This window comes from Gekko japonicus, unplaced genomic scaffold (assembly GCF_001447785.1).
Source record: "Gekko japonicus isolate JY-2015 unplaced genomic scaffold, Gekko_japonicus_V1.1 scaffold33, whole genome shotgun sequence".
NCBI classification, from domain to species: domain Eukaryota; kingdom Metazoa; phylum Chordata; class Lepidosauria; order Squamata; family Gekkonidae; genus Gekko; species Gekko japonicus.
The window spans coordinates 1490338-1561835 of record NW_015174272.1 but is presented as its reverse complement, the minus strand read 5'-3'; the positions used below and the strand labels follow the sequence as shown (position 1 = coordinate 1561835).

At 45.8% G+C, this 71498-nt stretch overlaps 2 protein-coding genes across 2 annotated transcripts; one reads left to right on the top strand and one right to left on the bottom strand.

The window, feature by feature from the left end:
- Positions 1 to 21064: 21064 nt before the first annotated feature.
- On the top strand, positions 21065 to 27303 carry FKBP11 (FK506 binding protein 11). The gene is made up of 6 exons (XM_015423680.1): positions 21065 to 21281; positions 21814 to 21879; positions 23205 to 23292; positions 24215 to 24248; positions 25780 to 25850; positions 27073 to 27303. The coding sequence occupies exons 1-6, from the start codon at positions 21138 to 21140 to the stop codon at positions 27288 to 27290; spliced, it is 621 nt and encodes a 206-aa protein (XP_015279166.1). The 5' UTR covers positions 21065 to 21137; the 3' UTR covers positions 27291 to 27303.
- A 1704-nt stretch (positions 27304 to 29007) lies between these two features.
- Positions 29008 to 50314, bottom strand: CCDC65 (coiled-coil domain containing 65). Its single transcript, XM_015423681.1, has 8 exons — positions 50186 to 50314; positions 35910 to 36077; positions 34287 to 34456; positions 34048 to 34186; positions 32811 to 33008; positions 31751 to 31969; positions 30298 to 30450; positions 29008 to 29322 (listed from the first exon to the last, which is right to left on the bottom strand). The coding sequence occupies exons 1-8, from the start codon at positions 50312 to 50314 to the stop codon at positions 29008 to 29010; spliced, it is 1491 nt and encodes a 496-aa protein (XP_015279167.1).
- Between the last annotated feature and the right edge of the window lie 21184 nt (positions 50315 to 71498).

Sequence of the window (71498 nt, the reverse complement as noted above, 5' to 3'; positions counted from 1 at the left end):
ATCAGCATTTCCTCAAACCCTTGTTAATCCCAGTTTTAGTAATCATGAGGGCTAGAGCCTTGCTTTTTTGCATCAGTCTTAAGATTCTGTTGTTCTGGCAGCAAAACTTTCAATTGAACTCTAATCTAACTCCTATTCATGCAGGAGAGTGTGTACAAAAGAAAACACCTGGAATAACAATGAGCATTCTAGCCAGCGTAGTTCCTGTAGAAACATGATTGAAGAGCTGGTCTGATCGTTCCCGTTTTGCAGTGCTTGAGCATCTCACCTCAAGAAGCTCCTCGATGGAATCTAAAAGGCATGCATCTGTTAAGGCCACAATCTTTTCACTGCTTTGTTGATTTCCTTGCCCTTCACGTGTGCAGCTAGAAAAGGCCCTTGAATGTACTAGTCTCTCTTATATAGAAAGTAACGTCAAATTATTCACCTGCTAGAAGGCCCTTTTCCAAGTCCCCATAGTTATGTGAGGAGGAACCTTTCTTTGTTGGGATGCCTGAGAAGTAGGGCAGAGCTATACATGATGAGCAACTTGGATCTGCTGCTAGAAACAGCAGCCTTGAATTTTTCTTTCCATCCCCTCTAGAAAATCAAAATGAAGGCTGCATTGCTGTTCCCCCACCTCACTTTGTTGGCAGCTGCTTGCAGTGATGGGAAGCCAAGCTCAGGGACCTATCGTACTGTCCTGGAGTGGCATTCTTAGTAATGGATCCCCATTTGGCAGGGGAAAATGAGAAATATCTATTAATGTTTTGATCCCACCCTTTCTCCAAGGAGGTTAGGGCAGCATACGTGATTCTCCCTTCTTCCATGTTGTCATCCAAACAGCCCTGTATGAGAGACTCTCTCAATCCAGCTGGTCTTATCACACACACGCACACACACATTGCAGCCCCTTTATCGGTACCTTTACAGCAGTACAGACTGTGGTCTGTTAACCTTACTTTCCTGCAAAACCCCAAATCTTAAAGAATTAAAAGGATGTCCCTTATTTGACAGTGTACATAAGATTCCCAGGAGTCTTTCATCTGGGCACTGACCAGACCCAGGTGCGCTTAGCTTCAGAAAGGCCTTCAAGCCCCACAATTTGGGACCTGCTATTCAATGAGCAAAGTTATTCAGTGAGACTTTGGCTGGAACGTGGTCTGAAGTACATAAATAAAACCAAACAGTGCATGTGAAATACAGGGCTATGATCTTTGAGGAGTAGATCAGTCGATTCTTATTTGGTCCTGCCCTGCTTTGTTTCTGTCTAAATTGGACTGTGTGACAAATTAGGTAAGTCTTTTGTTCTAATAATGGTTTGGATCCACTGGAGTACCTCTGTGGACGGAAGGGATTTCCATCTGCAGAATATGACTTCCTAGTCTCCATTCTCTGACTGCAGCCCAAATTGCTGCTGTTTGAAGGGAGAGAAATTCACTTCCCATGGGCAGAAATATTCCTATTTGCAGAACTGTTCTGATGGATTCAAGTCTCTTGAGTGTTTTTTTTTACTAAACTGAACTTCTCCCATACTTAAGTATTTCAAATGGCACTTTTAAAGTAGATTTTTGTAGTATGCAACTGTATTTAAATGTAATTAAAAGGCAGATCAACTAAAATTCCTTAACTCTGTTGACCTGTCTACAAGAAACACATTGGGGTGATTTTTGGCTGGGGGTGGGTGGCATGAGGCATTCTGAGGCCCAGAGGATTAGAATGGTATTTCAGACCTTGGCACATTAGAGATGTGAAATAAAGGGTGGCTACACTTGTGAGTAGGAGCTGCGGTGGCTCAAGTGGTTAAGACGCTGAACTGCAGGCTGTGGAAGGTCAGTAGTTCAGCGGTCCGAGACCTGAGTGTGCCGCATGATGGAGTCTCTAGTTCCAGCTCCTGCCAACCTAGCAGTTCGAAAGCAAGAAATTGCAACTAGATAAATAGGTACCACTTCGGTAGGAAGGTAACAGCGTTCCGTGCGCCTTGGTGTTTAGTCATGCCGGCCACATGACCACGGAAACGTCTTCGGACAGCGCTGGCTCTTCAGCTTTGAAATGGAGATGAGCACCGCAACCCTAGAGTCAGAGTTGAGGGTTTCGAGCAAGGGAACCTTTACCTTTACCTTACACTTGTGAGTATATATTTTTTTTCTGTTTGACTGCAAGTCTCCTCCCTTAAAGGGGGGAGGGATGAATGTGGGAGAAGTCACACACAGCAAGCATCCACAGACAGGGATGTCTCAGCAGAGTACTTTTCCTCAATACATCTCTGTGGTCAAGGGATATTGGGTGTACCATGAAAGTCTGAATGGGAGCTTAGAAATGAAGCTCATCTAAGTGGTCTGTGGGAAAGCAAGGATGGAAGCGCAACCTGTTTTGCTGTAAATCAATGCTGGTGCTCAAATCAGACTGCTCCCTTCCTGCTGGGCCCAAATTAATCTTTCTGTACTAGAAGTGGAAACTTCACATCATGTTGAAGTCTTGACAGAAAAGGTACACTTTTTTTAAAAATGGGAATAAAAGGACCATAAGAAAGACATACAAATCTCATGGAAGAATAAAAAACAGAATTTAGACTTCCTTTCCAGTTTGATCTCTTATACAAAGCAAAGATCTGGTCCTTGTCCTGGTGGTATTCCACTTTGTTCAGAGACAGTTTAAAAAATTGTTTTGGTGTGGAGGGGGGAAAGGCAAGGGAGTTAGGATGGGGCACTGAGATGCAAGGCCTCAGTTAAGTGTATTTGTTTTTATTTATACTGCAGTCTTCTCACTGAAGACCCAAAGTGGCTTACAACATTCTCCTCTCTTCCATTTCATCCCCCCAAAACCCTGTGAGGTAGGTTAAGTTGAGAATATGTGTGACTGGCCCAAGGTCGCCCAGCAAGTTTCCAGTGCAGATTTAAGAGATAAAAATAAGGCTGTGCGGATTTAAACCTGGGTCTTCCAGATCCTAGTCTGACTCCCTAACTGTTATGTCATGCTGGTGCTCTAAAAGTTTTCTGTCACTGGGAATCAAATCAGCACATGACAGTGATGGGGATGGTGGTGCTCTGATTCCTCCTCTCTAAACTGAGTCACTAGTTGTCCAGCATGATAAACAGGATGTAGAACTAGATGTGTTAGGGCTAGTCTAGCCAGAACCTTCTTGTGACAACTGTAGTAGTAAAAATATTTCTGGATTCACCTGAAGAGAATCTACCTTCCTAGTCACGTTCTAAGCTCTCAGTGCTGACATGGCAGTTCTCTCTCTGATCACTTTTAATCCGTGATCTGGCAGGTTGTGGACCAGATAAAGAAGCGATTTTCTGTGACCCTTGATTAGACTCTACCTAATTTTAATCAAGTTGTGAAAAAGAATTGCTTGTAATGTCATTTGTACAGCAAGGAATGTTGGGAAACTGTGAAAGATTTCATAGCTGAATGCTGCATTGCGATGTCTTGGTTGAGAGGGTTGAGCTAGTTTGAGGGGCAGATCTGGGAGCAAATCTCTGCCTGGCCTGGAACTCACTGGCTGACCATGGACCAGTCACATTCTCTCAGTCTCACCTAAACTTTATCCTATTGTAGGCAGTGTTCCCTCTAAGCTGAGTTAGTGTGAGCTAGCTTACAGTTTTTTAGTCTCCGGCTCACATGTTTTTGTCTTAGCTCAGGAAAGATGGCTCCAGAGCAAACTAATGTATGCAGTAGCCAAATCGCTTGCTCACAACTTCAATACCAGTAGCTCACAAAGTAGAATTTTTGCTCACAAGACTCCACAGCTTAGAGGGAACATTGATTGTAGGGCTCAAAATGGAGGTGGGAAGAGCCATTTAATGCTATCCTGACCATCTCGAAGGAAGGGTGGGATTAAAATGTACTAAATGAATTACATTTCTCTTTGGGATATGTTGTGTGTTGCTCCCTGCTGACAGCTGTTCAGGTTTCACTATTGTTTGACTCCTGGAGAAAATGGCCTTTGGACTATATAAGAAGAGCCTTGCTGGATCAGACCAGTGGTCCATCTAGTCCAGCATTCTGTCTCACACAGTGGCCAATCAGTTCTCGCAGAGGTCCAAAGCTGGACATAAAGGGCAAGGCCTTCTGATGTTGCTACCTGGCACTGATGTTAACTGCCTCTGAATGCAGAGGCTCCTTTTAGTCACCATGGCTAGTAGCCACTGATAAATCCATCCTCCATGAATCTGTCTAATCCCATTTTAATCACTTGCTGTCTAAGGGAGTATTTCCTTTTGTACTGAATCTAGTGCCTATCAGCTTCATTGGATGCCCTTGACTTTTGGGAGAGGTAGAAAAAGTTCTATTGTCAACTTTCTCTACCCCATGAATAATTTTATAAACCTCTGTCACGTCCCCCTTAGTCATCTCTTTTCTAAACTGAAAAGACCCAAACTCCTCAGCCTTTCCTCATAGGGAAGGTGCTCCAAACCTCCCCCCCCATCACTTGGGTTGACCTCTTTTCCCCACTCTGTGATGTCCTTTCTCCGATGAGTGTTATAATATCAGCCGTTTTATTATCAGTCCCTTTCCTAAAAATCCCCAACAGATAATTTGCCGTTAAAGCGCACTGGGTTGACACTTTCATTGAGCTTTCTGCTTTGACCTGAAGATCTTTTTTCCCTTCTTAGTCTCAGCAAGTTCAGACCCCATTAGCCTATACTTGAAGCTGGGATGTTTTTGGCCCAGTGTGCATCACCTTACACTTACTGATGTTTGAACTTCAGTTGCCATACTGTCACCTGCTCATCCAATTTGTGGAGATGCCCCTGGAGCTCTTCACAGTCATCCCTGGTTTTCACCATCATTTATTAATAAATTGAGTCATACCGGCCCAAATACTGATCCTTGTGGGACCCCACTGCTTACTTCTTTCCATTGTGAGAACTGTCCATTTATTTCTACTATATTTAACCACTTTTTAATCCATAAGAGAATCTGTACTCTTATCCCATGACTGATAAGTTTATATAACATCTACTGGGTCACTGTTCTCTATATGCTTGTTCACTTTCTCAGAGAGCTCCAAAAGATTGGTGAGGCAGGACTTCACTTTCCAGGCCATGCTGATTTCCTCTCAGCAGGCTTTGTTCCTCTTGTGTGCCTAATAACTCTGTCTTTGATTACAGTATCTACTAATTTCCCTAGGAGAGACATTAGGCTGATTGGCCTGTAACATTTGCTACTCTCCAGACTTCTGTTACAGCAGCTGAATTTAGTGATAAGTTACATGCACTGGTTAGTAGATCTGGACCCCCTTTTTAAAGATGGAGACTTTTTAAGTTTCCCCAACATGTCTAGAACTTCATCTCTTGCCATCTCCATTTAACTTAGTTCTTCAGACTCCCTTCCTGAAAATAGTCACTGTGGCATGAATACAGACCCCTCACCTTCCGCAGTGAACACAGAGGCAAAATATCAATTGAGCTTCTCTGCTATCTCCCCATCTTCCTTTACCAATCTCTTTATTCCTTGGTTGTCCAAAGGCCCAATTACTTCTCTGGCTGGTTTCCAGCTCCAGATATAATTGAAGAAGAATAAGAATTGGATTTATACCCCACCCTTCACTCAGAGTCTCAGAGCAGCTTACAATCACCTCCCACTCCCCACAACAGACACTCTATGAGACATGTGGGGCTGAGAGAGCTCTGAGAGAACTGTGACTGACCTGAGGTCACCCAGGTGGCTGCATGTGGAGGAGTGCGAAATCAAACCTGGTTCTCCAGATTAGAGTCTGCTGCTCTTAACCACTACACCAAACATCAGGAAATGTTTACTGTTTGTCTTGATGGTTTTGATTTCCCCAGCCCTCCATGCCGCAGCCCCCACCCAGCTTGCAAAACGACCCTTTAAAGGGTTTTTTATGAGCAGAGCCTGCCCCGCAACGTCCCCCTCCCTCTCCTGCTCGATTTAAAGGGCCGTCCAGCTGGTTGGTGGGCCATGTGGTCCCCACTGACCGACTGAAGCCCTTTAAATTGGACAAGAGGAGAGGAAGGGGGTAGCTGGGTGAGTGGTCGTTCTTGGGGGCGGGGCTTCCCCTGCCCGCCAGCTTAGTGGGGGCGGATTGAAGCCCTCAGACGTGGGCAAAACCCCACCCAGGGGTTGGCAACCCTATTCCCCTTTGAACCCCATTTTAAAAATTGGTGAAACATTTGCTACTCTCCAGTCCTCTGATACAGCAACTGAAGTTAGTGATAGGTTACATATACGGGTTAGTAGATCAGCTATCTCACATCTGAGTTCCTTAACTCTCGGGCGTGTGCCATTTCAAAATCAAATATTACCGTTCTGGACTTTAGGGGTAACTTTCCACTGACATGAATGCTGAACTTAGTAGCATTATGGTCACTGTTCCCAACTGCTGCAGCAACCCATACATCTCTCGGCAGATCTGGAGCCCCACGTTCGACTACAGCTGCCTATTCCTGATTTATACAGCACCTAGGCGTGCTGTTAGCACTATGAGGAACACTTATGAACTTGAGTAGAGGGGCCAGAAAGCCAGGGCTTCTGAGGCTGAGCGCACATCAAACACATGAAACTGCCTCATACCTAGTTAGAATGTCAGGATTGTCTGTTCTGACTTGGCAGTGCCCCAGGCAAGAGGCCTTTCAGGTCACCTTCTACCCGCTCTTTTGAACTGGAGATTGTCAGGACTGAACCTGTGGCCTTTCGTACGCAAAGCAAATGTTCTACCCCTGAGCCGTGCCCCCTGGTTGCTGGGATCGGTTTACCAACCAACCACGTTTTTATCTGACCCTTCCTCCAACAAGCTTATGGTGGTATCCATGATTCTCATGGGCTCCGTTTTTGTTTTCAGCCCAGGATCACCCAACAAACGTTCCCTGTACAGCAATGCTGCTGTGGGCATTTCCATATGGCACTACCTGCTTCCCTGTGCTGTATTTCCCAGAGCGTCGTTCCTCTTCAGCTCAATAGAGGCGAAGAAGAAGAGACTGACGGCATCAGTTGGGGAGACAGAGCCCTTTCCACACAACCCCCCCCAACTGGGCTAGAGACTGCCTCTTGTTTCTCACCAGTGCTGGGCTCATCCATCTTGCATTGTCTCTGGCCGGGGGAGGGGGAAGAGCCCATAATCCCATTAAAAGCCGCCAGTCTGTCTTCGCCTCATCACAGCAACCAGGGCTGGTATGTCAGGGTGGAGGGGGACAGCCAAAGCCCTGGAATGGCAGTGGGGGCAGCATCCCAGCGGGGGAAATAGCTGGCATGCCTATCCTGTCACCAGGGGCACCCAGCTTGCCCTTGCAGGGGCCACTTCACAGCTCTTTTACCTTTTCCTCCAAGCATTGTTGCAGCTGGAGCTTGCCTAGTTTAACATTGTACGGGGGAGAGAAAGGTGGTAATGCAGTGCTGGTGGAATGCAGCAAAACCAGTCTTCAGGGTACACAGTTGGGCGATGGGGACTCAGGTCCAGCAGGTATAGGTGTGTTGGGATTTGATCTGCCAACTTCCGGATTTTCCACTGTAACCACTCTTTTGACAGACGCTTGATGTGTAGATCCTAGTTAGGTAATCACGTTTTTCCTGGGCCCTCAAAAGCCCCCTGCTGGTTTCTGCGTATAAAGCAGTTCAAAGCACAATGGCAGTCTGATTATGTCAGGCTAGGATTTGGGAGACCCAAGTTTAAATGTCCCTTCTGCCATGGAAGTTTGCTGGGTGACCTTGGACCAGTCACAAACTCTCAGCCTAACCTACCTCAGGAAGTTGTTGTGAAGATAAAATGGAAGAAAGGAGAATGATGTAAAGTGCGTGGGGGTGGGGGTGGGATATGCATAATGTAAACAAACAGTGCCCAGGGCATGAACTTTAAAGTCTAGGATACAACCACCTTGCTGAAGCTAAGCAAATCTGGATCTTATTTTTGCCAGTACCCGGGAACCCTGGTTACCCTGCCCTGAGTTCGGCAGAAGGCAGGACAGAAATGTAAATCTTAAAAAATGTATTTAGATATTTATCTTTAATATTTTACCCCAATGGGGACTCGGAGCAGTTTACAACATTGTTCTCCCCTTCTGCATTCCCTCCACATCACAATCTCCCTGTGAAGGAGGCTAGGCTGAGGGAAAGTGACCAGCCTGAGGTTAGTCCACGAGTTTCTGTGACAGAATTGAGATTGGAAGCTGGGCCCCACACACACACCTTCAGTGGGCAGCCCTAGAGGTGACTGGAAGCAGGTTAGAGAAGGGATTGGCAACTTTTTGGAGGGACTAGTAGACTGAACACATGAAGCTGCCTTATACTGAATCAAACCGTTGGTCCACCGAAGTCAGTCCTGTCTACTCAGACATGCCGCAGTTCTCCAGGGTCTCCAGCAGAGGTCTTTCACATCACCTATTGCCTGATTATTAAATGGAGACTGAACCTGGGATCGTGTGCAAGCCAAGCAGATACTCTGCCACCGAACCCTTTGGCAAAAATATCTAGACTCTTAACTATCCCAGGGGCCCCATCTTTAGAATGGGGAATGGATCCCATGGCTTTCAGCTGGAGCTTGGCAACCAAGAGGCCTAGAAGGCAGTGATTCTATCTGTGTTGCAGTACGGGTTAATTCTTCTAACATATCCCTTTCCTATTTGTGGGCCTGGGTGGCTAATGTTTGTACAACATCTAGCAGAATGCAAGTTGGGTTAGTGATCCTTCCACAAGGACATTAGCAAGGTGAGAACAGCTAAGGCACTGAAGAACCTGTTAGTGCTGGGGATGGGGGCTCATAAATTAGCTCTTTGCAGCTTATGCTGGATACAATCTGGTTGGAAGACAGAGATGAGTTGTCACAGAGTGTGATGGTCTAGAGAAAGGGTGGACATGTAACTGTCAGGCTACCTTTCCAAGAAACCTGGGCATATCTCCCAGAAAGCGAGGGGGAAATAAATTGTTGATGTTCTGCTGCCACACAGCGGTGACAGCATCATATTGCACTTTTTAAAAAACCAATGACTCGCATCTTAGATCAATTTCTACTCTACTGGTGTCTGACCAAGGAAGCTTTGACTCTAAGAAAGCTTATACCCTGAAAATATTGCTGAGCTGTAAGGTGCTATCAGACTTGAATCTAACAAGTCTAGCAACAGAACAAAGTTTGAGTTCAGTGGCACCTTTAAGACCATAAAACTTTGTTGGTCTTAAAGGTGCCGCTGCTTCTTCATACCAACACAGCCACCCACTTAAGTGTAGGAACGTTGGTCTCCTCCAGTAGTCAGGTGCCCCCGAGAAAAGCAGTCAGATGCCCCCCCTTTTACCTCCAACATCTTGAAATGAGCAATGCTGCCATTGAACAATGGATGACGATGGCCTTTGTAGAGCAATCTTTTATGAATGTGTTTAACCCTTTAAAAATGCAATGCAAACCTGTGGCCACCCCCACCACCTCATCTGGTGGTAAGATAATTGTGTGGTACATGGAAGAGGCCATGGGGAGGCGTTCCTGGACATGGTCCTAGTAACAGATATAAACGTGATAACACCGGTTAGGAACAGTGATGGAAATGCTACTATGTTTTGCATTTATGTAAATAGGGAGTTGCCTCAAAAGACCAACATGACCACATTTAACTTTAGAAGTAGCAACTTCTCTTAAATGAGGAGGCTTGTGAAGAAAAAACTGGAAGGAAAGGTAAGGTGGGTCAAATCCCTTCAGGAAGCTTGGAGACTATTTAAAACTATAATACTGGAAGCTCAGATAAAATGTATACTGCAGTACAAGGTAAGAAGGATTCCTTTAAGCAATGGAAGGCTAGTCCGAGTGAGGTAAATAAAAGGGAACGCAGGCTGTGGCAAATATAATGCAAGTCAGTGATCAGACAGACAAAAAGGGACCATGAGGAACATATTGCAAAAAACATAAAAACCAACAAACATTTATTCAAATGCATTAGAAGCAGAAAACCAGCCAGGGACGCAGTGGGGCCCTTGGATGACCACGGGGTGAAAGGATCACTAAAGGATGAGGAGGAAATGGCAAAGAAGCTGAATGCAATTTTTTTCCTCTGTCTTCACTGTAGAAGACAGGAAGCGCCTGCCCACTCCAGAACCACCCATTTCAGGAGGGGTGTCAAAAGACCTGAGTTGGAAAGAGGTGATGAGAGAGGAGGTCCTACGACTGATGGACAAATTAAAAACTGACTATCACCATGTCCAGATGGCGTACATCAAAGAGTTCTGAAAGTACTCAAATATGAATTTGTGGATCTCCTGACAAAAATATGCAATCTTTCACAAAAATCTGCCTCCATTCCCAAGGACTGGAAGATAGCTAATGAAACCCCCATCTTTAAAATAAGGTTCCAGAGGAGATCCAGGAAATTTCAAGCCAGTCAGTATAATGTCAATACTGGGTAACTTGTTGGAATCCATTATTAAAGAAAGAATTAGTAGGCACATTGATGAACAAAAGCTATTGATGAAGAATCAGCATGGATTCTGTAAGGGGAAATCTTGTCTCACTAACCTTTTAGATTTTTTGGGGGGGTGAACAAACATGTGGACATGAGTGACCCAGTAGATGTTGTTTACCTAGACTTCCAGGAAGCTTTTGATAAAGTTCCTCATCAAAGGCTCCTAATTAAACTCAGCAGTCATGAGATAAGAGGACAAGTCCTCTTGTGGATTAAAAACTGGTTAATTAACAGGAGACACAGAGTGAGTATAAACAGGCAGTTTTCACAGTGGAAGGTGGGGTACCACAGGGCTCAGTACTAGGTCTGGTGCTTTTTGTTCATTAATTATTTGGAATTAGGAGTAATCAGTGAAGTGGCTAACTTTGCAGATGACACTAAGTTGTTCGGGGAGGTGAGAACCTGGGAGGAGCTACAGAGGGATTTGTCGAGTCTGGGTGAGTGGGCATAACATGGCAAATGAGGTTCAATATGGGCAACTGCAAAGAAATGGAGATTGGAGCCAAAAATCCTAACTATATAAAAGAAACTGGCGATAACTGGCCAGGAGAAAGCTCTTGGAGTCACAGTAGATAACTGACAGAACATGTCAATTCAGTGTGTGACTGCAATAAAAAAGGCAAATGCTATGCTGGGGATTATTAGAAAGGGGATTGAAAACAAATCAGCCAGAATCATAATGCCTCTGTAAAAATCTATGGTGCAGCCTCATTTGGAATACTGTGTACAGTTCTGGTCACTGTACCTCAAAAAGAGATATAGCATTGGAAAAGTTGCAGAAAGGGGCAACTAAAATGATTAAGGGGATGGACCACCATCCCTATGAAGAAAGGTTAAAGAGGTTGGGGCTCTTAGGCTTGGACAAATGACAACTGAGGGGTGACATGATAGAGGTTTACAAAATTATGCAGCATGGGATAGAGAAGGTAGGGAAAGAGGTACTTTCCTCCCTTTCTCACAATATGGGAACTTGTGGGCACTCAATAAAATTAATGAGTAGTAACCTTAGAATGGATAAAAGGAAGTACTTCACCCAAAGAGTAATTACCACGTGGAATTAATTGGTGCAAGAAGAGGTGGCAGCTACAAGCACAGACAACTTCAGGAGGGGATTAGATAAACATATGGAGCAGAAGCCCATTAGTAGCTATTAGCCACAAGGGATAGATGGAACACTCTGTCTGGGGCAGTCATGCTCTGTATTCTTGGTGCTTGGGGGGGGTCAATAGTGGGAGGGCTTCTGGAGTTCTGGCCCCACAGGTGGACCTCCTGATGGCACCTGGGTTTTAGCCACTGTGTGGTACAGAGTGTTGGACTGGATGGGTCACTGGCCTAATCCAACATGGCTTCTCTTATGTTCTTATCCTGTTTTTTGACCCTATAACCAATCGATTCATTAGATGACCTCAAGCATGTACAGAATAACCTCTCATTCTTTCTATATCATTAAAAAAAACCCTGCTTTTATTGATTTTTGTTAAAATGTCTTTCCACCAAGGAGTTCAGGACAGCTTACTTGGTTCTTCCACCCCCCACAAAGGGAGAAGGATGACAGAAGCCAAATCTGCATTTTGTCATACCATGAGGCAGGGTGAAGTAAACCATGAAAGGAGGGCAAATTGTCAATTATTTAATTTACTACTATATTTCTATCATGGGACAGAGGAGACACTAGCTTGCATTTTGGTATTACTCTTTATTGATGTCTTCTGGTTACATCTAGATTTGACTACTACTGCAATGCACTCTACATGGGGCTGCTCTTGAAAAGTGTTCAGAATCTTCCACTGGTGCAGAATGCTACTGCCAGGATGTTTACTGGAGTTGGTTATAGGGACCCTATCACTCCAGTCTTGGCCTTAGCTCTCAATTTGTTACCAAGCTAAGGTTGTCAGGTCCGGCCTGTGATCTGGCGGGAGGCTCCTGGGTCCAGACTGGGATCTTGGCTTCAAAAACATAGAGTTTGGCCCAAAACTAGAGTGTCACTCCCTGACATTGGCAATGCAATGTTGTCACTTTCAAGTGACGTTATTGCATCAGGGACGTTGAAAAGTACTGAGACTTAGTGAATTCCGCTCTCATACTTTATTTGGAGAAGAACAAGACAAAGTGGCCGGCTCACAGGCCAGCTTATATGCCCCAAGGAAAACACACCCCACACCCGTTAATGGTCTATTTACACTGATTAGATTATTCCTGGGGAGCCTAGGTTCCCAATTGGCTGGGAACTAGGATCCAAACGTCTATTGTGTTTGGGAGCGAAGCTCAGGTACCTCACCTGACCGCATGTGGAACTGGCCAAAACTGGATTGAGCACATGGCTAGGTCAGGACACAACAAAAGTCATGGTAGGCTTGCCAAGTCCCCCCGGGGGGCAGGGAAAACCCCGCCCCAGGGGCCCGTTCCCTGCCGCTGGTGGATCGGGCCCCGGGGGAAACCCCAACCCCAAAGCACGCGACGTGCACGTCACCCAGATGTGACGTGGGCAAGCTGGGGGCGGGGCCACAGTCATCTGAGGGAAAACTATGGTTTTCCCTCAGATGGTCGTGGCCCCGCTCCCAGCGTGCCCGGCGTGGTTGCGTCACTTCCGGGTGACGGGGTTGTGGTGCGCGTGCGCTTTGCGTGCGCGCACTCCCAAAGCAGCCCTGGAGTCCCCTGCTCCAGCGCCGCTTCTGACTTGGCAACCCTATGTCATGGGCTTTCCCCATCAACCAGCTGGCTGGCAGCAGATCTAAGCCCCAAAAATCATTGGAACCCCCACCCAGACTGGAGATCAACTCAAGGTGCTGGCATTGACCTTTAAAGGTGGGACCAACACACCTAAAGGACCGCCTACTTCCTTATAAACAAACTGATGTCTACAGTCATCTTCAGAGGCCCAGCGTTGAATGCCCCCACCTTTTGAGATTAGGCGGGTGGCAACTCAGGAGAGGGCCTTCCCAGTCATGGCACCAAAACTCTGAAACTCACTTCCCAGGGAGACTCATCGGTCCCCTTCTGTTGCCATCTTCAGCCAACGGGTGGTGACCTCTTTGTTTCATCTAGTGCTCCATCAGTGATCCTGCCTTCCTACCCAATGTTTTAATTATTTTTATGGTTTTGTATACATACCTTGGGATGTGGAATGGTATGGTATAGCCCAGGGGTGGCCAACTTCGGCTTGGGAGCCATATGCAGTTCTTTCACACATAGTGTGTGGCTCCCAGCAGGGTGGCTGGGGAAGTGAAAGGGAGGCATGCCTCCCTGATGGGTCTTCTCTTCCCCAGCCAGTCTTCCCCTCCCTAAGTAGACTTGAGGTGGGGGGGGGAGCAGAGAAAGAAAGCACTACTATAAATCAACTACCAAACCCCCCCCCCCCCCCCCGCAGGCTGGCTTAGAGAAGGCATTTGCCTCTTTAAATAAGCCAAGCCAGCTGGTGTGGGGAGCTTGGAGAATGCATTTAAAGTTAAAGTTGCTTTCTTTCCCCCTCCTCCCTCCCCCATCTATTTGCTTACTTTGTTTCTCCCTCTCTTTTTCTCTCTCTCTTTCCACCTCTTTCATTCTTTCCACCTCTCTCTCTCTTTGACAAATAAATATCATTACCAAGCAAATAAATACCATTGGACAAATAAATATCATTATCAGTATCTGTTTTTACCCCTTTTGTTTTTATTTTGGGCAGTCTCATTTAATGTTAATAAAAAGGCAAATCTGCATATTTTTCAATAAAAATGTGTGTGTGATATTTGTTCATGTCTTGCGGCTCTCAAACTTCTGACGTTTATTCTATGTGGCTCTTATGTTAAGCAAGTTTGGCCATCCCTGGCATAGCCCAATCTCATCAGAGCTCAAAAGTTAAGCAGGGTTGCTTATTGGATGGGGGACCACCAAGGAATGCTCTGCAGATGAAGGCAATCGCAAATCACCATAGCTTCTCACTTGCCTTCGAAGCCCCTTCCTGGGGTCACCAACGTCAGTTGGTTCCAACTTGACAGCACATATGTACATATGTGTATTTTAGTTCTGATTGTAATTGTTTTATTGATGTGTTTTTGCTGGTTTTAAATACATGGTTTTAATTGTGTATGTTTTGTTAGCTGCCTTGGTGGTCCTTATGAGGGCATAAAAACGGGGTATAAAGTTTGTAAAATTAAATAAATATATCCTGCCTGTCAGCCCAAGAGGTTGTCGAGGCAGCTAGTGTGAGAGGGTCAGACTAGGAACTGGGACCACAGAGGCTTGCTGAGTAACCTTGAGCCAGTCATGCACTCTCAGCCTAACCTATGTCACTGGAAGATGAAATGGAGGAGAGGATAATGATGGAAGCCATTTTGGGTCCCCCTTGGGTAAAAAGGCAGTATAAATGAAGTAAATAAATCTTCAGTAAAACAAATGAAACATTAATTAAAGCATAAGAATAGTGATAATATTAGCTAGCCAGCCATAGGTCTTTTGGGTGGGAAGATTTTAACCCATTTCCTGACCAAACTCAGCAAGTGGACAGATTGCCACTGAAAAGGAAACCAGCACAAAAGAGGTGCTCATCACCTTCCTTCTGATAGACTGGTGGTTGGCTCTGCAAAGCTTCCACATCAGGTGAGGCAGATTCATTTTGCAGAAAAAACAAGCGCATCCAGGAAAAATTTCTGGCACTTGTTGAATTAAAGGAGCCCTGCCAGGTTTAAGAACAACGGAATCCTTTCAGCCTTCCCCATGTGTGAAAAAGACTGTTTTTTATTTATACCCCACTTTTGTCTCCAAAGGAGACCCAAAATGGCTTACAACATTCTCCCCTTCTCCATTTTATTCTCACAACAACCCTGTGAGGTAGGTTAGGCTACAAGTGTGTGACTGGCTCAAGGTCACCCAGCAAGTTTCCATGGCAGAGTGAGCATTCGAACCTGAGTCTCCCAGATCCTAGGCCCACGCTCTAACCATTGCTAACAAATTAATGGCAATTTACAGTAGCTAGCAAAAACTAGTCTCAAATGGGTCCTTTAATACAAAAGTCCTCATATTAGCCATACCAAGTTAACATCTACAAGAAAACTGACTGCTGTTTTCTCCTCTAATCTGTGAGGGCAGGGCAACTAAACATAACTTCAGAGCCAGAAGAATTGTAGAAGCTTGGTTACCCAGATGCCTAGCACCTTAATCCTTTTCAGGCATTACATTTAACCACAAGGGTGAGAAGAAAGTCTAATGAAGGGCCAATATTAAAAACCTAGTTAAAACTTATAACCACGCCTATAGAGACAGCATGCTGCATGCAGTCTTCCTGATACACATGGTTGCCACTTGTGATTTTGTCTGAAAGCTTCAGAATCCTGATTTCCCAGCACTGTGGTATTTGTGTACCAAGGTTGAAATGACAAATGGCAATCACTCATATTGGAAGGATCATGTGTTGTGCATTCTCCCTGTAAAGGTAAAGATTCCCTTGCTCAAAAGCCAGTCGAGTCCGACTCTAGGGTTGCGGTGCGCATCTCCGTTTCAAAGCCGAAGAGCCAGTGCTGTCCGAAGACGTTTCCGTGGTCATGTGGCCGGCATGACTAAACACCGAGACGCACGGAACGCTGTTACCTTCCCACCGAAGTGGTACCTATTTATCTACTTGCAATTTCTTGCTTTCAAACTGCTAGGTTGGCAGCCAAATGTAGCACCTGATACTAACCAACACGCAATATGTACAGAGCTGGTGACAAAGAATTCAAATATTTTCCCAGTTGTGAATGACATACTGCAGTAGTTGTTTTCTTTACTTGAGTCAATTCAGAACCCAGACATGCCCAAGTTCTTGGGTTTTAGAAATCGTCCCCCCACAGATCTTCTGTTTTGTTTCTACCCTTCAAAGCCCTCCAGGATCAAATCCTTTGGCTCTTGCTCTAGAAATGACCTTTTCCTTTTTGGTGACTTTCTTGGGACATAGACAAGGTGACAGTCACCAACATGTTTACTTTCTATATCAGTTTTCATAATACAAATACAATCTGTGTCTGCAAGCAAGTCCCTGGGTAGAACTGCCCAGTCTTTCTAATTCTGTATGGTTGGTTACCAGGGCTGGATTAAGGCCAACTGATGCCCTAAGCACAGCCCAACAACGGTGCCCCTGGGCCCTGACATTGCTTAACCAACAAGACATTAAGACTCAGTAAGTGCTGAAGGTGAAATAAGAGATTAAAAATTCAGTTTTCACAACTACATCAAATATAAACTTTTTTTAAAAAAATTATTTATTTAACAAGAAATAACAGTAAGCAATCTAAGCAAATTATTTACTTACAATTAGACAACAGGAAAAATGCAAAATTTCAACACGTTTTAACTGCATTTCTAAATAAAATTGTTACAAGCAAAAAAGTACAAATACAAAAAATATATTGAAAACTATTTGAATCAACCTCCCAAAGATTATAAGGCAAAATATGATCTGATATTATCTCTACAGAAATCATATGATCTCAGGAGCATGCTTTTCAATTTTTAAAATCCTTTCTACAGAAATCAATGTTGGTGGACAATTTAAAAAAATTCTAATGGAGAAATATCAATGTTTGTATGAAACATCTTTTATTCCATTGCTTTCTAGCCTTGATTACCTTGAATATATATAGCATTTCCATATACATGGATAAAAAGATGCAAAATAATGCTTATTGTTGCCTACTTATAACTTTATTTATACTTTTAAAAGTTCTCTCCTGCTTTTTAAAATTGTAAAGTCTTTGATCAAGTCCTCAAAACTAATCTGGTGTAACAAATCTGCTTCTGTACTTAGCAGAGACAAGGCATCCACTCTTTCTTGTCGCGTAGTTGCCCCCTCCTGCCCCCTCCTGGGTGCTAGTGGTCCCACCACCTGTAATTTCTCATGAAGAGCCATAACAGAAGGAATGACTGAGAAAATTTAATATCCAAGGTGCCCCCCTTCCCTTGGTGCCCTAAGCACCTGCCTGTTTTGCTTAACGGTCAATCCAGGACTGTTGGTTGTCTTTACTTTTTAGCTGAATGCACGTTGCCATTTACAGGCTTTCTGCAGACAACTGTGGATATGAAATGAACTGTAACACAACTGAGATATCTGTACGCTCAGAGCGATGTGTGTATTGTTTTTCACATTAGTTGCAGTGGCAGCAGTTGGTGAGTCTGTAGTTTTGTAGCTGTGGCACAGGTATGCTGGATCTCCATTTCTGCTTATTGCCTGATGCCCAGGAAGCAGGTTGGCTATATCTGGTCTATTGATGGTTATTTGACCTTTCCTTCAGGGAGCTCAAGGTGGGATAAATGGTTCCCCCCCCCCCCTGTTATCTTTACAACAGCCCTGTGAGATACACTAGGTAGAGAGGTGGTAGCTGGCCCAAAGTCACCCAGTCGTAGCATGGTGGGCCTTTGTTTATTCATATAGATATATATGCACCACTTTCCTCCATAACAGGGATCCAAAGCAGCTTATGGTACCATTCTCCTCTCTTCCACTTTATTCTCCTAACAACCCTGTGACTGTGAGAATGTGACTGATGACCACCCAGTGAACTTCCATGAAGAGTGAGGATTTTAACCTGGGTGTCTCAGATCACAGTGTGACACTCTAACCAGCACACCAGGCAGGCTTTTGAAAAGGATTTCCCCCTCCCAGTTTGCCATTCTTTAGTAATATTAATATTAATGGTACTTTAGTAACATTAGTAGTTATGTAAACAGAAACTGGCTGGTGTAAGCTTGTCTTGCCGGGAAAGCTACACCTGCTGTCATCTTTGTCACTCTTAACTAGTACGTTTTTTTAAATTCACAATTTATTAATTCCTGTAGTGAACAATACAGAATATTGTTCTTATTTTCCACAATCTACTATATTATTCCCCCCCCAAATTATTTAGAAATAGAAAGTGTTCTCAAACTAATCCACTAACTCCTATTATACCCAGGGGTCATTTCGTAGAAAAAGAGCTAGGGGAACTCATTAGCATATGCCACACCCCCTGACATCAGGGGCCCGGCGGTGGACCTGCAAGGCCAGCAGGAGTGCGAGGAAGCCCCGCCAAGGCCCTCCCTGGCCCCAGGCAGGCAGGGGTGGGGAGAGGCGGGGAGGAAGCAACTTACCCTCCCTCTTCTCCTGCCTCCTCCTGGCTGAATGAGGGCTAGAAGCGGGGCGGCCAGAAGCAGGGGGCGGGGCTTCGTCATGTGCCCCGCCCCCCTGCACCTCACCCGGGGGAACTGCGTTCCCCCGCGTTCCCCCCCGAAATGACCTCTGATTATACCTAATTGCTAACCAAGAATTACCTCCTATTCTGAATCCTATTATCTTATACCACCATTCAGGCCTCGATTCCTGCCGGAGCGCACCGGAGCACCGCTCCGCCAGTCAGGAGCCCAGGGGGAGGGCACATAAGCCCCACCCCCTGCTCCCACCAGCCATCAGTTGGGACACGGTGGGTGGGGCAAAACATTTCCCCGCCTCCCTGAACCCTGGGGTGGTAGCCTTGGACTCATAGGGGCAAAGTCCACCTCTCATGCGAGAGGTCATTCTGGCTTCCCCAGCTCTCCTTCGGGGCTCCTTGAAAAGTTATGGCCACCGCCGCTGTTCTCAGCAGCAGCTGCGACGCGGGGGGGAGGGGCGAAACGTTTCCTTGCCTCCCTGAGCCCCGGGGTGGTGGCCTTGGACTCGTAGGGGCAAATTCCACCTCTCGCGTGTGATGTCAGAGCAGTGTTGCCGCTCGGACATCACACACGAGAAGTCATTCTGGCTCCCCCAGCTCTCGGGAGGGACTCTTTAAAAAGTTATGGCAACTGCCGCTGTTCTCAGCGGCAGTTGCAACGCGGGGGGAGGGGAGGGGCGAAACGTTTCCTTGCCTCCCTGAGCCCCGGGGTGGTGGCCTTGGACTCGTAGGGGCAAATTCCACCTCGCCACTTGGACATCACACGCGAGAGGTCATTCTGCCCGCGTGGGGGGGGGGGCGGGTGAAACATTCTCTTGCCTCCCAAAGCCCCAGGGTGGTGGCCTTGGACTCGTAGGGGCTAATTCCACCTCACGTGTGATGTGCAGCGTTGCCACTCGGACATCACACGCGAGAGGTCATTCTGGCTCCCCCAGCTCTCGGGAGGGGCTCTTTAAAAAGTTATGGCCACCATCGCTGTGCTCTGCGGCAGCTGCTACGCCCGCGTGGGGGGGGGGCGGGTGAAACATTCTCTTGCCTCCCAAAGCCCCAGGGTGGTGGCCTTGGACTCGTAGGGGCAAATTCCACCTCTAGCGTGTGGAATTTCCACCATCACATGCAAGAGGTCATTCCACCATCACATGTGAGAGGTCATTCTGGCTCCCCCAGCTCTCAGGAGGGGCTCTTAAAAAAGTTATAGTCGCCGCTGCTGTTCTCGACGGCAGCTGCGATGCCCGCAGTGGGGGCGGGTGATGTCAGGGTGTGTGGCATATGCTAATAAGTTATGCTAATGAGCTCCTGCAGCTCTTTTTCTACAAAATGACCCCTGCCTCCATTAAATGTAATTCCATCCAGTTTCCTGAGCTCTTTTCCCATGTTCACATTAGTTACAATACATATATCTACATAATAACTTACATTGGACATTCTTCAGTTTACTATTACATGTTTCTGTGCATATTTGTGTGGCCAACATTTCAACCAGCCCTTTTAAGTGTGTTCCCTGACTAACACCTTCTTAGTAGGGCATGAGTTTGTGTGCCCACTTCGTCAGATGCCTGGAGCAGATCCTCCATTGGGGTGCTGCCCAGTGCTCTCTTCAGCCAGGTCTCCTCAGTCTGCTGTTACCTCCACTCCTCCCATTCTTCTCCAAGCTACTGTTCCTCAGACTCCACATCTTTTGTTCCTTTAAGCTTATTTTTTTACATGGAACTCACAAGGTACTAGGTTACCTCCAGAGGTGAAGCCAGTGATTACCAGAGACAGGGCTTTTCAGTCAAAGATCTGGAAGGCTAGCAGTAGTCTCTCTCTCTCTCAGCCTAACCTACCTCAAGGAGTTGTTGTGAGGGTAAAATGAGGGCAGCACCTGTTGGCACCCCATTGCTGAGGAAAGTGAGGTATACAAATCTAAATGGCAGTCAGACTGTGGTCTCGCCTTCCCACAGCCACAGCCACAGCCACAGCCACTTGCCTGGCACCTATCCCTGTCAAAAGAAAGCCATACCTAAAATCAATGCTTGGAGTGCCCCCCCCCCGCCCGCAGAGTAATTAACAACACAGCGAGAATACACAACCTGATAAAGAGTGGATAAAGGTTTATTTAGGCACTAATATATGAGAGAGGAAAGAGGAGAGAGAGGGATAGGTTCCTAACCACATCTCTAGCTGAGAGACTAAAGTAGACTGGTGGGGGATGTGGCACTTCGGAGAGGGAAATTGCCCTAAGAGTAGCAATCTGGAGAGGAACAAGGACTGATACTTAACAGAAGAGAAGGTGCTGTCCTCGCTGTCCTATCTAGTTGTCTTCTTGCTGCCCCCTGCAGGGTCTTCTTCTCTTCTCCAGGCATCGCCTTCTCCAACCCCCCCCCCCCCCATGTGTGACTGCTGCAAAGATCAGAGTTGATAATAAGCACGTGGATCCCAGCTCCGGAGTTTTGCAAAGGAAAAGCCCAGCTCTCCGACGTCCCTTCTCCGAGGGGCCCCTGCTCGCTCCGTCCTCTAGGGCGGGGAAGAGGGCAGAAGGAGGCGGCGTCAGGAAAGCACCCCGGCCTTAGGTACAAGCCCAGCAGCTGTTGCTCTCTCTGTGCCACCGGCCTGCTGCTTCTTCTCAGCTCCTCTCGCCATGCTTCCCCGCCACCGCAGCAGCCTCCTTTTTTGCCTCCTCCTCCTGCAGGGCTGGGGGGCTACGAGCCCGGACCAGGAGGAGGAGGAAGCAGAAGAAAGCAAAAGCGAAACTCCGCTCCGAACGCTGCAGCTGGAGACCTTGGTGAGTCGTGTGTGCGTGGCGTGGGCCGGCTGGATGAACCCCCTCTCGCTTGATGCCACTGCTGGGGGCGGGGTGTGTGTGTGACACGGGGGGCGCCCCTTCTGCAGCGACCGGAAGGCAGAGGGGGGAACCGTGCGCTCAGGTTGTGGTCCTCCCTTCCCACAGCCAGTTGCCTGCCGCCTTAGCCCTGTCAAAGGAAAGCCTTACCGCTAAAATCCACGGCCGGAGTCCCTGTCCCCACCCCCGGGCAACGTGTGACAGTTGCAAAGATCAGAGTTGATAAGCACGTGGATCCCAGCTCCAGAGTTCTGCAAGGGAAAAGCCCTTCCCTGGAAAAGCCCAGCTCTCCGACGTCCAGCTTGTTCCCCGAGGGGGCCTACACTTGTTTTGGGGGGGGGTGTGGTGTCAGGGATGCCCTCGATTCCCGTTCTGATCCGAGCTGTGGCAGAGTAGAGAGCCTCTTGGCATCCTGGTATTGCAGGAACAAACTGATGCAATCTCTTTCGCGCCCTCTTCGCTCTTGCTGCTGCAGGTGCCGCCCCCCGAGGGTTGCGCGGAGTACTCGGCGATGGGCGATACAATTCAAATCCATTACACGGTAGGTGAAGGGCGCGGGGCGGGGCGAGGGGCGGCACAGGCTTGCCTGTGAGGAAGGGAAAGCCGCAAGAACACGTCAGCAGTTGTGCCTGCTGCGGGGTTTCCCCCACGCTGGGCGGTGTGTGAGGGGACGGATGTCAGAGGAGGAAAGGAAAGAGGCTATGTACTAATTGGCTGTTTCCACATTGTCATTTTTGTCACTCGTTTGTCCCGATTGCATCAGGGTTTCCCCCCCCCCCCCATGTGTTTTGCTCTCTCTAGTCATCCCAGAGGGAGCAAAAACATATGTGGAAAAGTGGGGGTGGAGGGGGAGGACGAGGACGAGGAGACGGGACCCAAAGCAAAAGGGACAAAGGAGTGGCAGAAATGACAAAGAAAAATGTGCATCTACATAAAACAAGCTGGGGGAGGATTACTTTTTGCTTAGGGCAGCAAAATATGTTCCACAGCTTTTAGTAGTGACTGGCTTGTGTTAGGCACTGACAGTGCAATCCTGAGAATGCTTTCCTGGGAGTGAATCCCACTGAACAGAGCTTAGTAGGACAGTGAATAAACCCGTTTCAAATGTTTCTATTAGATGTTTCTGAAGCGGCTTCTCAGTTCTGGAGCTTTCCCCAGAGGTTTGTTAAAGCCTGTCTGAGCATCTTCTACAGTGAATTAGATGTTTTATTTCAAGCAAGCTTTATTGGCCTGGAGAAAGAAGGGGCTTAGATTGACATAAGAATCTGTTAGTGCTGTCACTTATTTGAGGAATTGCATGGATGTTAGTAGATTAATCTGTTCATTAAAATGGGTACAACCGCACAGGGAAACTGTTTTGTAGGATAAATATCTTCTTTGTTTTTAGATCATATATGTGGCTACTATAGGATTGCAAAGAAGTCTGCAGAAAAATGTCCTGTTCCTCTAAATCGAGGCTTAATGTGTGGAAACGGGGTGGGTGGGTGAAGCTTTTCATGTCATGGAGGGAAATAACATCCCCCGGTAAAATAAATCCCATTAAACCTTTATTAGAGGGACAGGACAGTTGGCAACTCTGAGTTACTGTCTTGAAAGAAGAGGTCTTCTATTTGAGACAGAAGAGGGAACACCTCTTCTAAGGTGAGGTCTGTCACCTACTACTTTTAGAGGTATTCCATTTTTAAAAGGATGAACAATTATATATACAGTTGAAGGCTTTGATACACCATTTAAAACCACAAGCTTTCATGTTCCCTCTTGAATTGTTTTTTTTAATTGAGATATAAAAGTGGTGGCTGCTGAGAGCTGTGATGGCACTTGCTCAAGTCGAATAGGACAGGTGTATAGAGTGTTGTTCTTTTGCAGGGTTCTCTTGAAGATGGCCACATCATCGACAGCTCGCTTGCCCGTGATCCGCTGCAAGTAGAGCTGGGCAAAAGACAAGTCATCCCTGGTATGTTATGCCTTTGGCATTTGTATTTTGATACTAGGTACATCAGGCAAAGTCTTTCTGAGTTGGTTTGGGCTGCACCATATTGCAGGCAGAGTCTCACAGGACTGAATGTTCCTACATATATATATTTCTTCCACATAGAAAACCTGACGTCAAGGGAGAAAGGTTTGAACTTAGCCTCTCTTTGACACGGCCTGCGGTCACACGTGCCAGTTGAAGTGGAGGGGGCTATTTCCTCCATCAGAATTTGACATGCAGTTGTGAGATCACACCTCCCTTTGTAGCTGAGGGTTCAGCCCCTCACTGTGCAATCAGACACAACTGTGGGTGAGTTGGGTTTTTTTGGCCGTTTGTTTCCCATGCACATAAACGAGGAATCACACCTCCACACTGAGGGCCTCCTATGGAGTATGTGATGATGTGCATACTGAGAAGGGGGGGAATAGCCCCAAGCCAGGATGGCATGATCAGACCATCCCAATGGCATGAGAGCGTGCTTGCACAATCAGACAGGGGAAAGCCTGTCTGTGGCCGATCAGAACCCGTTAAAGCTGGACTTTCCTTGGTGTCTTTTAACTCCGCTTCTGTGGCGGAGCAGCATGGGTTGCTGACGACCATGGGACGCTTCCCAGATGTTGCTGTCTGATTGCCCCTTTAGATCCGTCAGGCACTCACACCTATGTCAGATCTAAAGGCACGTGTGATCACAGCCATGGTGTTTTTCTATGTGCATTATCTTTTTGTGTGTGGAGGAACATTGTCCTCTGAGCCCCTACCTGCAGTGTGTGTACTACCCAAATACAGGTTTATCACCTCAATGAAAACTAGGCCACCGTGGCCCTGTGCAAAGGAGCTGAGAGGGCACAAAGCCACAGAAAAACATCTCCATAACTTGCCTCCTGTGTGTTTCTTTCTTGTTTAGGCTTGGAACAGAGTCTGCTGGACATGTGTGTTGGGTAAGTAGCCTCTGGTATGCTTGGCTTGGAACTCGGTTCATCATGCCTGAATCCAGCATTCTACCATGGCAACACTTTGGCTTGAGCCCATTATAAAGATGGCTGTGTAACTCTCTGAGTGTATAAACATTAAAATTTTAAAACTGGTTTAATAGTAATTTCCTTTATTCAGGGGCCTGTAGTTTTTTAAGGCTGAGTTCTCTCACAAGAGACTCTTGGACACCTTCATCAAACTACGGTTCCTAGGATTCTTAGGGGTGAGCAATGACTGATAAGTTTCAAACTGAAGGGACTTTTGCTGCTTGCTTTGGATGGTGCAAGTCTTTCTCTTGGTGACTCTTGAGGTCTGGGGTTGCTTCTTGATCCAGTGCTGTTGCCAGAGAAGTGGAAAAAAGCCCCCCCCCCCCCCCCCCCAGTCACATCAGCCATGGAAATTGCCTCCCCTTCCAGAGCCTGCTTATCCAGCTAGGCTTAATTACTGCAATGCATACTACGTGGGGCTGCCCTTAAACACAGCTCAGAAACTGTAATTGGTCCAAAGTGCAGCACCTCATCATTTGACTGTAGTTAGCTGGCTTGAACATATCACTCTTCTTCATAAGTGGTTGTTCCCATCAAGGTACTGATTCTTACCTTCAAAGCCCTTCATGGCCTAGCACCCATGTATGCAAATGACCATCTCTTTATATGTGAATTCATGTGACAACTTTGTTCCTCTGAGCAATTCTTGCAAACTGTACCATCCCTCTGGGCTGTGAGATATTCCTCAGGCCATTTGCAGACTTTTCCTATAGTAGCCCCCCCATGCCCTAGAACAGCATTCCCAGAGAGGTCAGGATCAGCAAATATTTCTCACTGGTTTCCTTCAGGAAGCCATATTGGGTAGTACTATTTAGGACAGTCTTTGGATAGTGGCATTAGGAGAACAGGTTGGAAAGTTGAGTCTCTTTTTATTGTATAATGTTTTTATGTATTTACATGTGTTTTGGTTTGTTTGAAGGTATGAGATTATCTTGTTCATACGCTGGCTTGGATGTGTGTTTATGCAAGCTGCCATGAGACTCCCAATGAGGAGAAAAGGCAGGATATAAATACTTAAGTAGAATTGCCTATGGTCAGGGCCAGTGGAGGAATTATCTGCATATATTTTACTCTCTTTTGGAGGATTCTTTAGCATATCCAGAATCCTTTCTCCAAGACTTCATGCAGATCCCTAGTACAAGGTATGATTTCTCCTATTTCTATTGTAAAAGACTTCAACTTCTTAGCTTGGGAATGTTCACTGTCATCAAGTTTAGTAGCCTTCCATCTAGTCACACAAGCCCCTGCATAAAAATAGAGAACTCTAATACCAGAAGCAGGCCTGATGTGTCTAGCTTTTCTATCACTGCCCCCATTCTACCAAAAAAAATTCCACCGAAAGACTCTGTGCACAGCTACTCGTGTCTGAGGGGATTCCTACTGAAGTTGACAGGCTGGGTGCAAATGTCTAGTCTGCACGTGCTGATGACCCCTTTCCTCTTTGTGGCAGGGAGAAACGGAAAGTTATTATCCCCCCTCACTTGGCATATGGCAAACGAGGCTCCCCACCTGCTATCCCAGGTAGTATCCTATCAATAGTATCTACTCAGTGGCCATTCAGCACAATTCACTGGTATTTCATTGGCAAGATGTCTTGGTATAGGATCTCAGGGTATGTCTTTATAAATAGGCTTATCTGCTTTTATTATCTGAGATGTTCAGATGGGGGGGGGGACTGGAGGGGGGGAAGGGGAGGCAGATGAAATAGGATGGGGATTTTGAAGCAGCAAGTCCACTGTGATGCTGTAAGATAGCCAGATGTAAACGATTGCTGCCCGGCTGCATGACTCTCCTGTGTAGACAAGTGGCGGGGAAAGTAATGTAGTGCTGCTGGCCCAGTGCATTCTACTACCACTTTTTGCTAAAAGACAATTCCATTTCATTGCTCTCTTCCCATTACTAAATGAGTCAAGCAGCAGAAATGGGGGCAACAGCTAAACAGCTAAAAAGAGATAAGCTGGTTCTACAGTCTGCGGCTCAACTTGCTTTCCAGTGAGATTTAACAAAGGCGAAGATGCAGAAATTCAGGAACTGTGGGGCTAGATGGGATAAATGTAGGAAACCCGGTCAGCTGTGATGGGAACTAGGCTTGGGGGAGAAGCAGTAGTTAAGGTGTTAGTGTTGCTGAGCACACAGGATTGCTGACAAACAGCTCCAAATGACACTTCTTGCCAGCTGGGGTAGGAATGGACATGCCCTGGCTAGTGTCTGGAGTGGGGAAGAGTGAGATATCATCCAGTCTCCTAAGTGAAAGCGACCCTGCATTCATCACACCACAATTACCATTGCTTCCTGTACCCACCAGCAGTCCCCTTGGGCTGTGTGTACAAATGCATATGTGGTCGCAATCTAGTTCTTAGCTTAGTGGGTGAGGGGAGCATATGCGCTTGCCTTCTGGGAATCAGCTGGGAGGGTTGGGCATCACTGCAATTGGACAATCGCCTGTGTCTCTCTGTGTGTCAACCGTGGTAGCCCTCAGCCACAATGACCATTGCTCCGTTGCTTGGTAGCCCATACAGCCAATCAAGTCCTGCACCAGTGCTGAGTAAGGGAGCATTTTCCTCCCACAGCGGCAGTAGGTGTTCTGTGTCCCTTGCCAGGTAGGCACTCTGCTGTAGCTGTTGCAGGGCTTCTCCAGACTAATTAGACTGGTGTGCCAGGGGGCCTGTACCTACAGTCTGGCCTGGCCTAGAGTGGTGCTACATTGCCAGCCCTGCTTCATGGTGCCTCTTCCTCTCCCCAGCTGATGCAGTCCTGCAGTTTGAGGTGGAACTGGTAGGGCTCTCCAGAGCGAGTTACGGGCAGAAGTTGCTGAATGATGTGCTGCCCCTGCTATGCATTGGGCTTGTCCCAGCACTTCTGGGGCTTATCGGCTACTACCTCTATCAGAAGGCCCGGATGCCCCCCATCTCCAAGAAGAAACTGAAGGAGGAGAAGAGGAACAAGGCCAAGATGAAATAAAGCTTCCCTTCCCTTTTCCAGCATTGCTTTATGGCTGCTTCTGTTGCTGGTGAGAGTTGCTCACACTTTCACACGACAGTGGTTAGAGTTGGGAGGGTTGGACATCTTCTAGCAAGGCACCAGGGAGATGCAAATGGATATGACTTCATCTGCTGGGATCCAGTAGTTAGAACAGCCTTTAAGTGGGGAAGGGTGTCTAGGAGACAGTATTATGTTAAATCCATAAGAAGATGAGTCCTGCTGGATCAGACTAATCCATTCAAGCCAGCACCCAGTTGCACTGGAAAGCTCTCAAACAGGGCATGAAGTCAGTTTCCAGAGGGAAACAGCCTCTGAACCTTATTAGATGTCATGGCTAATAGATACTGGTAGTGCTCGTCTCCATGAACATTTATGTTCTTTTCTGAATCTGTTGTCAATCAGCTCCATTGGATGCTCCTGAGATCTAGTATTATGGGACAGGGACAAAAAGTTCTATCTGTTTTCTCCATATAATGCATAATTTTATGAACCTTGCCCTGTCTCTTCAACATCTTTGTTCTGAACTCAAAAGCCCCTTGATCATTTTGACCCCTTGATAGTTTTGGTTATTATTTTCTGTACTTTTTCCAGCTCTGTGAAATCCTTTTTGAGATGGAGTGACCAGATCTGTACTTCATATGTGGCTGTGCCATCAATGTTCACAAGGTCATTAAGATACTGGTCATTTTTTTAAAAAAAAGCCTGCTTCTGCACACTGAGTCGGCATTTCCATGGGACTGTCCACCACAAATTGAACTTCCTTTTTCCGCTCAATCATCACCAGTTCAGATCCTAGCAGTGTATATATGCACATCACTTAACAGTTACTTATAGTGCACCTCATGTGCTCTCTGTTCATAGTGGCGGATGGGATGGCAGGGGTCCCCCAGAAAGATCAAATGATTATTAAAACGTTTCAAGTCTGGAGTGCAAGTTATGCCCTGACTGAAAGTGTTCCCATGTCCCTGTGTTAGCATAATCCCCATACTACAGTTTTGTGATTACTGTTTTAACAATTATTCGATCTTCCCAGGTAACCCTTGGAACTGTAATTCTGTCCAGGGATCATGAAAAAACTTCTCAGTGCCCTTACAGACTACAGCTTTCAGTATGTGTACAGGGAGCTATGGTGGTTAAACTGGCATTAAAATTGATAAAAGCTTAATTGACAGTCAAGTGTCACTGCTATGCATAGTAGCTCATAGGGTCATGGTGGCTAACTGGACTGCCAGCAACATTGTTTTGTGCCCAGTACGACAGGGTCATGCTGCCATCTTGGTACTGACTCATATATATTCTCTTCTGAGCTCTTAGAGGAAAAGTGAAATAAAAATGGAGGGAATAGGAATAGGTCAGAGCCTGAGTACATTTCCAGACCCCATTATGCTGCTGCAGCCACTTCACAAAAGAGTACAAACAAATATTAACGCATATAGAGGCTGTTGCAGGATGGATTTAGGCCCACCGTAAACTGTAAAATTCTCCCATGAATTTCCTCATATGCCCTTTGCTCAGTGGGCTTGCCAGCCCAGGAAGAGAAAACTCTAGGATGTATCACCCAGCTGTGTTTGACTCTTTAATAGCCACTTCTTGTGGGAATAGCCCTCTGAGAGAGATCCCAAAACATGGGCTGCTTGGCTTTCCCATTGCCTAAGGGCCTGTTATTGGGGCAGGGGAATGAAAATCCCAGAGTCGCTCAGAGGATACGCTTCACTTCATGTGCTGCCTCCACTATGTTATAGATGGGTCGCTTGACCCGGGCTTCACTGACAGGCACGGTGTGAGGCAGAGCAGGGACAACGGTATGCTGGTTGATGATCATTAGTGGGTTGATCTGGCTCAGAACCTCATCATTCACGGAGATGCCGTCCAGGTATTGCTTGAGCAAGTGTCGCAGCTTTTGGTTGTCTTGAGCCAGTGCAGCTTTTGTCCGCTCCAGCGAGAGCTGCTCCAGCCTCACCTTATTGTACCTTTGCCAGAAGCGTTCCAGTCCCACGTAATCATCCATCATCTGTAAAGGACATGGAGAAAATAGAAGTCTGGGCTGGTTGGAAGCATTTATATCATGTATTTATTTTGGGGGGACAAATGGGCAGGAATTTGCCAGGGTAGGAATAATGCCTGCTTGGAGCTGGTGACTGCTGTGTGTGACACAGACTGCTCCTGGACACATTCTAAATCAGAAGGTGATTGTTTTGAATGGCTAAAAAGCCAGCAAGCTAGTTATAAAGGTTATTTCCTGTGGCTCAGTGACAGACAGAAGTCACAAAGAGGAGCATCACTTTATGCAGGAGGCGTCAGGCGAGGAACTATGGCTCAGTAGTACAGCATCCCTCAGTTCAGTCCCCAGCATCTCCAGTTAAAAGTATCAAGCAGTATGTAATGTGAAAGATCTCTGCCTGAGACCCTGAACAATCACTGCCAGCCACAGCAGACAATACTGACCTCAGAATATCAATGGTCTAAGTCTAAAGCAATGTGGGTATGTGTGTGGGGTATGTGTGTGGGGTTTGTGTGTCTGTCTAGACAGGGGAACAAGCAAAATGCATTCTGTGAAAAAAAACTAGGCAAAATTGGGGCAAGTTTCAGCCTTTTTTTGTATGTGCCTGTGTATGTGCGTGCACCTGGAAGTCATGGTGACCTCTGGTGACTGACCCCTACTGGGGGCATGAAGGATGCCCCCGCCTCCCAACTGCTGTTGTTCCAAGGAGGTCTCCCATCCAAGTACTTGCCAGAGTCAACCCTGCTTAGCTTCTGAGATCTGAGAAGACTGGGCTTGCCTGGGCTATCCAGGTCAGAGCAAGTTTCAGCATTCTTAATCCCATCATCCCTACTATTTCCTTTGCAAGAAAACAACAAGAAGCTCTGTTCGTCTTCTAACAAAACCCTGGAAGCTCAATTCAAGAAGGACTGATCCAGACAATAAACCAAACCAGCAGTGTCCTCTTTGTCTGTGGTGCCCACAGATATACACCCGAACCCTCACCTGAGCTAGTGGCTCGACTGGTTTCTCCAGGGCCACCATGTCTACAGTCTTCTGTTCCTCCCAGCCCAAGGAGCAGGCATAAAATGGCAGCACCTTCTCCTCTTCCGACTCCAGTTTGCGGCACATCTCAGCCAGGCGTAGGATTAGCTCAGCCTGTGAAGCCAGAAAACAGCAATCAGATACATCTTCCCCCTATAGTCCTGGCAAAGGATTGTGCTTTCCAGGGCTGCACTGGTGCAAAGTCTTAAAGAGTGGTTTAACAATAATTTCATCTGTTTGTGGAATTCTGGGAATATTTCAGGGAGACTTCGGGAGCTCTTGGAGAATTCTCAGGCCCCTTACAAAAGTTTGGTTCCCAGGATTTTTCAGAAGAACCTATGACAATCAAGTTAGTATATACTTTCAAAAATGTTGTAATGTAGATAAGCCCTTAGAGCAGAAATGTCAAACTCATTTGTTACGAGGGCCAGATCAGACATAAATGTCACTTTGTTGGGCTGGGCCATGTGTGCCATAAAACATAATGCCAGGTACTGGAGATATAAACTGTATAAAGGACAGCAGCTGGTAAGCTCCACACTGGTGTATCCTCACTGCAAGGACTCATGGGCTGGGAGGGGGATGCAAAGGAAAACCCATGTGGGTGGACTGGAGAGCCAGGGGTGCACCACTGGACAGATGCTCCCATGCTTCTTGACTGCTGCAGATGAGGTGGTTCTGCCATGCCATGCTGAAGCCACAAGCCGGTTTTGGCACCTATGCCTTAGAATCTCCAACAGCCATGTAAGAGCCAGGCTCTGAACTACACACAGACAGTTTGGATTAAAAAAGCAACATCCAGTGGGATCTATATAGTTGTTCAGGGTTTTGAGTTTCCAGCATTTGGGTCGAGGAGTCTTTATATCTCCAGAAAGAGAGTGTTCACCTTTCAAGGTCATATCAGGCATAATTTTCCTACCCTGAGATAATACCATGTAGAAAGGAAGGTCTACATTGTTATGTATGTCGTGGTGCAAACTGTCTCTTTTGCCACAATCGTGCAGCTGTTCTGCACCATGACTTCCACGTGCATAATATCAGGCATGCGGAAGTATAATAACAATAATAAAAACACTTTGCACAATTTTCACATACGATAGTATACATGGTACACATGTATCATACTTGTACACGCTTCAGGAAGCAAGAATTGGCTGCAGTTCCTTGACGCAACCACAAACCTTGGTTTCTGGTGCTTCCCTGCCTTAGAAATCAGGAACCTGAATCCAGTTTGATTTCTAAACATGGACTTCTCCACTAGTATCCAAATTCCCTTCTGGGGAATACCTAGGACACTCAGAGATCCAGTGACATCTGGAGGCTAGACTTACACATGGTCTCTTTATCCACCATCAGTTTTCCTACTTTAGTTTCCTTTCTGAATCTGCAAGAAGAAGAGTCCACCAAACTTCACCTTCTCCACCACACGCTGCAGTGATTTGAGAGTAGCACAACTCTCCATGGTGAGCTTTGCCAGATTGCTGCGGGCCTTGGCTCTTGCCCGGTTCATCTCACTCTTGAGCTTCTGCAGATGCTTCAGCACCACCTCCTTCTCATCACGGATCCGCCGATTTTGCTCCTCGCATTCCCGTGCATGAGCTGCAATCTTGTTCTTCAGTGAGAGAATGAGGTCCTGGTAATAACAGAGAGGGCACATTCGGGCTATAGGAAAATGCAATGTCATTGCAACAGAAAACGAGCACTTTGAGAGAAGATATCTGGATCCTATGCTAGAAACAGGTAGAGATTTAATGGTTAAAGAAATGATCTGTACAAAATAGGCCCATAATGATTTACTACTTCATGAATTCCCGCATACCAATCCCAGCTCTCCAGACTCAGCTGTTGGTAGGATAGAGTTCTGATAGTCTTTTGGATCCTTCAGATTTTCTCATTCTGTATTAGACTTCACCATCCTAAATCATATATTTGACCCCCCCATCAGTTTAATGGCTATTGGTGGAATTATAGCCTGGCTGGGATTTACACACTACCCATAAGGACGGAGTAGCTCATATCAATATGAAGAGTTTATCTGAAACCACTCCAATTTGCATATTGGCAGCAACCAATATGTGAATGACATCTAGTTCTATTTCTCCTTCACATCTGAATCGGGTGAAATATTGGACATTCTCAACAGGTTTTGGAGCCAATAGTGGACTAGATGAGAGCTAATAAAATGAAGCTCAATCCAGACAACATGGGACACTCCAGGCCACCCAAGACAGTGAAACCTTTATTCTAGGTGGGGTCATTGTCTATGGGAGACCTGTATGAACCAAATCACTGACTAGGAATCTAGATGATGGACTGGGGGAAAATGTGGCTGAACTGAATCACAGAAGACTGATTATGGTTTTGGAAGAACATAGCTATGCTGAAGGGACTTTCAGTAGTGCCATAATCTGTGATGGATTGCCCATAAATCTAATATCAACCCTGACTCAATAAGCCTCAGAAGAAACTCTCACCTGTATCTTCTGTAATTTCTTCATCTGCATCTCTATCTCCTTTGTGCTCTTCTCATCCTTTAATTTGAGGGCTTCAAAAGCGATCTTACGGTCCTCTGTTGCCTCAGTGTAGTTACGCAAGGCCTGTTGGAAGCGTTTCCACAACTCTTCCACTTTACCCTCTAACTGCATGCGCAGATAATGCTTTTCTTCCAAGTTCTGGGGGGGGGGGGGGAAACAAACAAAGAGTCAGTACTTCATCAGTCTTCCTTCCCTGCTCTGGAGTTGTCCAATCAACTGGCTCCTTTGGGCCTCAATGAGCTTGGCTATGGTCTCCTTCCCAAGCAGACTTCAGTTTCCTTAGAGGGAGAACAGTTTCAGAGGGTAGCCGTGTTGGCCTGCAGTAGAACGCTTAGATTTGAGTCCAGAAGCACCTTGGAGACCCAACAAGATTTTCAGGGCATGACCTTTCAAGAGTCAAAGCTCTGACGAAGGGAGGTTTGATTCTCAAAAGCTCATACCCTGAAAATCTTGTTTGGTCTCTAAGGTTGCTGCTGGACTCGAACCTTACAGGGAGAATTGATTATCTGAACTGGAGGTGTTAGCGTGATTGGGAGTCTTCCGTTACAAGACGCCTTGTAGCTGGAGAAACACAAGGATGACTTACCCATAGTCTCAGTTCTCCAGAAGCTGGCACTACTCATAGTGGAGTTCTTGGGGACTTACAGTTGAACTAGACATTACACAAAAAACAGCGGAGCTGCCTTTTTGTCCATTTCCTGGTCACATCATGTAGCATAATATAAAGCATGTCAGTGGCCTCCCCGGCCAGCCCGCCATGCAGACCCAGTGATGAGCCAGTACACGGTACTGGGGAATCGTGGTCCATGTTGTTAGAGGACACAGAATGGAAGCAGCTCCATGTTCCTTGTACAGTCTAGTTCTGCCTTAAAGGGAGCTGTGCAACAACCCATCTTCTGATTATAGCCACAAACAGAAAAGAAATCTGTATATATTGAGCACACTAATAGGGATGCAGCCCACCCCTCTCTATGGTTACAAATCTCTGAAGGAAAACTACCCAAGCAAAGACTATGGAGTTAGTGCTAGCAGGCAAGAGGCGGCATACACCTGGAGTTATAGTGGGGATAGTTGGTGATGCCTGAGAATCAAGTATATGAAACAGAGGATTTAAAATCCTGGCCTTTCCAGACAAATCCCTGAATTCACTACTGCTTGTTCAAACATATCCCCTTACCTTGTTCTTGACATCATCCCTTGTGCTCTGAAAGTCCAGCTTGGCTTCATATTCACTCTCCCCAAAGTTTTGTTCCATAGCCAGCAGCACATCCTGGAGGTAACGGATCTCCTGTTCATGATATTCTATAATCTTCCTCCTGGCAGAAATGGGGAAGTATGGAATCATGTATCATGCTTTTGCATCCACCTGCCCATGAGTCCTTCCCACCCCGGCACACTGCCCTCCTTCTCTCCTACCTCTCTGTGTCAAACTCCTTCTGCAGTGCCTCTAGCTCAGTGTGGTAATCTTCCTCTAGATAGCCCAGGCGGCAGTGCTGGAGCTGCAACAATTGATCTATGCTGTGCAAGTGGCTGCGCAAGGCATGTGCATATTGCGCTTCTGCTTCGGCAAGGTCCTTGGCAAGGGACTGGAGGGATGGAGAGAGAAAAGCCATGGCAGGAAAAGTCATGTCAGTCTGTCACAAAGAACAATCCGATTCAGCAATAAAAATAGCCCCCAATTTTAAAATTCTGTTATTTTAAATAAATGTTACAACATAGCTGCTTAATTTACACATTTTCTTATTGTGTTGTTTTCACAGAAGGTAAATTGAGCAATGAGTCTTGAATGAAAGATGAGAAGAAATGGGATTAACTAGGCAAAAAAAGTGATCGCAGATGTGGGAAATCAGGAAAATGCCCTCTCTGACAGTCTTCTGACTTTCTCCATCTTTTGTGTAGTTCAAGCTGTTTTTGCATTTCCCAGTTCTACTTTCTTACTAACTGCACCACCAAGACAGCTGGTTGGAAAAAGGAACTGCAGAAATTTCTGGACATAAAAAAACCAACAACCCAGACTTAGACTGACCTACAACCTGAGCTTCTGATACTAAGCTGAAACTTACTGGTCATGATTATGGGTGCAGATAGGAATGTGTGGCTCTTCCTTGCAGAGAGGGAAAATATTATTTGTCCAAGTACTAGTGTGGTTCCATCTCATCTCCAGCAACCCATTTATTTCTGTTGACCTGGCCCAGCTGCTTCAGAGTCAGCTCACCCTTTACCAGTGTGACAGGTAGATTTTTGCCTTTCCAATAAAGGTCTGTCGTATTTTTCTAGGCATCTCTTACTCACCTACACTCCCCGCACCACCAGATGCCAGTTTTGCTATCTTTCTGCCTGCCCTGCATCCTTGTTCTAGTCCCCTCTAGTCAGACTTCCAAGCCTCCCATTTCTGCTGCCTCTAAAATGATTCTTGTATGGACCTGCTCTGACACTCCACCCTGACTCAGGGTCTTGTGCTTGCTGGTACTTCTGTCTTCAGCTGTTAGCACTGAGGCTACTAATAAAGAACTGTTAGGTGTCATTGAACAAGATTGTACCAAGTGGGAACAACTTCTTCCTGTTATGCAGCTGTGCCCTGTTATTTGTCCATTAACCTTTTATGTCCCAATATTACATGGCAGCAACAAACCTTTGAAACGGCATAAAACTTCCTTTCCAATCTCTTGCTGTCTCAGACAGATGAGAGGAAGGTGATAGGTCTCATTTCCATAAAATATTTGCCTCTGTGCCCTGGAGGGAAAGGAAATAATTCTCTCCCTTCAACTTGTTTTTGCTGTTTGAACCAAAGCTTCAATGAAAAAAGACACAAATTTCTTCCTTTAAAATGTGTATAATAAAGCAGGGAGCCTGATTTCCATAGCTAAGAAGAGGCAGAAGAATTAAGCACCCTCTCTCTTCCCTGCATGGCCTGGAGGCAGACTGAGGATGCTTGAGCCAACAATTTGTATTTTATGGAGAAACAATGTTCACCTCTGTCAGAGAGCTCTGAGAGAACCATCTGTTGTTTCATAGTCCTCTTTAGAGGTCAGGGCTCACCTTAATGACACTGTCCTTGCAGTCCACTACTCGCTCAAAGGTCTGGCTCAGTATCTCAATGTCCTTGCGAAGCTCCCTGGCCTTGACTTCACGGAGCACCGTGCGCCACTGTAGGGTGATCTTGTTCATGTTCAGAATGCTGTTATGCTCCTCCTTAGCCAGCTTGTCCTGCATTACAGGCCACAAAATTACACTGGAAACCCGTACACACAGGACAGGTATTGCAAGAAAAGGGATCAGACAGACAGTGAGGATGATTGAGCTATTAACACTGAGGACCAAAGAGATGGTCTCATGAATTAAAGAAAATATATACATGAAACAATTACAGCAAAGCAGAATTAGGGCACTCCAGTTGACGGCTTGCTTCACCAGCAGTGCACAGTCTATTGGTTCTGAAGTGCCCAGTGTATCTGGCCTGTAGCTATTGGCTGCACTGAAACAACAAATGTTATCCCCTTGTTACAGCCAAGTGAGAATGCTTTTAGATCGGACACCAGGGTAGGCCAGATCACTGCAACGAACTATCTGGGGAACATGTGGGACTTCTTCAGAAGTACTTGTGGAAACTATGTACGCCACTTATCGGTGATGATTTAAGCTGAAGGAATTTTGCCACTGGGGTCTTTCAATTTAATGGTAATTTTTACTACAAGCTGTTTTTGCACTTCCCAGTTCTACTTTCTTACTAACTGCACCACCAAGACAGCTGGTTGGAAAAAGGAACTGCAGAAATTTCTGGACATAAAAAAACCAACAACCCAGACTTAGACTGACCTACAACCTGAGCTTCTGATACTAAGCTGAAACTTACTGGTCATGATTATGGGTGCAGATAGGAATGTGTGGCTCTTTCCCTGCATCTCTATAGTAAAAGCCCTACATACCTGGCATTGGCAAGTAGAGTAGCAACCAGTTCAATTGAATACTAGAAATACCAGCAAGGACTGCATCCTATATTCCTTGGAGCAGAATCTTCCTGAGCCAAGGAGACAGGTGATCAGGAGGAACCAACTACATCCTGTTTCTTCATATATAGCTACAAGGCCTCCTGCTGTTTTTCAGACTGATGAGCAATTTGACTCCAGGGGTTCTCATTCAATGCCTGCATTGTGTCTGCTAACCCATGGCCCTCCCTCCTTGCCAATTTACCCATATGTTTGTATTCTCTGTCTGCATTGTTAGGCAACCAAGACAAGCTCGTGCCTATGTGCACTTTCTCATTCTATTTTATTTAAAGCATTTACAGTGCGATCCTAAGGGGGAGGGGCGTGCTCAGGAGCCGACTGACCTTTACGCCAGCATATCTCTGCGATACTCCAGCGTGAGGTCCAGTTATGCCAGAGCAGGCCCCCAGCACCGATCCACCGCTCCTGGGCACTGGCACAGCCCAGCAGCAGCTGACCCTTGGCACAACTGAGGTGTAGGCCCCTGCACTGGCATGGCTGTGGGTGGTTCTGGGGCCCTGGCCAGAGTCAGTCGGCTCCCCAAGTTCTTTCAGCCCGGGGACACCCTGTCAGAGCTGGAAAGTTATGCCAACAAAAAACACTGTGTAGCCCATAGGCATCAATCGTACTAAAAAAATCAAATGCCAGCCCAACATACCACAGCCACACCCATGACGCCTGAAGCAGCTCAGGATGCCAAGTATGAGCATGACCAATCCCCTTCCTCCCTTGGGGTGGCCAAGACCCCTCCCCAGCACCCAATTGCTGCGTCCCCTGCCCTTTAAAAGCCAGGACGGCCCACAACCCGCGTGTCAGGGCATGCAGAATGGGACTCGGTCTCAGAGCTCCCTGCCATGTGGACTCAGAGCAAGTGGCAAGGCACTTTGGTGGTGGGGAAAGGGCAGGCAGTTCCAGGTGATACAGGCACGTCACGTTTATTTTCAGCGTTCCTCCCTGCTCCTGGTAAGTTCACCCTTCATCCCCCACTGGCAGGTCCAGGGGACTTGGCAACCCTAGCTTGGCCACACACACTCCACTGTGGCTGATGTCCCAGACCACCTGCAGGAGTGGAGTGGTGTTTCCAGCCTGCAATGTTCCATGTGGCTTTGCTGCACCTGGGCGCTCACCGCCCCAGGAGAGCACCAGTCCATCTTCCCTTGGCCCCTTGAAGGTTGAGTCTGGGATCCTCAGCCGCTTTCTCCATTAGCCATTCAGTAAAGTCCCCCCCCACAACACCATAGCATTGACTCAGAAAAAACATGAGGGAGATGGTGTCCGCTATTTGCAGCTTGTTAAGAGGTTGTTAATGTGCTCTCTGGAGAAAGCCTGAAATATCGGGGGGTCAGGAGGAAGCCTTGGAAGGCTCAGCTTTTAGGCCCCCCACAGCACCTATGGCCATCCCTCCTGTTCCTCTGTGTTCTGTGGCTCAGGCTGACATGTGCTCCCGCAGTTGCATGCTGCTGCATTTGTCAGTTTCAAAACTTCTTTCCACCCCCCCTGTCCACAGTTAGGCAGCTGCAACCTGGCCAAGTGATTGCCAGACTGAGGAATCATTAATTGCCAAGCTAAGGAGCCTACTGCAGAGCCCCAAAAGCAGCCCTCCCTGCATCCGGGGGGCCTCTGACTCATCATAATGCATGCTGCATGGGGTTCTGGTATGCTAATGGGCAATGGGAATTAGACATTGGGTTGGTTAAACTCCCCTAGGAGGACCCACCTGTTGATAATGGATGTGCTGCGTATGACCATGTGTGTCTTCTGGCCTCAAGCGGAAGTGTTTGTGACTGGGTCACTGTGAGCACTCGGGTCCCAGTGGCCACTGAGATGGTCCAACCTGGCATGTGATTTGGGATTTCTTGTCGGAACTCTACTGCACCAAAGTTCCATGTGGGGTTTCAATGCAGTTCTGACAGGCATCATACATAGTTACAGAATCACCCCAGCGGCAGCACCCACTGGACGGGGGTAGCTGGGGGGAAAGGCCTGTCCCGGGGAGAGGGGAGTGGCCAGGCTACCCACTCCTCCCTCCTATTATTGGTTAAAAATAGAGAAGAAATGCATATGGGCTCACCTCATAGGGATGATGAGAAATGGGTGTTATTTTTCAAACAGGCAGCTAGAGCATTCCTGATAAAATGGGCAATATTCCCTTGCCACCCTAGAGAGTTGTTGGTGGGCAACATAGCTCCAAAATGACCTGGGCTGGAGGCAAAGCCGCTGGCTTTCCAGTATCCTAGCAGTCATGATTGACCAAGACTTTTAGGCTGCTGTGGCCAGGAATCTAGTCAATGGTGGCTTCTGAAGCAACAGCGTTTGCCTCTCTTTGGCACAACCAACAGCAAGACAGGAGCTTGACACCTCATCCTGCCAGTGTCTCACTCCAGCTGATCCGTGTGGGGAGGCGTCCCTGCAAAGGACAGGAATGGCCAACATGGACAGTGGGTGGGGCGGTCTCTGTGGGTGTCCTAAGCACCTAGGATGCCAGATGTGTAGCAAGAGCTCACTGTGATGCATTGGAGGAAACTCATTGTCCATGGACATGTCAGAAAGGTGGCAGGGAGCAGCTCTCTTTTCTGAGATGGATTGGTCTGTGAATTGGCTGGCCAGGGCAGGAGTAGAAGGGAGGCCCCTACAAGGAGTGCCAGAGGGTTGAGCACCCCAAAAGCCAGTCTGGGTGGCACCTGTGCTAACGTGTTCCTGTACCCGCTTGTGTTCAGTGTGGCCTCTGAGATCCCGCCTTGCCACTAACTCCTCTGTGTCTTAGCCATCACCCACCCACCCCGATCCAGGGACACTCCGACATCCCCAGACACGGGGTGCTGGTAGCTGTTGGCGGATGGCAATATTGTGGAGCATAGCACAGATGGTAAAGAGCCTGGCAACTGCCAGGGGTTGCATGGTCTGCTGCCCCTCCGTATGGTGGAGACAACAGAACTGAATCTTCAGCTGGCAAAATGCTCACTCAGTGAACATGCGTGTCTGATAGTGGGCTTGGTTGTACGCTGTGCAGTCTGATGGCTCATCTTCAGGATATGGCATCAGCAAGTCAGGGAGGAGGGGATATCCACGGTCACCTGGCATAAATGGGCCCCTACCTGGTGCCCTGCCTCCCTTACCCAGACTGCTGACCCAGCAGCCATCCTTTGCCTTCTGGCCAGGAGGCCAACAGACTGTTGAGGCCTGATGCTGCAAAGATCTGTGCAAAGTGGACATTACCCAGAAACTTGGCCATAAGGTTCGTGAAAATGCCCTGGATGTGGTTGTGGTACACCTGTGGTTTCTCTCAGGGGCAACGGGGGCAATATGGGTGCAGTTCACAGCACACTCACTATGTTTGGGAAGCCTGAAACTGCCACAAACCCTGCCCGGATGGGTGTCAGCTCTGTCTTTTCTGTAGGAAAGTGCACATCCTCCTGTAGGAGGCCCAGCATGGCATTCAGGAAGCTGTGCAGGCAGCAGCTTGCCAAGGACTGGAGCACCTCCAGGACATCTGTCATGACTCCTTGAAATGATCCAGTGGCCAGGAATTTGAGGGACAGCTGGTCATTCTGCAGAACATGGATAGCGCAGGGAGCGGGAGCTTGACTCTGGAGAGCTGACCCAAGGTTCTCAGTCCAGGTGGAAGCAATCCACACAGAAGCTGTCTGACAGTTGCAGCATCTGGATGTGTGCCCAGTACTGCTGAACATAATGCCTTTTCCACCCTTACAGTTTCACCTGAACATAAAGGGCTGGCAGTAGATGGATGAGTTGTACCCATAGCTCAGGTGGAAGAGGAAGAAGGGGGCACCATCCCAGGGCACTCTGGCCAGAGCCTGCAGACAGAGGTCAAATAAGGTCAATCCAGTTGTGACTCAGCCCCCCCGCGTGCCCCCTTTTACCTATCTCCTGTCCATGCAGGTAACTCCCCTGTCTCCACGGACTCGTCCTGATGCCTGGTGTGCATCATGGGAACAAGGGGGTGCAGGGGTGCCTGGCCCCACCTCCACATTCCCCTGTGTATGGGTGGCATGGCCATGCTGACATCTGGCAGCGGTAATGGCCAATGCCAGCCTAACTGGACTGAGGCTGAGAAGGTGCTGCTGTATAGGTTGGTGGTCGAGCATGTGAGTGTAACCCTTACGACCACCAGGACCATCTCAACCACGGCACGCCGCTGTGCCTTATGGCACAGGTCTCTGCCCTGGGACATGTCATCCAGATGGAGATGTCAACCCTGAAGTGCTGGAATTATTCAATCATCACTGCTCGGAAGCATGCGAGTGCCCTCATAGCCCAGTGGGTCCTTCATGAGTGGGCAGTGGCAGAGGGCCTGCCCAGAGCTGAGGCCGCCATATGTGTGGTGATACAACCCATGGTAGTGGGCAGTCACGGCATCGAGGTGTTGTGTGGTGAGTAAGAGGAGGCCTGCCGCCCCCTCATCTCTGGAGGGGGGCCACTCCCCTGTCGCAGTCACCCACACTGGCCCTTCCCCCCACAGGCAACTCTCAAAGTGGGGACACCGTTGCAGGGCCATCAACAGAAGGACTGGAGGGGTGCCAGGACAGCCAGTGCCCTGGGCAGCCAGGAAGGAGGGGGCCTCCACCATCACGGCCAACTCATCTCCCTTGGCGGGGCGGTCATTAGGGACCCCGGGGCCCGATGACCCAGGCCTCTGTCCCTTTGTACTAGGAGGCTGAAGTTGGTTCCTTATTCGCAGTTCCTTATTCATTCTTTTTTTGTGACTTATTTGTGAAATCATCCAGAAAAACTGAGGAGAGTTGGAAAGCTCTGAAACCCAAAATAAGGTCTGGAACGCCACATTTCATATACCCCCACGTTCAGGGGACTCTCCCCTTCAAGAAGATATATCCTGCTGGCTTCCGGTCTGGCTAAGATGGAGGACTGAAGCGTTTCGCGATCGTGCGAAGCGAGCGACGGCCACTTTTGACAGTTTGGGCAATACACAGCCCAACGCATCACTCCCCAGCGAGGGGGGGGGGGACAAGCAGGCAGCAGCGCCCTAGAGGGAGTGTGAGGTTGGCGTAATCCAGCTTCGGAAGAAGCTGAATTGGGCTTTGACCTCCTCCCACGAAGAAGGCAAGTGCCAAGCAACTCTATAGTGGCCGATCGAGCCGGATTACCGGCATAAATTCTTCGTCAGCCGACCTCTTTGAAGAAGGACAACAACTGTGAGTTAAAAGAAACAATGCGAAACCCGTTTTGAACGTGCTAGATAACAAAAACGTGCCGCTTACCTGAACTGAGTTTGGAGTCAATTTGAATTAAGCGGTTGAGCGGAAAATGAATAGTAAATCCCAGAAATCCGATTCCGGAGAGAAAAAAGTTGATTGAAGCCTTTAAAAACTGTAAAAACGCTTATTGTTTAACATTCCTGTGGTGAAGATGGAGCCGTGTGCGCAACTGTAAAATCGAAACTCACGAACAATAGCGTGGGAAGAGCAGGCTGGTGTCACAAAGAAAGAGGTCCGTGTGAAACATCCAGGAAGTTGAATTCCTAGACGGGCATTAGCGAAAGGAAGACAGTGGAACTTTTAAAGGTGCCGGACCGGAAGTGAGTTTTATGCGGAAGGAAGGGCCTGCAAAATACCAATCTGACCTACTCTACATGAAATTACCATAGAGAAGTTGCGCCCGACATTTTGAGGAGGACTTCAACTAAATTTGCTTTTTTAATATATTTCTAAGGGTCTTTGGAAAGCGTAAACAGAGAGGCATGGAGGACTAAATCTTATCATCTAGAAGAGTGCTTTATTTTGCGAATCTGTGAATTGGAAAGAAATCGCCAAGACGGAGACCAGGAGAGGCAAGAAAAGAGCCGACTCAGACCCAGAACTTAAACCGGTTGTGAGACCTAGGATTGGATCTACTTCAACCCCCAAAATGTCAAGGTAAAGAGAGAAAAAAGAGATGCAAGCCTCCATGGAAGCAATGGAGAAGAGAATGACAGAGGCAATACAAGCCATGGGGGAGCAGATAGAAAAAACATTGGGGGACCAACTGGAGAAGCAAACTCAGATTCATCTGAAACATCTAGAAGAAGTCCAAGAGAAGAACATAACAGCATTGAAGGAATTGGTTACTACAGAAATAACTTCAATCAAGCAAGAAATGGAAGGAGTTAAGAAGGATGTTCAAGCAAATGCAACCAAGACTACAGAGACAGAGGAGAAGATACAAAAAATAGAAGAGAAACAAGATTCTTTGACTCAACAAATTACAAGATCAGAGACAATGATGGAGTTCAGAAGGATGCAGACTCATCTGAGATTCAGAGGCATTAAGGAAACAGAGAATGAGAACTTAAAAGAAAAAATGATGGAAGTGATAACGGCTTTTCTGGGCGAGGAGGAAGGGTCAATGGACTCAGACTTTGATTTGATTTATAGAGTGAACTCCAGAATTGCAGAAAAGAAGAATTTACCAAGGGATGTAATTGTACAATTTGTAACAAGATCAATAACAGAGGAGATATTCAAGAAGCAATTCAACGTCCCTTTTGTAATAGAGGGAAACAAAATTATGGTGATGAGAGAACTCCCAAGAACAATACTGCAAGACAGGAAAAGGTATAAATCCTTGGCGGACAAACTCAGAGCTTTGAGCATCAGATATAGATGGGAGATTCCACAAGGTTTATCCTTTACGTATCAAGGTGGGAGGATTCAGATCAGATCGATGATGGACTTTTATAAATTTAAGGCGGACAATGCGGACGTCTTTGGAGAACTTTAAAATAAAACGCATAATGGAGTACAAATTGTTGTCATGGAATGTTAATGGATTAAATTCACCAAACAAGAGGAAAAGAATCAATCATTGGATACAGAAACAGAAATGCAACGTGATATGCTTGCAAGAAACACATATTAGAAAACAGGATATAAAATATTTAAAGAATGCTTTATTTGGAATTGAATTTTGTTCTGCGGCCTCAAACAAGAAAAAAGGAGTTGTGACATATGTGAAGAAGGAGTTACAACCTACAGAAATTTTTAAGGACATAGATGGCAGATACGTGGGTGTGGAATTAATGATTCAGCAGAAAAAAACATTGTTGATCAACGTGTACGCACCCAATGGAGCAAAGGAAAAATTTTTTAAGGATATAACTGACCAATTACAACAATTGACTTATGAGCAAGTTATTATGGCCGGAGACTTTAATGGGACAATAGATCGTCTAGACAGAAAACCACAAAAGGACAACGAATTCAGCGGAAAATTGCCAAAGAATTTTTTTGAATTAGTTAAGCAAGAAAAATTAGAAGATGTTTGGAGGAAATGGAACCCGATGCAGAAAGACTTTACTTTTTATTCCAATAGACATTGCTCTTTTTCCAGAATTGATATGATTTGGATGTCTGAAGAATTATCAATGAAAACACATAAGACTGAAATTTTGCCAAGATGTAATTCAGATCACAATCCGGTGGTATGGAGTTCCACAGAAAGGAAAAAACCCTTTCTGTGGAGGATTAATGAAGACTTGTTGGATAAGAAAACGGTAATTGAGATGTTAAAGGAAGAAACGAAACAATTCTTTCAACAAAATTTAAATAAAGAAACACCGATACAGATTGTATGGGATGCTTATAAAGCGGTGATGAGAGGAATTCTCATCTCGCAAAACGTGAAGCAAAAAAAGGAAAAACTTCAAAAACAAACAGAAGTGTTAGAAAAAATTGCTCAGAAAGAAAAGGAATTAAAAAAGAAGCCTGGAAAAAAGCAAATTATTAAAGAATTAAAGTTGCTGAAGGAACAACTGAATGAGACTTGGAATCAGGAAATGTATTGGAATTTAAAGAAGTTACAACAGAAATCTTTTGAAGGGGCGAACAAACCGGGAAAATACTTAGCTTGGCAACTTAAGGCTAGAAGAGAGAGAAGAATGATAACCAAAATAATAGAAGATGGAAAAGAGTTCGTTGATCCTAATGGAATAAAGAGATGTTTCTTCAAGTATTATGCTAAACTATTCCAAACAACTAGAGTTGATCTTGAGAAGATTAAAACATATTTAAAGGAGATTCCACTACCAAAAATAAGTAAGGAATACAAAGATTTATTAAATGGTCCAATTCAAAAAGAAGAAGTGATGAAGGCAATAGAAGAGACAAAGTTGGGGAAGGCGCCTGGGCCGGACGGATTTACAGCGAAATTCTACAAAAAGATGAAAGAAGAAATTTCCCCGGTCCTGGAAGCTTTAACCAACGAAATAAGAGAAAACAAAAAGGTGCCGGACTCATGGAAAGAAGCAATTATTTCTTTGATTCCAAAGGAAGGACAAGATTCAACAAATGTAAAGAACTACAGGCCAATATCTCTTTTGAACAACGATTATAAAATCTTTGCAAAAATTATTGCAGAAAGGGTGAAAAACTATTTACAAACGGTAATTTCTGAAGATCAAGCGGGCTTTTTACCCAAAAGGCAGATTAGAGACAATGTAAGAATAGTAATGGACGCAATTGAATATTATGAAAAGCACCCAGAAAAAGAAGTAGCTTTTCTGTTTGTTGATGCAGAAAAAGCTTTTGACAATCTTAATTGGAATTTTATGCACCAGATGATGGAAAAGATTGAAGCGGGACAACATTTTAGAAATTGTATTGAAGCTATCTATTCTGAACAAAGAGCTAAAATAAATGTGAATAAAGAACTGACAGATAACTTCAAAGTACAGAAAGGAACAAGGCAAGGTTGTCCGTTATCACCGTTATTATTTATCTGGGTATTGGAAATACTTTTACAAAAAATACAGTACGATCAAGAAATAAAGGGCTTGACACATAAAGGACACCAATACAAATATCGAGCATTTGCAGACGATGTAATGTTTATGGTGGAAAACCCAACAGAAAAATTGACATTGCTTTTTCAAAAAATAAAGGAGTTTGGAGAATTGGCCGGCTTTTACGTAAATAAGAATAAAACAAAACTTATATGTAAAAACATGATCAAACAAAAACAAGTGGAACTACAAGAACTGGTACAATGTGAAGTAGTTAAAAAAACAAAATACCTTGGAATTGAATTAACGGCAAAAAATATAGACCTATATAAGAATAATTATGAGAAATTATGGACTAAGCTGACTCAAGATTTTAAGAAATGGGATAAAATGAACTTATCACTGATGGGAAGAATATCAGTTATAAAAATGAATGTCCTACCACGTTTGATGTTCCTGTTCCAAACAATACCAATTCTGCATAAAACGGATTTGTTGGCCAAGTGGCAACAAGAGTTGTCAAAATTTGTTTGGGCAGGCAAGAAACCAAGGATCAAAATGAAAATACTTTGTGATGCCAAAGAAAGAGGAGGTCTACAAATGCCAAATCTTAGACTATATTATGAAGCGGTTTGTCTAACATGGATGGATCAATGGGTGAAGCTTGAAAATGACAGATTGTTGGGGTTGGAAGGGCATGATTGTAGATTTGGCTGGCATGCATATTTATGGTATGACAAGATAAAAATGGACAGTTTTTTTAAACTTCACTTGGTGAGAAAAGCTTTGTATATGGTATGGACAAGATATAAGAAGTACCAGAGTGACTTAAGACCATTGTGGATTGTACCAGTAGAAGTGTTGATATCTTACTCAAGACAGCGAGGTAGAGACTGGTTGCCATATAGAGATTTAATTAAAAAAGAGGGAACAGAGTGGGTAATGAAAAAGCAGAATGAAATTGAATATGAATATGAGTGGTTGAAATATATGCAGATTTATGATCTTTTTAGATCTGACAAAAAAAACTATGGTTTTAGAGAGGAAAAAAATGAAATTGAAAAGGTATGGGAGAGTGGAGGAGGAAAAAATATTTCTAAAATGTATAAGGTGTTGTTAAAATGGTATACTGAAGATGAAACTGTTAAAGAACAAATGTTAAAATGGGCTATTAATATGAATAAGGAAGTGGATATGGAAACTTGGGAATATTTGTGGAAAAACTCTATTAAGATCTCGACATGTACTAATGTTAAAGAAAATTGTTATAAGATGATGTATAGGTGGTACATGACACCTAAGAAGATTGCAAATATGAATCAAAATATGTCAAACAAATGTTGGAAATGTAAGAGGCATGAGGGCTCATTTTATCATATGTGGTGGACTTGTGAGAAAGCTGTAGACTTTTGGACAAAAGTCCACAATGAAATGCAAAAAATACTGAAATGTTCTTTTAAAAAAGCACCGGAAATTCTGCTTTTGGGACTCAAAATGGAAGAAGTCAATACGACTAAAAAAACTTTACTCTGGTACCTGATAGTGACAGCGAGAATGATTTATGCTCAGTTTTGGAAGACAGAAAAGGTACCAGAGGTTGAAGAATGGATACAAAAAGTTCTGTTCATGGCACAAATGGATAAGATTACAAAAAAACTGAATAACAAAGAAGACGATGAGTTTTTTGGAGAATGGAATGATTTTAAAATTTATCTGGAAAAGAACTGGGATGTGAAACAAAACTTAATATGTTTAGATCAATATTAAGTCAAACGATGTTATCTTTAGATTGTAATGATGAGAAACTGATATTGTTGATGATATGAAGTAATTTGGAGCAGGGGTGGAAGCATTGTGGGAAGCCATTGGAGGGAGGGGAGGAACTGGGAATGGGGTAGACAATTGATAGAATGAAATGTTTTATATGTTGTATTCCTGAGAAAATAAAATTTGTTTACCAGAAAAAGAAGATATATCCTGCTTCCTGGTCCAAAGCACAGTTCTTGTGCCAGCAGCTCCAAAGTGGGGTGCCCCCAGGAAAATCACACAAGCAGACACTGGGGCAAGGCTGCAACCCCTCCACCCTCCTCTTTGTGCTGAGCCTGGAGGAGATGGAGTTCAATGATGAGGAGGTGGACCAAAGCACTCAGGCTGCTGAGCCAGGGGTGAGAGAGGTGAGGTGGCCTCGGAGTATGATGGTGCAGCTGCCCAGATGAGCTGAGGCACCGCTTTCTGTCCCCACCCTAGGGCCCTTCTTGACATTCACAGCTGATATTGTGGATCATTTCCACACCCTGAACCCCTTGAGATGAGCTGTGGCAGCCGGGTCAGTTGTCCTGCAGATACACAGGGTGTCATGGAGTCTCCAGGGCCAGCAGCTGAGGATGAGGCCACGGAGCAGGTGGACTAGACAACTTTGGAAGGTGGCAGAGTGTGGGAGCAGTGGGGAATGGGGAGGGTGGAGGTGGGAGAGGCAGACAGCAACCTCCGGAGCTGGGTGGTGTGGCCGCTGGTGGCCCTGGCAACACTGGGGACTCTGGGCCCTCGCCTGGGTTCCAGGCACAGGGACTATGGCCAGCTCAAGCCATCCCCCCGCCCTCTCTTCCATATGGGCGGCGATCAAGTGGAAGCGGCTGGTGACCCTCCACAAGTGGCAAGATGCTTTCTCCAGGAGTCACCAGTGCATGGAAGGGCTGGCAGTGTCTGTGATGGCAGCTGCCAGGCACCTGGAGGGGCTGTTTGCTGTCACGAGGGATGCCAGGTACAGACAGGTGTGCAGCAAGAAGGCTGCTGTTAACAGTGCTATGGGCCCCCATGCAACACCCCACCCCAGCACCCCTCCCAATAGGGGTGGCCCAGGGGTGCCCTTGGCAGTGTGGACAGGCTGCTGAGAGGCGCGGCTACCAGTGAGCAGAGCAGCATCTCCCCATGCCCCTTCTGAGGTGAGGGCACCTTTTGCACCATGTGGCTGAGGGCCTATGTTGTGTCCGCCTACTTGGGGTCTCTGCGGGAGGGGGATTGCTGGGGTCCTTGCCAATTCTGTCAACTGACCAGGGACTTGCAACAGGACTTGGTCCCTTTAAGGGGTGGTGGGGTGAACTGCAGGTACACAGCCAGCATCTCTAGCCTCATCCCTTTCTCCCCTGGGCTGTGACGAGCACTGGGCTAGCCCCCAGGCCTGCTGGCCTCTGATTGATTCTGCCTTCCCTGTCCAGCATGGCCCAGCCATTGCAACACTCCTGGATGGGATGCTATGGTGTGGTTGCTGTGGACACTGATGTGGCTGCAGCCTCAGAAACCCAGCTACAAACTCTTTTTCCTGCCGTCTGCTCACTAACCAAACCCTTCAGGGAGCAGAACAGTTACATTTTAGGATTGCACTGGTAGAAAATATTAAAACCAACTTGTAAAATAATACATGCACATACAGGAGGTTCAATAAGAGAACACCAAACAATGTGAAAATGTCTTCACCCACTGGTGAAAGGTAATAACAGACAGAGGAGGGAACGCTACAGTTTTGGTGCCACAAACGAGAAGGTCCTTTCTTGGATTGCCACCAATCTAGCCTCAGATGACGGAGGGCACCTGAAGCAAGGCCTCTGAAGGTCAGGAAGGGTCACATGGTGGTAGACAGTTTTTAGATCCAACACATTAGAAAAAGGCAGGAAAAATGGTGGAAACCTATATTTATCAGGAAATCCACAAATTCCAGATTTTTTTAAATCAAAACTCCTCCCCAGAGGAGTAATGTTTGAAAACAAAAGTAGCTTTCTAAGTAATAATCTATTAACATAGCTTGGTTATCAAAGAATTCTCCCCCAAGGAAGAAGAGTTTCAAGCACAGAATGTGTTGGGACTTTGGGGATTCTCAAATAAATATTGGAACATGTCATTTGGGGTTTTCCCCTCCACTTACCTGTTTGACAGCTATTGTTCCTTGTCCACTAGCTTTCAACTTTTGCCCACCCACAAGCTCTCACCCCATCCACCATGCTCTTCTGAAGCCTTCAATCACTGCCAAAGCTTGATTGCACAGAAGCCTGGGCACACAGTGCTGGGTTTTAAAATGGCTGTCTTCCATCTTCTATTCCTCATTAAAAATGTTCAGGAATGCTGCACACCTGACTTTATAGTGTCACTGTTGCAAACGTTCTATGATTCTACAGTTTACCCTATTTCTTCATGTTTTAAAGCGATTCTATTTAAAGACACCCCTGTGACAACAGGTTGAATCCAACTAGCTTTTCTGCTGGTGAAAATGGAAGGAGGGGTTCCCCTTGACCAGCAAAAAAGTTATGATGGAATCATTGGACCTGCACACACAAAAGTAATGCGGAACATGGGATGTAGTGAGGAGAGCTGGCAAGATGGAATGAAAAAGCTGGCTGTATCCAACCCGTGGTTCTCGATTCTGAACAAATCAATAAATGTATTTATATTATTTCTTGCCTATATTTTAAAATCACCAGACCACACTTCCTGTAGCCTCAGTGCCTCCACTGCTCTCTTTGCAGCACAGCACAACCCATTTATCTTCATGCTTCCCTGCCTTGAGGTATGGTGCTCCTCAGGTCCAAATAAACCAATGGTACCTTTAGGAACTGGGCCAGCATGTCCTCCTTTTTCTTATTGAGCTCCTCTTCAGCCAGCTGCTTCTGCTGCATCATGAGCAATCGCTCTTCTTCCGTCAGTGGAACCCGTTTGCGTGCCTTCTTCGGCATGGTTGCACCTAAGCAAGGGTAGGAGAAGTGATATAACAAAGTCTGGATCCTATTCCAAAGACATGTTCAGTCTAAACTACACAGAACAGAGTAGACTGGCAAATATCAGCATCAAATATCACATGCCAACATGAGTAGACCTTAGATCCCATTCATTGAGCACTATAAATCCTTTATTTATCCTACTCTCCCTCCTAGAATCTCAGGGTGATATACACAGTGCCCCCCCCCCCTCCTCACAGCAACCCTGTGATTTGGTTAGGCTGAGATATAATAGCTGAGAGAGTGAGCTTCAGAGATGAGGTAAGATTTAAGCCTCAGTTTCCCCATTTAAGCCCACTGGTTCCCCCTTTTCCTCCCTTTTTCTTTCCTTGCCTTCAGTTTTTATTGCAATCTCACTGCTGCTGGATTTCTAACCTTCTGCCTCAGGCCACAAATTTGGATCAGCCTTCTGTCTCTCTCATGCACAAGCCTTGATAGTTTTCCTACTGTGCCACCAGAGCTCTGTGACTTTGCAAAGGGTCATGTCTGATGAGACTTTGACAGCCAGAAACATCTAACTGAAGAGAGGAAGAAGCCATAGGTGAAGCGCACCTTGCCAGAGATCTGCTTGGCTCAACAAAAACACAGCCAAAAAACAAACAAACCCAGGGCATAAAACAGCATACAAACAAACTTTGAGCTGCCTAAAATGATATTTATAGAACACCCCTCTGGCTAGAAGTGGCTCATAAAACAGCTAAAGAAGAAAAAAACATCTCAATTAAAATCCTGAGTGAAAAGAAACATTTTGCCCTGGATCCTATGGAAGGTAAAATAAATGCCCGGTGAGCTTCAAGAGAAAGGACATTCCAAAGGCAAGGTGACACCTGTGAAATAGCCCTGTCTCTGGTCACCACTCACCCCACCTCTGCAGGCAGAAGCACACAAAGGAAAGCTTGAGGAGACAATCGTAATTGGCAAGCAATATGAGAGGAGGTGATACCCTGTCCCCAAACTGTTATAACCTTCAAGGATTATCAGCAGCAACTGGCACATGTAATATGGGCCTAACCTGGCAGTCCTTTCGAGAAGGGGCAGAGGTTCTGTGTTTTAACAGCTACACATTGGGCAGAAACCCACAGGGGAAGCTTTCCCCATCATGGCATTTTCATGGATTTCTGCGTATCATGAAGTTGTCACAGAGCATGTAAAAGGACATCTCTCTGTTAACCATGTTTCATTCTCTGTAGGAAGGATCCCTCCTGTGATCATGTTCTCCCTCTGTCCCACGCTTTTGAGTCTACTGGTTCTGCCCATCAGCACAAGTATGCTAGATTTGCCAGCTGCCTATATACTAATTCCCAAACAATGTGCCATAAGAGAGCTGCTAATATACCATAAGAAACAGATTAAATAATTAAAGACTTCTATGTAACAAAATGACCCACTGGCAGAATAGGCTGCCGATCATCTCTCTCAACTTCCATTCAGTCTCCACTGGAGGAAGGCAGTTTTGCTGTGTTTCTGCTTCAGGTATGACTGGCTCCTTATTCATCACAACGTAGAGATGCTGCAAAATTATCAGTCTTACACATGCCGATTAACAAAGAAACACAGGGGCAGGGGAGATAGGATCCTCTGGGGCGGACAGTTTTAATCTTAAATCCAATCTTCATGCTTTTCAGGGATAGGAGTCAAACAGGCTTTTTGGATTTTAAATTCGGAATGAAAACCTGTCTGTCAGAAGTTTGGGAAATATCTTTATTCCAGACTACAAAATTTCTCCACGTCTTTTGAATAAAATACAGATCCCTATTATGGAAATATCAACAACATAATCTTTTTGTACATTTTGAAATGTTGAGTGGCAATACCTTAAAGACAGGCAGGCAGGCAGACAGTCTGTCTGTCTCTCTCGCACACACACACACCAACACACTCGACTCTCTCTTAGGAAATGGCACTAAAATCTTTCCAGCAAGGGTCTTATCCCACCCTTGGATTTCACATGTAGTGATCTGAACTACCTCCTTCCCTCCTGCACCCCCCCCCCCTTTTGCCCTACACCACCCTCAGCCATACCTCTCTGTTTTTCCAGGCCGAGTCCTTTCGGTCTCCTAGCAACAGCGTTTCCTGGCAAGAGAGCCAGTAGGACCGAGCCAGCGTGGGAGAGTCAGAGCGCCCTCTTGGTAGAACTACAGTGTGCACAGCACTGGAGTGAAGGACTAGAGGCCAGGAGAAGAGTTTAGAGAGGGGTGCAGGAATATCACAGCTCACGCAGGGCCAAGTCCTTATCCCTTCCCTCCCCTTTTCACAGCAGCTGTGAGGGGCAATATAATCCTGACCAAAAGAGCGGATGCTGAACTGACTCTTATTTTATTGTGGTTTTAATATTTCAGTGTCAGCATTCTTTTCTCTTTTTTTGAAACCCCCGGAGGGGTATTTTTATTTTTTCAATGAGACTACAAACTATAAAGAAACATATAGGAGGGGAAACTACAACTATGGAGAAAGAAAAGGTACCCACACTAACTAAAAACCCAAGAGTGGGAGACCCCCTTCATGTTAAGCTAAATATTAGTATAAAAAGTGTTAGTAAAACAATATACTTGTAGAGGTCTTGTTTTTCACATTTTCTGTATTAGTAAATTAGTTATTTTGAGAGAACTTTCTGAGCATCTTCTTTACTTCAAAGAGCCATTTATCAGAGTCTTTCTGCCCTTACTTCGGCTTTCTGTCTCTAAAATCATATACAGTTTTCATTCCTCCCGCAGTGTCAGCATTCTTGATCTTCAGAAAGGCAGGATAGAAATGCTTTAGACAAATAAAACGAATGCTGCAGCTCCCCAGAGCACCAGCTTTTGCAGCCAACTTTGCATTATTTCTTAAACAGGGTTCAGAATTCTCTGGAAGTTATACCAACCTCAGCTCTGGAAGCCCACAGTCCCAATAACAGGATTTGGTTCTAGTTCTGTGAGGAGGGGAAAATACTGGACATCTTCCAAGGCTGAACCTGGGTACTGAAAACCAAATTCTGAGGCGAAGACCTGGTTGAACCTCTGCTGCAGTATTCCCAGCCCACCACAAACACTTGGCAAAAGTATTAATTCCCACACCTGCTTGTCTCCCTCAGACACTAATAGCTACCTTCTGCTTTAGAGGCTCTTTGGAGATGAGCAGGCTGCAGTTGCCATGACAACGGAAGCTGTCTGGTACCCGGTACTGAATAGCCAGACACTGTCCAGCCTCCACTGAAACAGCAGCAGCAGTCTAAATATAGCTGGGGATCCTCCTGTCACTGCCAGGCCAAACCCCAGACACTCCAGCATAGAAGCCTCAGTTTCAGCAGAATGTACAATCCATGAAGGCAACTGGAGTAGGTTAAAATGGGATGGTTTAGAGTTGAGAGTATTACTTAGTGAAGGGCCTGTCTTTCATGAAGAGGATGCAGTTGGCTTGCACATCATTCCAGGGCAGTGAATTCCACAGGTTAATTCTTATACAGTTATATAGCTTCTATATAGGCAACAGCTGAAGTACAATTTATTTTGTTTTTAATTTTAAATTTGTACTATTACTGCTACTACTACTACTACTAATAATAATAGTATCAAAATTATTTTTAAAAATCTTAAGAATTAATAGGCAAGAATAAATAATGCACTTCAGTTCCATCAAGCTGTTTAATCTCATTTAAAATCTGATGCCAAAAAATCTGCACACTGGGTCAAGTCCATCAAACGTATCAAATATGCCCACCGATCTCCACAGCTTTAGCAATCAGTGGTGCTGCTGAACAGATCTTTATAATGCCCAAGGCATGAGACGCTTTATGTGAAACTCTAGAAAATCTGAAGCACATGGATTTAGACTGGGCGGTTAAATACTTTATAGAACCCTATGAAAGAACAGAGCATGAAACTAGAGCAAATGGTGTTAAACAGCAAAAGTCAAATATTGTGTGAACGCTTTAGGTTGCTGAGAAGTGTTGCCTGCCCTTCCCTTGGTAGTCCATTCAAAGGGGAAGTATCTGTGGCAAAACAGCCTGCCTGAAAACCTCTTCATCCCCTACTCCCTTCCCAGTATGGTTCTGATTGCTTCACAGTGTAATCCTAAACAGAGTTACACTCTTCTAAGCCCATTGTAGTCAATGTACTGTACTGTGTTATGGTATAACCTTTTGTAGGCAACACCCTACTTCATCAAATGCAATTCATTGTATATTATATGTAATAAATATGCCTTGCAGAGGGATTGCAGAAGATTCAACACAGGAAATATCACTTTGGGCATATAAAAACATAGTTATCTGAGGAAAGCGATGTCTTTCTTGCAATAATTTAAATTAACCATTGGTCGGATTGGACTGGTTTTTGAGCAAGGGAAACCTTTACCTTTACTTTACTTAAAGTAACAAGTATTGCTTCACTTATTCTTCCATGAAGATAGTTCAGAGGGTAGCCATGTTGGTCTAGAGTAGAACAGCTAGATCAGCACCTTAGAGAACAAAAAGATTCTCGGGGTATAAGTTTTTGGGAGTCAAAGCTCTCCTTGACACCCGAAAATCTTGTCGGTCTCTAAGGTGCTAATGGACTCGAATCTAGCTGTGTCACTTATTCCAGGGGCATAAACTCGGGGGGGGGGGGAGCAGGGTTTATGCCCCCTGGGCTGCCAGGCCCTGCGGTATTTCCTGCTGGGGGCAATATGCTTCCTGGACTGTCAGGTAGCATCATGAAGCTGCTCAGACTGTCAAGTTCTTCAGTCAGTCCTGTTTGTAGCGACTTAGTGTGTTCATAGGAGGCAAAGGGCTTGTTTGGTTTGTTTGTTTTTGGAAAGATAAGAAGGGGAAGGAACCTTCAGTGGATAATGCCATCTGTGAAGAAACCCATTTTAGAAGCTAGCAATGCCTTGCTTTGGAGAAGGTGTGGTCAAGGCTCTCCTTAGGCTACTAATGAGTGGCCAAAAACTTGGGTGGAAGACTAATTCACTGATGGGACATCTTTATTTCTACAACAGCACAGGGTCTTACAAAGCCAGGTACTCATCTAGGTCTATTAATGTAATTTAATCAGCAAAGGGCAGTCTACCTGAGTGGAAGATCTAATTACTATCAATCAAGGTGGGCTTGATTACCTTTTGTAACTTTGCCTGAATATCTCCTAGTTTACCAGCCTGCCTCAGGCATGGTTTAAGACTCCACCCTGACCGTACTTTTGTCCTCCCTGCCTGGATGCAATCACCTTTTGTTATGTTTCTGGGATGCCCCCCCCCCTAAATCAGAGCCAGAAAATCTTCAGATTATCCTAGACTCACCATGCATTCTTGGACCTCGTACTATCACTGCTCTACCAGACAAAACTGCAGTTTCATACCGCTGTATGACACCCAATGTGACGTAGCAGTCAGGGCTTCAGCTATTAAAACTGATGTCCAGATGACCCAGATCAGTTCTCTTGGAGACAATGGCTGCTTTGGGCAGTGGATTCTATGGCATTATACCCTACTGAGGTCCCTCCCCACCCCAAATCCTGCCCTCCCCAGGCTCTACCCCTCAAATCTACAGGTATTTCCCAACCCAGAGTTGGCAACCATGTAATCAGCTATGGAACGACTTTCTAGACCCTTGGAACCCAGAAAACATGGCACAGGAGGAGGTGTTTTTCTACCTTAGCTGCCACTGCATAACACCCCCCTCCCACTCAAAAAATAAGTCAGAGGTGGAGAGAACCATATCTGTTACCATGAGGCTGTCCTCCCATTCTACCCACTTGGGGCAGCAAAATGACTTGAGACAGCCCTACCTTATAGCTAAGCAGAAGGAAAGAAACATGGCTTGCCTCCCTCCATTTTCCGCTTCCCTCTGCTGCCCCACCAGCCACAGTCGGGACACTCATCTGGAGCTTCCTTCTAGATCTTGTTGTATTTCTTCCCACAACGGGCATTACTCCTAGTAAATACATAATACCATTTAAAATATACTTTAAAATCTTTAAAATTGTGCCAGACGGAGAAAAGAGATGGAAGTTTTCTACAAATTTACTATGTAATTTTATCACATGAACACAAAACGTGGCTATTTCCCTGGAGATAGTTGGGTTCTCATCTATTAAAAGTCAGGCAGGCCTTATTTACAAAAACTGTTGGTCTATCTGAAAGGGGAGAAATAATCTTGTCCTATAGTTCTTCATAAAAGGGGCAATGGAAAAAGACAGGTCAAATACCCAGTATGTGAGCGATGTAGTAGTTAGAGTGTTGGTCTAAGACTTGCAGGCCAGAGTTTAAATCCCCATTTAGCCATGAAACACACTATATGACTTTGGGTCAGTCACACAGTTCAGCCAAAGTTGTGAGGGGGGAAAAGAGAGGGAGGGAGGATTTCCTTCCATACACAAATCAAATATTACTTTAATTGTTTAAGGCCCCTGCCACACGCAGGGGAAAAGGCGCTTGAAGGCGCGGCTTTTAAAAGCCGCGCCAATGTTGACACGGCGCGGCGGGATCTCACGGATCCCCCGGCCGCGCCGCCTTTTCTCCCCGGCGCGATCAAACGCCAGGGAGAAAACACGCCCTACCCGGGGGCCGGCCGAACTGCGCATGTCCGGGCATGCGCAGTTCGGATCCGGGCCGGGGTTGAGCCGGCGCAGGGAAGCGGCGGCGATCAAACGCCCCGGTTGCCGCGCCGCTTCCCTTTAAACCACCTAGATAGGTGGTTTAGTTTGGCACGGCTTATCCCGGGAACGGAACAGTTCGGCCACGGAAGCAAGACGCTTCCCAGATGTGGTGGTGTGATCGCGCCAGTTTGATCCGGCCCCGAACTGTCCCGCTCCCGGACCAAATAGCCGCGTGTGAACGGGACCCAAGTTAAGAATTTCATGACATCTTTCCTCTCCTCTTACAGAGCCCTCTTTCTTTGACTGACATTCAGACTATAACGTGGGGAGAAATCTATTTTTAAAGCCACATGATAGATTGATGGTATATGGTTTTTAGAAACATAAATAATTTAATATTGAAATACTTTAATGTAGAGTACCAAGTATGGGCTTGGGCCAGGTTCAGTCCCATCTCCTCCCCTGGAAACTATGCCCCTGTTCCTTATTGTGTGGGACTGACAACCACTCAGGGTTTATCTGCAGAGAATTCCTTGGAGCTGCCAGTGTCAACAGGCAGAAAATCCAGGTGGTGCCCACATAGTGACAAAAATATAATATTTAAAACATTGATGCTTTGTTGCCCTTTAATGGTAACCATTAATCAGCAGCTTGAGGTGAATTGCTTCACTCCATGTAACGAAACAGCCCTGTGACTAGGCCCTAAAGCAGGGTTCCCCCCCACCAACATAGTGCCCATGGGTGCCATCTGGTGTCAGTAACTACTTTCTTTGGTGCCCACCAAACTTTTCAGAAAGTAGGCGGGGCCATTTAAGGTAGAGACTGTTTTTGGCTGCCCTCATTCAAATGAAAGAGTTTTCCACCAGAGGATCCTGGGCTTTCCTTAGTGAGTTCGTAGTTCCCTTCAGGCTTTCCTTCTTCCCAGGAGGTGCGAGAAGGGAGGTATTCTGATTCTTTCTCCCGTGGCAGCTATTTTGGGTTTGGCTCCTGTGGCAGCCACCGCGAGGCGGCACTCTCTATCCCCTGTCAAGTTTCCAAAGGTTTCCATAGGTCCCAAAAGGTTGGAGGTCTCTGCCCTAGGAATTCTGTCAACAGTTACTTTCGCATGTGGTTAAGATGCTGAGCTGCAGACCGGAAGGTCTGTAGTTCAGCAGTTTGAGACCCTAGTGCCGCGTGACGGAGTGAGTGCCCGTCTCTGGCCCCAGCTCCTGCCAACCTAGCAGTTTGAAAGCAAGAAACTGCAAGTAGATAAATAGGTACCACTTCGGTAGGAAGGTAACAGCATTCTGTGTGCCTTGGCATTTAGTCATGCCGGCCACATGACCATGGAAACATCTTCGGACAGCGCTGGCTTGTCGGCTTGGAAACGGAGATGAGCACCACCCCACAGAGTCGGATTCGACTAGCTTTCGAGCAAGGGAAACCTTTACCTTTACTTTAAAACAACATTGATCACTGCACACCACATAATGTTCATTCCAAAGAAATGTGATTTAATGACTGTATCATCTGCATCTGCTCTCCCCTATAAGAGATTCATTATAAGGGTTTCCCTATTCTCAAAGCATAAAAGTGTCTGTAAAACCAAGTTCTAAAGGTCAGAGTTGCCAGAGCGAGCCACTCTTGAGAAACTAAAAATAAAGGCCAGCAGTGTTCTCTGATTCCTTCCCCGTAACCGTTCCAGCTGAGATGAAAGCATGGAGATGGTGGATCACCAGGTTTTCTGTAAGATTCTGTCAAAGCCAGTCCACCCCTTCCTTCCTTTAGTGGCCAGAGTCCTGCCACTGCCCTATAGGATCATCAAAAGTGGCTGGGTCATTTCCCCACACAAGTACCAAAAGAGACAGTGAAAATTTAAAGGGCATATTTTTGAAATGTTATAACACTGTTCACAGTGTTCCAGGTTTCTTTGACAAATGTGCAGATAGACCTTGGCGACAATCTTTCTGCAGAGCACAAAGTAGGGTTCAGCACAAACTATACAAGACCACAAGGTGGCAGCAATTTGAAAGACTCAGCTGGATGAGAGGTTTTGGTAAAGAAGGGAAGCAAAGTATTAGCTTGAGTGAGATTCCTTCAGAACAGCCCAGCTGTTCCTATTTTATCCAGGTCAGGTGTCCACAGGTGCCTGCCTGCTGGAAAATAAAAAATGACAGCTCTGTTCAGAGCAATCCCCTCCTTCTGCTGTAGTCTGCTGAAATATTGTTCCTGGAGGTCAGTGGATCCCTAGGCGGCACACACAGGAGGCCAAATGAGGGCCTGCAGGAATGGGGAGAAATTGTTGCCTCCTAGGAAACGTTGGAGCTGCGGTGGCTCAAGTGGTTAAGACGCTGAACTGCAGGCTGTGGAAGTTCAGCAGTTCGAGACCCGAGTTGCCGAATGACAGAGTGAGCTCCCGTCTCTAGTTCCAGCTCCTGCCTACCTAGCAGTTTGAAAGCAAGAAATTGCAAGTAGATAAATAGGTACCACTTCGGTGGGAAGGTAACAGCATTCCATGCACCTTGGTGTTTAGTCATGCCGGCCACATGACCACGGAAACGTCTTTGGACAGCGCTGACTCTTTGGCTTTGAAACGGAGATGAGCACTGCAACCCTAGAGTCGGACTCGACTGGCTTTCGAGCAAGGGAACCTTTACCTTTTTAGGAAACGTTAGTTTTTGGAATGTGTAGGCCAGTGAGTTTACAGGTACAAAGGTATCTGAAAGGAAGGCCTAGTTCTTAATGATTTGCTAAGCTTGTTTTTGGACTGTAGATTGGGGTTCATATAACTGACTGCTCCTCCACACCAAAATACTCCCTCAGAGAGAACTAAATTATCTGCTAAGGTACATATGTACAAATGTAGACACACTGCACAAGAAATGTCATTGTCTAGGATTAGCATATTTTAATTTCTTTCTGGCCAAGAACTATTTTGCAGCACACTTTGCCATGGAAACAGGTAAGAATTTTAATTAGCTATACCATCAATCTCTTACTCTCTATCATACTTTTTAAAAAATCATTGCTTTCCCCTTTGAGTGTTCCATGGAGATAGGGAGATGTGAATTTTGGTAAAACATGGAAAATGTCAGTAGCTAGATATAAAGAAGCAGGGACGCCGAGAAAGAAATTGCCTGTGGGTGGGAAGATGGCTAACCTCCAGGTGGGGTCTGAAGTTATCCCAGAGCAACAACTGATCTCCAGACCACAAAGATCAGTCCTGCTGGAGAAAATGGCAGTTTTGGAGTATGGCCTCTGTGGCATCACATCCCTGTTGAGCTCCCTCCTCTCCCAAACGCTGCCCTCCCCGGGCATTGCTCACCCCAAAATCTCGAGGAATTTCCCAAGCCAGAGGTGGCAACTCTACACTCAACTGTCTATGGTGTCCAGGACATCATCATATTCAGGGCTATTTTGGGGCAGGAACGCACAGGAACGGAGTTCCGGCTGGCTTCAGAGTTGGCCACACCCACTACAGCTAAATCCTCTGCGTGCGTGGCTACAGAGGAAAGGAAGGCCTGGAGAGCGCCCCCCCCAGCGACTCCGAAGCGGGCGGGCGGGGGGGGGGGCTGGAAGGATCGGGGAGGCATTTAAAGGCCGGCTTGCCAGGCATCCCACAGCCGTGGGGCACCTGGGCAAGTCAAGGGAAGACACGGGGTGTGGCCTAATATGCTAATGAACTGTGCCGTTGGGGTGTGGCCTAATATGCTAATGGGTTTCTGCTGTTGGGTGTGGCCTATTATGCTAATGAGTTCCTGCTGGGCTTTTTCTACAAAAAGAGCCCTGAATTCATATTTAGCATTTATATAGCACTTCTGAGTGCTTCTCAGCCACAGTTCATTGTGCTTCACATAAAATAAATTGTGTTATGATTTCCAAATTGTAAATGAGTCTGAGAATAAGAACTAGTGGCTTAAGACAACCAAGACAACTCATAGCTGAAGTAGGATTTGAACCACAGATTTGTAATCCATTCTGTTACCTACTAATATGACTTTCTGCCTGGACAAGTTCCATGAGAAATTATTAGAGAAGAAGTGATGACCAGAATTCACCCACTTTCAGGAAGTCACCATGCCGTTCATAGTGTTTATATAGTTTTCTGAATCAGTAGCTATCTTGTGAAGATCCCCAGAAAAGAATTAGGCACCTGTTCAATGCCATCGTAAAAACACTTTTGTGGGAGTAAGCCCCCTTGAATAGGCCTGAGTAGGAGTCTGTGCAGACCTGCTTAGAATTGTTCTCATTAACAAGCACTTCTGATCCAAGCATTCCGCCACCAAGGGGTTTTCTGCTGTTGCACATATTTCTGGAACTCATCAGAGTTTCCACATGTGAGTCCTGAACCAGGGAAGCATCATCAGGAAATGAAACACTGAGCATGCCTTCCCTGTTCATCATGGTACTGGTGCTTTTCTGTTCCACCCCCTCCCCCGTCCCCCAGTGGCATTACAGTAGGAGCGAGCTGCAGATGTATTCCCAGTCTTTCCTGACAGAATGGAATTTGCAGGACTCCTCACTTTAGTCATTGCTTCTGCCCCCTTAGTATTCCATGTACAGCCCCAGTGACGCAGTCAACTGTGTGCGAGCAAAACCAGGTTTTTTAATTTAAATTTTTGTATTTCTAAACATTTGTTAGCACTTGTGTTTATAATGTTGGATGTGTTTACATATACTTCGTTGAACTACATAGTATGTGCTCCAGTGATTATTAAATTTTATTTAGGAGACACATACATGCTGTATTACCCATAGTACGTGTTTAGTATATTTCTTTCATTATCATCATTCTCATCTATCCCCTAACCTGGATGGCCCAGGCTCGCTCGATCGCCTCAGATCTCAGATGGCCCTGGTTAGTACTTGGATGGGAGACAGTCAAGGAAGTCCAGAGTTGCTAAACAGAGGAAGAGAACAGCAAACCACCTCTATTCGTCTCTTGCTTTGAAAACCCCATAAGGGGTCCCCATCAGTTGGCTGTGATGTCTCTTGACAGAACTTTCCACTACCACCAATCTATCCCCTGATGAAGAGCTATTGGGAGGAGGGATTGCAGTGGCTCAGAGGTTAAGACGCTGAGCTGCAGACCAGAAGGTCTGTAGTTTGGCAGTTTGAGACCCTAGCACCGCGTAACGGAGTGAGCTCCTGTCTCTGGCCCCAGCTCCTGCCAATCTAGCAGTTCGAAAGCAAGAAATTGCAAGTAGATAAATAGGTACCGCTCTGGTAGGAAGGTAACAGTATTTTGTGTGCCTCAGCATTTAGTCATGCCAGTCACATGACCATGGAAAATGTCTTCGGACAGTGCTGGCTCTTCGGCTTTGAAATGATGAGCAACCACCCCCTAGAGTTGGATTCAACTAGCTTTTGAGCAGGGGAAACCTTTACCTTTACCTTTATTTCAGGAGGAGTGCGTTATAAGGACCCATATTGGATTAGTCATTAAAGTTTTTTACTTGCAAATTTGCTTCCAGACACACTTCAGAATCTTCATGGGCTTGGGTAGATGAAGGACCGCCTCCTTCCCTTACGGTTAAGGTTGTCTTCTGAGGTCCAGTTCTGTGTACCCCACTGCTGGAAGTAAGGTGGATCAGGGGCTTTCTGCTGTTGTATTAACATTTTGGACCTCCTTCCCCACCAAGATTCACCTGGTACCAAACCTGTGATTTTTATTCTCCAGGTAATTTTTTTGTATTATCCCAAGCTTTTTGTTGATTTGCTCTGCCTTGCCTCTCCCTTTGGGTTCCTTTCTATTTTTTAAATTACTGATGTATTGTTTTATCTCTGCTGGTGGTCACAGTTATGGATCAGTTTAGAATGGAATGTTACTTCTTTTATTATTTTTAATAATGTAATTGCTGTTTTTCATTTATTTTATCTTATTGATTTTATTTTATGTTTGGATGGTTATCCCAAGCCAATAACCTCATCTTGATTTGTTTACACAAATCATTGTTTTCTCAGAATCTGAGTTAATATTATCTGAGGACTGTAGCAAAGCCCATGTGAAAGCGGGCTCTCCTGTGGCTTTATTAGGTATTTAATTAGGTATCTGTGGCTTTATTGGGTATCTTCTGCTACATGACCTGACAGAAGGTCTTCCAGTTCCCATTCACTTCTATGTAACATAGAAGTGAATGGGATGTTTGCAGTACACCTGTGTTTAAGGTTAAGTTTTCATGATTTCTGGTTTGTGGAAAGTTCTGCTTCCAGGAGGTCGCTCTTGAAGCAAGAATATTAAAAATATAATTATCACACTAATATGCAGTTGGGCATACTTCTGTCATCAAGCCACAAGCATCATAAGAAACTTTTAGAGGCAGGCAGGAAGGATTAGGACAGTTGGGAATTTTCTCTGGGAGGGCAGCCCTGTTTTAGCTAAAGTATAAAATCAACATTGCAACATCATGAAAGTCTGAAGAAACTAGCAATAAATCTCTTCAGTGAAATGTGCCAGGATATAAGCCTGTTTGGATGTTGCATCCTCCCTCCAACCAGAAGATCCTTCCCCTAATCCTAGATATGTCCAGGCTAGCTGTGCTTACCCAGTAGTGATTGAAAGGTACCTTGACCAATGCTCCCTCTAAGCTGTAGAGTCTTGTGAGCAAAAAGCTTTGTGAGCTACTGGCATTCAAATGGTGAGCGAGCAATTTGGCAATTTGGCTACTGCATAAATCAGTTTGCTCTGTAACCATATTTCCTGAGCTAAGACAAAAATGTGTGAGCCGGAGGCTAAAAAACTGTGAGCTAGCTCACACTAACTCACCTTAGAGGGAACACTGAGTCCTTGACCCTCCTCAAAATCTGTGTTTTGTTATTAATAATGCACATGTTCCTTCCAGTATTGAGCCTCAGTGCTGAATTGGATTCTTGTCCAGTCATTAGTAAAGCCTGTGAGATAAATTTTGCTGTTGGTTTTTATCCCAATCCCTTGTCCCAGGAGCACAGGGTCAGAGAAGCATACTTTTCCTGTCCCTTTGCCCTCCCACCAACTCTGCAGTAGGCTGATACGTAGTGACCAGCTCAATGTCACACAGAGAGCTTTGTGCCTGAGCAGAGTTTTGAACTTGGATCTCCCTAGTTTAGGGACCAAACCACTAGGAGATCTATGAATAGATCTTCCCAGCATTTTAAAAATGGGAAGAGTAGCTGCAATTGGGGGGTGGGGGTGGAGAGAGGGGAATAACTCTTCCTGCTCCATGTGGATTTAGTTCTGGAAAACAGAACTAATAACAGCCTACTGGAGAGACAGTTCAGTGAAATTACTTAGGGATAGAAGGGTCTTTAAGGTCCTGATCCAAACTGAGGCTTTGCACAGCTGGTTGGGTTTTTTTTTTTTAAATGCTGGGGGACTCTTCCAGCATCTTGCTTATTTTGACTCTTCAGAACATTTTAGCTATTGTAATGTATCCAGTCCAGACAAGTCCAGACAAGTCCAGAGACAAACGTCGAGCTTCGCTCCAAGAGACAATGGACTATGCAGATCCTAGCCTGCTCCAATCAGGGGGCTAGGTCCCCGGTCAAGAGCCTATGGGACTCTCGGCCACTGTAAATAACCTATAGGGAAGTAGGGGTGTGTTTTGGGTGGCGGTTTCTCGGGGGATATAAGCCGGCCTGTGAGCCGGCCAAAGTTGTCTTGTTCTGGATAGAATAAATTAGGCTTTGCTGAAATCACTCTCCATTTGCATACTTTTCACTGGCGATGAAGGTGGAATCCATCTCCCTCGGAACAGAGACCACGTTCAGGACATCGCCGTGAGCCGCCACGCCGAATTTGCCACCACTGCCAGCATCGAGCATCTTCAAGAAGTGCCGCTCATCGCACCGCTCCCGAGCTCCGAGCATCGCACCGCTGACCCCGAGAGCAGCACTGCATCGCTTTGCCATCTACACCGCTCGCTTCCACATGGAACCCGTAAGATGGCTGCCGCATCAGAGAATCTCCCATTCTTCAACATCTCCCAACCCTCGCTGTGGGAGACCTGGCTGGAAACTCTCAAGAGCCACTTCACCATCCACAAAGTGGTGGAGCCAGATATAAAAAAGGCATACCTCACCCCAGGCCCAACTCCCGGTGTCCAACCCCCGGGCTCTACCCTTGGTTGAACCCGAGACGCCTCTTCTGGAGGCGCCGGGGACGCCAGCACCGCTGCCCCCGGCTCCTCTCCCGGCCAGCTCGCCTCCGAGGGCTCCTGGGGTAGAAGCCGCAGCAGTCCCTGAACCTCGCCGCTCTACCGCACCAGGAAGTTACCAGCCCACGTGAAGGACTTTGTCTGTGGGTGCATTGTGGACCAAGGGGGGAGGGGTGTAATGTATCCAGACCAGACAAGTCCAGACAAGTCCAGAGACAAACGTCGAGCTTCGCTCCAAGAGACAATGGACTATGCGGATCCTAGCCCGCTCCAATCAGGGGGCTAGGTCCCCGGCCAAGAGCCTAAGGGACTCTCAGCCACTGTAAATAACCTATAGGGAAGTAGGGGTGTGTTTTGGGTGGCTGTTTCTCAAGGGATATAAGCCGGCCTGTGAGCCGGCCAAAGTTGTCTTGTTCCGGATAGAATAAAGTACGCTTTGCTGAAATCAGTTTGCGTACTTTTCAGCTATCATACCACATTGGCTCTAAATATCCTCCAATCAGAATTTAAGGACTAAAACAAGAGGGCTCAACCTTTTTTTAAAGAATTATGCCTAACCATTTGACCAGGAAGCCACAACCCCTAATCTCAAATGTGTGTATGCTATGATGAGGAAAAGACAACTCGACCTGCACAGTTACTCCACAAGTTCTATCACTGTGCCTTAGCATGGCTGATTACACGGCCCTAGAAGGTGGATCCTATTATTATGAGATGCCAAGACTGTTGTGTCCTGGAAACGCCACTAGGCAGTAGCCAGGTGAGCCGAGCTTGATCCCTAATGAACAATGGGGACTGGGCTCCTAAAGTCCACTAGGGAAACCAATAGAAACTTTGGCGGGAGATTCAAACCCTCCAATGGAAACTAGGGGTGTCCTCTGGGCTATGTATATAGTTGGCCACTTGGCCGTTTGCTCTCTGTCTTATGTGTGAAGTACTGAGTAAACGCGTGTTTCTTATGTCGTGGTCCGAGTCGTGATGTATCAAACTGAGTACTTTACAAAGACTATGAAATTATGTTCTTAACTCTAGGGGAAAATGATAAATAGGAAAGGATAGAACACTAGATCCTTAAGATCTCTTTTTGTGCTCTTGAAAGGGAGCAGTGGGAGTGATTTAGAGCTATCAGCTGGTTCCTGACAGGATAAGCAAGAGAGCAGTCTAGGGATACACAGTTCCAGGAAACAAGATCACCATCGGGCAAGGTGCAGGAGCATAGTAGTAGCCGTGTACCTCTTCTTCCAGTTGACTGCCTTGTGTGTGGTTCTTCTGAGCTTCTGAGCATGAAGGGTGACAACTGGATTCTCTTCTTAATTTGGGCAATGGGTTTGACAGCTCCAGACACAGAAAATGGCCTCCTGCATAATAGCTTGCAATTGGTTGCCTTTGACATTGCAAAATTACACTTTATTGTTCTGTGCCCTAAATTAAATCATGGGAGAAATGTTATTATCCATCCCTTCCCCCAAGGAACTCAGGATAGCATACATTCACTCTGTTCTTTTTATCCTAACAACACTACAAGGGAGACTAGGCTGCAACATACTGTCTGACTGTTTTGTCCCATTGAACAAAGCTCCTTTACCAGTTTAAGGGGCTGTGGTTGTTCAGTACTGAATTTTGTTGTTCAGTCGCACAGTCAAATTTGACTCTTCGCGACCCCATGGAGCAAAATAAACCCTTAAATAAATAAAATTAAGCAAATTCCAGAGCACGACAGAAGACAGGAGGGCCTGGCGTGATGTGGTCCATGGGGTTGCGAAGAGTCGGACTCAACTGTGCGACTGAACAATAACAACAAAACCTTTTTAGCCCCCCACACTAAACCTGAAATAATCTTAAAAGTTATGACAACTTGCTGTGATGTTAATAATGGGAAAGTGGTGAGTCAAATTGTACAATCGAAAGTGGAAGCGTCTCATACAACCTTGACAGATTGTTTATATAAGGACCAAATCTATTTAACAAATAGGCTTCCAAAAACAGGCTAAGGATGGTACTTTCCAGGTCCATTCATGGGATGAGCCATTGGGAATTTCCCAGAATGCTAGCTGGCAGGACCGAACATGTCACCTGTAGCAAGACCGGCTTGCACTAGAGAGAGCATTCAGGTCAGGACCATTTCAGGTCAGGAAAAGGGCAGCCAGAGCGGTGCTTAAACTGTCCTCTGTGCCAGGGTCCTGATCCAAACGAGTCCTGAGCACCTGCCACATTACCCACAAAAATTCTCGGAAGCTCCAGACATGGAATTTCCAGTGTTGCATCTGTTTTTGGCCCTCTGCCTGTTTTCTTGAGTTCCTTCCTCATTGCATTGCAGTTTTAAATAAATCATTAACAACTTTCCTCTCCTCCAGGCTTTGGGAGCTGGGAACCACTTAATGCATGTTATTTGGTTGTTGGTCCCCCCCCCTTCCTAAATTTCTTAATAATTAGTAATTATTTTAATGAATGTCTAAAATGGATTTTAAATGGCTGCTATATTTTTTTATTATTTACAATGCTTTGAATGCAGAAAAGCAGGGCATAAATTAAAACTAAGCAAAAACGTAATAGCCAGCATAGCCTCTTCTTTCCAATGGATTGTTCTTTGTAGGTTTCAGAGCCTAAGATGACAAATGTATTCCTACTTGGTTCCATGTGGTGTCCCCAGATGGGCTCCTACTCTTAAATGTGTCCTTCCTTCCCAACAGTCCTAAAATTATATCCTTTTGCGTTCAGTTCAACTTCACAGTTTCACACAATCAAGGGATAAATATGGTTGAAGAGGCTTTGTGCTTGGTACTGAAGCACCCAAATTAATTATTTGTGTTTTTATATTGATATATTTCACCATCATGGGGAGTTGCACTGAAAGGGTTTGGGCTGTCTCTGAATGGTGACCATTATTTCTCTGTTCAGACAGACTGCCTGCTCCTGGCAGTATGCTTAACCTCTCTTCTGTGTTCCTGACCCCACTCTACAATGACAGGTACTTCACTAATAAATAATGTCATTGTGCAGGACAATGGGAATACTGCTGAGTCCTTGTCTCAAGGGCACTGACACAAAACAAACTGGAAAGGGAGTGGCCTGTTTGAACATAAGAAGCAAGACTCTCTAACCAGATAAAAGGTGAAGGACTAAGGGTTGGGTGGCTGGGGAGGTGATGGTGACCAAGCTCAAACTTCAGCACTTGGCTAACAATGTTTTTTCCCAAGAAGGCTTACTGATACTGCATGTATCAGAGCATTGCTGGCTTCCAACCTGTTCCCAGACTCAGCTTGAGGTTGCGTCTACATAGGGGTGATTCTCTGGTGTGGTCTGTTCGGCACTGTGAATGCAAAGGCATTTGCAGCAGCAATGGGGAGGATTCTCTGTGGTATCCTTGCACATCTGCCATTCCCACCTCCCTTTACTCTGGAAGTCCTTTTAGCAAGCTTTACAAAAATGGGTAGAAATAACACTATACTGATCAACCTACTAAAACAGTAATACTTCATACATGTAAGTAACCTTGAGCTTGCGTAATCCATTACTTGACAATTTATTTCAGCTCTCTTGCCATTGCTGAGCAATACAGCATGTGTCAGGCAGACTGTCCCAGATTCTATCCCTGGCATCTCTAGTTTTTGGAAAGAATCTCTGGTACAGAACCACTGCTAGTCACAGTAGACAAAGTTTGGGCTAGCAGACCAATAATCTGACTTGGTATAGGAGCATCATATATGAATCTCCAGTTAGGTTTAGGGCTAGATGCAATGATTCTGCACCAAAATATATGTTCAAGTTCACCCCTGCCTTTTGAAACTAGTGACATCACCATCAGATGCTTTTGATTACTTACTTTGGTGAGCACTCACAGCTTAGACAATGAGGCATTTAAGCAAACATAAATCCAGTTAGTGTCAGAGTCTTGGATTCCAGTCTGTTGGGACATGAGGATGTAAAATTGCCCTCTAGAGAGAAACCCAAGTTACTGTCACTCTTAAAAGAATAGACATATTTGGCTATTCCACAAGCATTAAGGCAGGAAGCACAAATAACAATCATATTCGGCCCACTGACTAAAAAATAAACTGTGCCAGAGTGGAAGTTGAGCCTGTTCCGAGATCCATTGGTCAGCACTATCCATTCCTGACCAATCAGGTTGTTGTGTCTACACTGGTGCCACTGAATGAGAGACAGAAAAACCTGAAATGATACATCTGGCAAACATGCTGCTTTGTTTCCTTAAGCAAAGGTGTTCACTCAGAGCCTTGCTTTCATTTTACTTTTAATTCTGTGTATGGACTCTTAGAATAAGTGTTGGAGCTCATATTCCATTTGGTGGGATGGTTAGAGGCAAAGGGTGTTGAAGAACATGGTTTCATTGAGCTTTTTTGTATATCTGTCAGTCTACATGTACAAAACTGTTGGACTATGTGAATACCAGCCCGGCTTTTTTAAGGGTTCCTGATCCCAACAGAGAGAGCCCTCCACAAGTACAATAGGGGCTGTGTAGATCTTCAAATGAATATGCATAAGACGGAGGCTGCCACCACAATTCCACCACCCCACCCCACAAATGTTCATTCTAACCAACATTTTGAGAGCCAATGTGAGACTGTGGTTAGCGCGCTGGACTAGGACCAGGAAGACCCAGGTTCAAATCCCCATTCTGCCATGGAAGCTTGCTGTGTGACCTTGGGCCAATCACATACATTCAGTCTAACCTACCTCGCAGAGCTTTTGTGAGGATAAAACGGAGAAGAGGAAAACAATGTAAGTCACTGTGGCTCCCCACTGGGGAGAAAGGTGGGATATAAATAAAGTAAGTAAATAAAAAATCTACAAAATATAATATGAAATTAGCCTGTTGATCTTGTATTGTGAGTTTGAATTCATGCAGCCTTACGCAGTTTCAGGATAGGCTTCTACGCATGGCACTGTGGATAGAATACTGAATAGAACCCTTGTTCTCCTGTCTCTTCCGTACCAGGACTACCTTCATTTACTTGGCACTGGGTTCAGGAATGGTTAAGGGGTGCCCGCCTCCTGTCTCCACTCCCTCTGATGTCCTCAGCAGTCTAGGCATAACATGCTTTCCAAATTAATATCTGATTTGCTAATGTAATCTTTTATCTGTATTACCCCTCACAGTGCAATTTCTAGATGGCAGACCTGGGAAAGATCCTTTTAAAAAGTACCTGGAAGATCTACGGCCAGTCAGGATGGACAGCACTGCCCCCGGCCTAGGTCATTAGCCTGACTTAATAAAGAACGAGTTCAGTAGGCTTCCGGTCGGGCTAAGATGGAGGACTGACACACTTTCGCGATTGTGCGAAGTGAGCGACGGCCGCTTTTGACAGCTTGGGCAGTTTTTAGCCCAACGCATCGCTCCCCAGTGAGGGGGGGGGACAAGCAGGCAGCAGCGCCTAAGAGGGAGTGTGAGGTTGGCGTGATCCGGCTCCCGAAGGAGCCGTTTCATGCTTTGATCTCCTCCCCCGAAGAAGGCAAGTGCCAAGCAACTCTGCAGCGGCCGTTCGAGCCGGATTACCGGTTTAAGCTCTCTACCAGCCGACCTCTTGAAGATGGGCAACAACAGTAAGTGAAAAGAAGCAATGCGAAACCCGATTTGATCGTGCTAGATAACAATAAACGTGCCGCTTACCTGAACTGTGATAAGATAAAAATTGAAACAAGCGGTTGAGCGGGAAATGACCAAACATTCCCAGAAATCCGATTCCGGCAAAGAAAATAGTTGATTGAAGGCTTTAAAACAGTAAAAAAGAACATTGTTTAACATTCCTGCGGTGGGAATTGAGATATGTGCGCAGCCGAAAACCGAAACTGACGAACTGTATCGCGGGAGGAGCAGGCCGGTGTAACGAAAAAAATACTCCGAGGTGCTGGAACAGGAAGAGGAAGCCCTGAAAGAAGGGCTGAAGCCAACAGGAAGCCAACAGGAAGAGACTCGGAGCTACAAGAGAGCAGAACCGGAAGTGAGTGTATACGAACAGACGGGACCTGGAATACGGTAACCTGACCTACTCTATACCCGAATACCATAGAGAAGTTGCGCCCGACATTTTGAGGAGGACCTGACTTTAAATTTGACTTTAAACTTCTTTTAGAGGGTTTTTAAAAGCGAAAATAGAAGGGAATGGCTGATTGAAGGCTACCCTTTAGAAGAGACTGTTTGTTTGTGAATTTGCGCACCGCAGGAAAAGCACCAAAACGGAGACCAGAAGAGGACCGAAAAGAGCTGACTCTGATCCTGACGTTAAGCCAAAAGTGAGACCAAGAACTAATTCAACACCAACTAGGCTGACACCAACCCCCAAGATGTCAAAAGAGAGGGAGAAGGATAAGAAAGAGATGTATGCTGCCATGGAGGCAATGGAGAAAAGGATGCTGGAAGCAATACAAGCTATGGGAGAACAAAGTGAAAAAAGGATGGGGGAACAGATTGAAAAGCAACTGGAGGCACAAATGGCAAAGCAGACTCAGATTCATCTGAAA

Coding starts and splice junctions, on each gene's coding strand:
- FKBP11 (XM_015423680.1), top strand. CDS start 21,138: ATGCTTCCCCGCCACCGCAGCAGCCTCCTTTTTTGCCTCCTCCTCCTG. Junction 21,282..21,813: donor CGCTGCAGCTGGAGACCTTG/GTGAGTCGTGTG, acceptor TTGCTGCTGCAG/GTGCCGCCCCCCGAGGGTTG. Junction 23,293..24,214: donor CAAAAGACAAGTCATCCCTG/GTATGTTATGCC, acceptor TTTCTTGTTTAG/GCTTGGAACAGAGTCTGCTG.
- CCDC65 (XM_015423681.1), bottom strand. CDS start 50,314: ATGCCGAAGAAGGCACGCAAACGGGTTCCACTGACGGAAGAAGAGCGA. Junction 36,078..50,185: donor TGCTGGCCCAGTTCCTAAAG/GTACCATTGGTT, acceptor CCTGTAATGCAG/GACAAGCTGGCTAAGGAGGA. Junction 34,187..34,286: donor AAGGAGTTTGACACAGAGAG/GTAGGAGAGAAG, acceptor CATTTCTGCCAG/GAGGAAGATTATAGAATATC.